General features: G+C 37.8%; 1 protein-coding gene and 1 non-coding gene across 2 annotated transcripts; one reads left to right on the plus strand and one right to left on the minus strand.

Moving 5' to 3' along the window:
* Window positions 1-2,451: 2,451 nt before the first annotated feature.
* ILDR1 (immunoglobulin like domain containing receptor 1) lies at window positions 2,452-45,654 on the minus strand. Its single transcript, XM_049785900.1, has 8 exons — window positions 45,587-45,654; window positions 29,431-29,601; window positions 24,548-24,697; window positions 20,470-20,589; window positions 20,056-20,202; window positions 14,567-14,698; window positions 13,516-14,342; window positions 2,452-2,583 (listed from the first exon to the last, which is right to left on the minus strand). Exons 1-8 carry the CDS (start codon window positions 45,639-45,641, stop codon window positions 2,542-2,544), a joined length of 1,644 nt encoding a protein of 547 aa, XP_049641857.1. The 5' UTR covers window positions 45,642-45,654; the 3' UTR covers window positions 2,452-2,541.
* Window positions 21,057-21,163, plus strand: LOC126026743 (U6 spliceosomal RNA). Its single transcript, XR_007501964.1, has one exon. It is a non-coding gene; the product is annotated as a U6 spliceosomal RNA (small nuclear RNA).
* Window positions 45,655-62,442: the final 16,788 nt, after the last annotated feature.

The raw sequence follows: 62,442 nt of genomic DNA on the forward strand, positions 1-62,442 counted from the left end.
ATAATTATTTTGTTATTAATGTCTCTTATCGGCATCTTTGTTTATCACATTAGAACATTATTTTTTAATAGTTACTGAATTTAGATTTAATATAAAGTCTTGGCCTACTTTTGTGGACTGTGATTCTAATGGTAGATTAATTTTTAGAGATTTTATGCTATTATTTTTGGTTAACTTGATGTATCTGGTACATATGAAGTTATCACTTTTTTTGTTATTTTTGCCTGAGAGTATGAAAATAATTTACTTACTTGGTTGTCAGGTTTTTTACTTACTTGGTTGCAAGGGTGGGGTATTGGAAAAATTGGAAAGAGTCCTGCTACTATATTTCTCTAGGTTAAAAAGAGTAGTTTAGTCCCGTGAGCAAAAAGTGACCTCCAAGCCCATACTGTATCATAATAGAGGCTTTGTACTCATTCTACTAATCATCTCTAGACAAGTGGGGTGTATTTTGGGGAACAAAAGGACTGTCACAGTTGACCCACCTACTTACTTACTTACCTCTTACTGATTCATCCCACAAACTTTGGTAACAATCAACATAAGAGTCCCTGGCACAGCAATGAAAGGAAAGTACTTAATGGGATCACTTACTGGTTCTCTCACTTGAGATTGTTTTATTAAAGGGGACTCTTACTAAATCCAGGGGGAAGAATAAATTACTGAGCTAGTTTGTGTTGGGAAGCAGAAAGCACCATGTCTCTGTAGTCATCTTCTGTTTGTTGAGGAATGAGTAATACAGAATACCTTTCCTCTGTGCTATTTTTGGGTACAGTATTCTCAAAACAGCTTGTCTTCTTAGTGTCTTTTAATTTTCCTTTACTTGTTTCATGTGCCATTTCCTGGACTTATAAAGTAGAGCCCAGCTGGAAGGAGCAGGGAAAAAAAATCTATGTTATATTGTCCAGACTGGAAGTCTTTTACTCACTAAAGTTTTTATCTTTTCATTATATTTTTTCCAATTTACTAACTTAGTCATTTTATGAATATCGAAAATCAGCAAAGAAACTGTTGTTAACTTGGAGTCACTTAACCTAGTTTTCCCAATATAGTTTTTGGCATATAATTAATGATATTTGGGTAAAAACAAGATCAAAATTAAGCTTACAGTCATACACATTAAATTATTATTAAGCACACAGAGACACATAAAACTTCTTTTGGACCATCTTTCGGTGTGTTCAAGCAGAATCTTCATATCAATCACAAAAATTCATAAGGCCATAGAAGGTTAGGGGAAATGGGAGGGCATGGTAGAACCAATCTGTAGGGAAGCTACCATGCCTTCTTTCTGGAACGTTCAGTGGTGTGGAAGAAAGGCAGTTCCAGAACTTTCTAGGTGGGTATGGCTTTTTTTTTTTTTTTTTTTTTGAGTTTCAGTTGTAGAAAAAAAGCTTAAATAAAGTCAAATGCTTCCATGAAGATATTTATATGGGACAGTATCTTCAAGCCAGCTATTTCCTTTCTTTTTTTTTTTTTTTTTTTTTTTTTTGGTTTTTTGGGCCACACCCTGTGACGCTCAGGGGTTACTCCTGGCTATGCCCTTAGAAGTTGCTCCTGGCTTCTTGGGGGACCATATGGGACGCCGGGGGATCGAACCGCGGTCCGTCCTAGGCTAGCGCAGGCAAGGCAGGCACCTTACCTCCAGCGCCACCACCCGGCCCCTCCTTTCTTGCATATTTATATATTATATTGTCTTCAGTAACAAAGTGATTTCAATGGATGCATACTAAATAAGAAAATATAAATTTTGGGAGAGACAACTGGGTGAATAGTGGTAAGCAGAAGGTATGATGTTAGAACACTATATGCATGAATCCTTATTAACAATATTATAAATCATTATCCTCAATAAAAATTTTAGAAAAGTGAAAATGTAAGTTAGATGTTGGGGAGAAAAATAACAAGAGGAAAACAAGAGAGGAATAAAATTTATTTAAAAAAACACCTGCTTCTCTGTAACTTTCTACACTTACAATACATAAACCATTAGAGGGTATATTGCTGGAATATTTCCTGTGCCATATATTAATGACACTCAGTAGCACAGAGGTCCAAGATGATTGGGAGCAGCAAAGTATACTAAGGGGAACCCTTTAGATAAATCATAGTAGGAGGCAAGGACCTGTGTAACACTGTAACATTCCATAGATTTCCTGTTTCTTAAACCTCTTAGATTTTTCTTACATATTTTCGAGGTTTCAGACTGAGAGATGACCAGAGTTTTGAGTTGTGTAACTTAGTAGAAGATTTGGGTTTCTAAGATGTTCCAGAGCTATCATAACTAAGTTAGGGAATATAACAAGTCAGAAACTACCTAAATAAGCAGAGTATGAACCAAGGAAAAAACAAGTCATTGCTTTCTTACTTTTTTGTATTTGCTATTATTCTGTTGTATTCTAAGAATCAAAGCCAAAATATTAGTTACATATTTGAAGCATCCCTCTGAAAATTCCCTTCCAAGACAGCTGGAAATCTTGGTGATGATAATGACACATGGGAGGTGAGTAGTAATCACATATGTATTGCTATGTTCGGTGACTAAATGACCATGCTTCTTCCACTATGGGAGCTGTCTCTCTCCTGGAAAACAGAACACACACACACACACACACACACACAATATCCAATTAGCTTTGATCTATTCACCATACATATAGTACCTATGGGTATTTTATTATATTGTAAATCCAAGATAAGTGGGGTACTTGGGTAGCAAATCTAAACTAGAAAATATTATACTTTTCCTTGATTACTCTTTATGCTGTTAATCTCTCCTTGGGCTTAAGCTTTGGCTTCCTTTCTATCTCTCAGGTCTCCATCAAACACATTTAAATTTACAGTATTTCTTACAACTTCACTCATGATGCTTCTTGTTGACTTTTATATGGTTAAGCCTCCCTTAACCATTTCGTTTTTTTTTTGGGGGGGGGGGGCTACACCTGGAGGTGCTCAGGGGTTACTCCTGGCTGTCTGCTCAGAAATAGCTCCTGGCAGGCACCAGGGACCATATGGGACACCGGAATTCGAACCAACCACCTTAGGTCCTGGATCGGCTTCTTGCAAGGCAAACGCCGCTGTGCTATCTCTCCGGGCCCTCCCTTAACCATTTCATCTCTCTACTATTCTGTCATGACAGGAAAGAGGTACAGGGGCTGGGGTGATGATAGCACAGCGGTAGGGCATTTGCCTTGTATGCAAATGACCCAGGACTGACCTAGGTTTGATCCCTGGCATCCCATTTGGTCCCCTGAGCCAGGAGTGATTTCTGAGCACATTGCCAGGAGTAACCTCTGAGGGTCACTGGGTGTAGCCCAAATACAAAAAACCAAAAACAAAACAAAACAAAAAAAAAAGAAAAGAAAAGAGATACAACTCTTTATTTCATTAATAATTTTTTAAACCATACCTTTGTAGTCCTTTCTAGATAGGACAAAGGAGTTTGTACCTATGTTTCTCTAAAATTATTTTTCTTTCTTTTTTCTTTTTTTCTTTTTGGTTTTGGGTCATGTCCATCAGTGCTCAGGGGTTATTCCTGGCTCTATGCTCAGAAATCACTCCTAGCAGGCTCAGGGGACCATATGTGATGCCAGGTTTCTAACTACTGTCCTTCTGCATGTAAGGCGAATGCTCTAAAATTATTTTTCAAAGATTATTTACAATCTCAGATCAAACTCATCTTTTCTTGAGATGTTATTCCACTTGATCTTTTGGCTATTGTAAGGGCAATGACTCTAAGTTACATTTCTAATCTAATTCACCATGTATGGTAGAGATAATTTTTACTTAAGCTTTAAATTTTATAGTCATAGTTTATAATTGTTACCTTTCATTATGATCATTAAAATAGCAAGATATGTTCCTAAATACATCCTTAAGATCACCATATATACAAATAACTTGCCATAAAAAGTTTTAGTTTTTAGGGAAAGAAAGTTTTAGGGTTTCATAATCTGGTTTTTTTTTTTGGCTGTGCTCAGGGCTTATTCCTGATTCTGTGCTAAGGGATCACTCTTAACGGGGCTCAGGGAACAACATTGTATGCCAGAAATTGAATCTAGGTTGGCCACATGCAAGTCAAATGCCCTACATTTTATACTACCACTCCAGTTCTAGAAGAATTAATTTTAAAATTTTAATAATATTTTCTTTATTTAAACACTGGGGTTACAAAAATGTCCATAGCTCGGTTTAAAAAGGGAACTAGTCTAAGATTTGTTGAAAAACCTAGACAGGAAATAAAAAATTATTGAAATTAAATTAATTATCCTGATCTAACAAATATCTTATTAATTAAGTGAATGAGTCAGGAAAAGTATTAATCTTGAATTTTCTGTAGGAAGTTTAAGTGTTGCATCGAGAGGAAATCAAGGAGTATTATTTTTTTTTCTTGTGTTAGAACAGGGAAAGTTTGGAATAAATAAAAATGCTTTGGGATGCTCTTTCTAAAATGTCAAGATTGGAAAGAGAATAGACTTGAAGAACAGTTAACTAAGGGTTAATCCACTTAGTCTGAAACCACTGAAGTTAAAAGCTCCATGTTACTTCTACTGTTTCTAAGGTTGTTACATTTGATGGAGTGAAGATATCACCAGACATTGAAGAAGAAGGCTTTTGCTGGAGTCCTGGTTCTGGAGTCAAATAAAAGATTTAACTTGATTTAACTTTCTATGGGCAATATTTAGGTCTTAATCTATTTCAGTTTCCCACAGTAGCCCATGGTTTTACATACCATTTGTTAACACTATTATTGAGATTTCATGTGAGTAAAGGGTTTTGTGATTAATATTGCAATTAAATAGTTTAAGTTTTGCTGTTATGCTAAATCTAACAGTTGAAGCTTGATTAATGGTGATATAGCTTAATCACCTTGAATAACAGAAACTTCAAATTATACATAACCAAAAGTCACCATCTAGTGGCCCAAATGTGTTATAATGTATGAAACTGCAAGCTCCAAAGGAAGTTGTGTAAGAAAGAAGAGTAAAGAGCAAGACTGCCTCACAGAAAGACATTCAAAGTACAGGTTACAAATACAATTGTGTGCCAAAAATCAAAGAATTATCCGGGCTGAACTCTACTGGAACTCAGATGCCAGTACCCCTATCTGTCTGTCTTCTGTGCTGTGCTCCATTTTTGTCTTAATTTCATCCTGTGTGTGGCTCATCTATGGATGGCTCGCCTTCCCTGGAGCCTTCCCTGGAGGTGAACTTACAGGCCCAGAAAAGAAGCTGCTAAACTGTGCTGGAACTCAGATGCCAGCACCCCTATCTGCCTGTCTTCTGTGCTGTGCTCCATTTTTGGCCTGATTTCATCGTATATGTGGCTCATCTGCGGATGGCTCGCCTTCCCTGGAGCCTTCCCTGGAGGTGAGTTTACAAGCCCAGAAAGGGTGGAGCCAGAGGAGCACGGCTGCTCCGCTTCACATCCCAGCTGTGCACATCATTTAGCCAATGAATACAACCACAATACGTAGAAAAACCCACAATACAAATGTGACGATGGGGAAACAACACAGGCCAGCGCCAGACATAGAGAATGACGATGGCAACTCTGATGACTTGAACATGACCAACAACTAGTCAGTCTCTCACATAAGTAGTTTAGAGTTGCAATATGGAAGATGTTCAAAGAACTCAAAGAAAGTATAGAAGAGAACAATAATAAGAATCAAGAGAATATGAAGATAGAAATCAGAAAACTCTAAACTGAAATTTCAGGTCAAATAACAGGTATGAAAAGCTCAGTAGATGAATTGAAGAAAAACATGGTTGAGCTTTCCCATGGGTTAACAGCAGCTAAGGACAGAATTAGTACATTGGAAGATGAGATGAATAACAATTCCATACAGCAGAAGAAATTGGAAAAAAAGCCTTAAAGCAAATGATCACACAATAGAAAAATTACTTAAAAAAAGGGAACATATGACAATAGAAGTCTATGATAAGCTCAACAGAAACAACTTAAGAATCATTGGAGTCCCAGAGACCCAGGAAGAAAATCTCCAGGAGGAATCAGCGGTCAAGAACATCATTAAAGAGAAACTACCAGAGCTATTGAATACATGCAATCAAATCCTGCATGCCCGAAGAGTACCAACTAAAAGAGGCCCCAGAAAAAACATCCCAAGACACATCTTAGTCACAATAATGAATCCCACAGATAGAGACAGAATTCTGAAAGCAGCAAGATCGAAAAGAGAAATTAAATTTAAGGGTACATCCTTGAGATTTACTGCAGACCTGTCACTAGAAACACTCAAGGCCAGAAGGCAGTGGTGGGACATAGTGACAAAACTCAATGAAATAAATGCGTCGCCTAGAATACTGCACCCAGCAAAACTCACTTTCAGGTTTGAAGGAACAATACATGGTTTCACAGACAAACAACAGCTCAGAAACTTTACAGACTCTTAAAAGAAAAACTGAACGGCCTACTTTAAGACAAGACTGACCAACAAACCTACCAAACTTCGATATAAAGATGGCACTAACTCTCAGGACAATTCTTTCTCTCAATGTCAATGGACTAAATGCACCAGTTAAGAGACACAGAGTGGCTAAATGGATCAAAAAGCTCAATCCAATCTTCTGCTGCCTACAAGAAATGCACCTGAATAGTCAGAACAAACATAGACTCAAAATAAAAGGCTGGAGGAAAATCATCCAAGCAAACAACACCCATAAAAAAGCTGGAGTGGCCATACTAATATCAGATGATGCAAACTTTATACTTAGGAAAGTTGTAAGGGACAAAGATGGACATTTTGTATTAATCAAGGGATACGTACAGCAGGAAGAAATTACTCTCCTAAACATATATGCACCGAATGAGGGGCCAGCAAAATATTTAATAAAATTGTTGACAAATCTGAAAAATAATATCAATAACAACACAATAATTGTGGGAGACCTCAACATGGCATTGTCAACACTTGACAGGTCAACCAGACTGAAACCCAACAAGAATATACTAGACCTGAAAAGAGAAATGGAAGAAAGAGGCCTAGTAGATATATACAGGACACTCCACCCCCAGAAGCCTGGATACACATTCTTCTCTAATGTACATGGGACATTCTCCAGGATAGACTACATGCTAGCACATAAAACATACCTCCATAATATCAAGAAGATAGAAATTTTGCAGGCTATATTCGCTGACCACAAGGCCCTGAAATTATATGTGAACTACAAAGGGAAACAGAAGAAAAACTTTAACACCTGGAAGTTAAACAGCCTAATACTGAATAACCAGTGGGTTTAAGAGAAAATCAAAGAGAAAATCAAAACCTTGCTAGAAACAAATGATAATGGAGACACAAACTATCAGAACCTATGGGACACAGCAAAAGCAGTACTGAGAGGAAAACTTATAGCTTTGCAAGCACACATCAGGAAAGAAGAAGGGGCATACCTCAATAGCTTAATGATGCAGCTCATAGAATTAGAAAGTACTCAACAAAAGGACCCAAAAATAGGGAGACGGAAGGAAATAACAAAGCTGAGAGCAGAAATCAGTGAAGTGGAAATCCGAAAAACAATCCAAAAGATCAACAAAAGCAGAAATTGGTTCTTTGAAAAAATAAACAAGATTTATAGACCACTGGCAAAACTAACAAAGAAAGAGAGAGAAAAACTTGATAACTCGTATTAGGAATGAAAAAGGAGAGATCACTACTGATATGGTAGAAATCCAAAGGGTAATCAGAAACTACTTTGAGAAACTCTATGTCACTAAAAATGAAAACCTGGAAGAAATGGATAAATTTTTAGACTTTTATAATCTTCCACGGTTGAATGAAGAGAATGTAGCATATCTAAACTCACCCATCACTATTGAGGAAATTAAGACAGTAATCAAACGTCTGCCCAAAAACAAAAGTCCAGGCCCAGATGGATTTACTAATGAATTCTTTCAAACCTTTCAAGAGGAACTTCTACCAATTCTGGCAAGACTCTTTCATGAAATCGAAAAAAAGCAGGAACACATCTAAATAGCTTTTATGAAGTCAACATCACCTTGAAACCTAAACCAGACAGAGATACTACAAAAAAAGAAAATTACAGACCAATATCGCTGATGAATGCAGATGCAAAGATCCTCAACAAAATCCTGGCAAATAGGATTCAATGCCTCATTAAGAAGATTATCCACTACGATCAAGTAGGTTTCATCCCAGGAATGCAAGGATGGTTTAACATTCATAAATCTATCAACATAATACACAGCATCAACAACAAGAAAAATAGAAATCACATGATCATATCAATAGACGCAGAGAAAGCATTTGATAAGGTCCAACATCCATTCTTGATCAAAACTCTCAGCAAGATGGGAATGAAAGGAACCTTTCTCAATATAGTTAAGGCCATCTACCACATGCCAAAGGCAAATATTGTCCTCAATGGAGAAATACTGAAAGCTTTTCCTTTAAATTCTGGCACAAGACAAGGCTGTCCTCTCTCACCACTCCTACTCAACATAGGACTGGAAGGACTTGCTATAGCGATTAGGCAAGAAAAAGATATCAAGGGAATCCAGATAGGAAAGGAAGAAGTCAAGCTCTCACTGTTTGCAGATGACATGATACTCTACCTAGAAAACCCTAAAGTCTCTACGAAAAAGCTTCTAGAAACAATAGACTCATATAGCAAGGTGGCAGGCTACAAAATTAACACACAAAAATCAATGGCCTTTCTATACACCAATAGTAATAAGGAAGAAATGGACATTAAGAAAACAACTCCATTCACAATAGTGCCACACAAACTCAAATATTTTGGAATTAACTTGACTAAAAATGTGAAGGACCTATACAAAGAAAACTATAAAACTCTGCTCCAAGAAATAAGAGAGAACACGCGGAAATGGAATCACATACCCTGCTCATGGATTGGCAGGATTAACATCATTAAAATGGCAATACTCCCCAAAGCATTGTACAGATTTAATGCGATCCCTCTAAAGATACCCATGACATTCTCCAAAGAAGTGTATCAGGCACTTTTGAAATTCATTTGGAATAATAAACACCCTAGAATAGCTAAAGCAATCATTGGGAAAAGAATATGGGAGGAATAACTTTCCCCAACTTTAAACTGTACTACAAAGCAATAGTTATCAAAACAGCATGGTATTGGAATAAAAACAGGCCCTCAGATCAGTGGAATAGGCTTGAATACTCAGAAAATGTTCCCCAGACATACAATCACCTAATTTTTGATAAAGGAGCATGAAATCCTTAGTGGAGCAGGGAAAGCCTCTTCAACAAGTGGTGTTGGCACAACTGGCTAGCCACTTGCAAAAAATTGAACTTAGATCCCCAGCTAACATCATGTATGAAGGTTAAATCCAAATGGATGAAAGACCTCAATATCAGACCTGAAACCATAAGATATATAGAACAACATGTAGGTAAAACACTCCAGGACATTGAGACTAAAGGCATCTTCAAAGAGGAAACTGCACTCTCCAAGCAAATGAAAGCAGATTAACAGATGAGAATATATTAAACTGAGAAGTTTCTGCACCTCAAAGGAAGCTATAGCGCCCAGGATACAAGAGCCCCCCACTGAGTGGGAGAAACTATTCACCCAATACCCATCAGACAAGGGGCTAATCTCCAAAATATACAAGGCACTGACAGAAATTTATAAGAAAAAAACATCTAATCCCATCAAAAAATGGGGAGAAGAAATAGACAGACACTTTGACAAAGAAGAAATACAAATGGCCAAAAGACACAGGAAAAAATGGTCCACATCACTAATCATCGGGGAGATGCAAATCAAAACAACTATGAGGTACCACCTCATACCCCAGAGATTGGCACACATCACAAAGAATGAGAACAAGCAGTGTTGGCGGGGATGTGGAGAGAAAGGAACTCTTATCCACTGCTGGTGGGAATGCCGTCTTGTTCAACCTTTATGGAAAGCGATATGGAGATTCCTCCAAAAACTGGAAATCGAGCTTCCATACGATCCAGCTATACCACTCCTAGGAATATACCCTAGGAACACAAAAATACAATACAAAAACCCCTTCCTTACACCTATATTCATTGCAGCACTATTTACCATAGCAAGACTCTCAAAACAGCCAAGATACCCTTCAACAGATGAATGGCTAAAGAAACTGTGGTACATATACACAATGGAATATTATGCAGCTGTCAGGAGAGATAAAGTCATGAAATTTTCCTATACATGGATGTACATGGAATCTATTATGCTGAGTGAAGTAAGTCAGAGAGAGAGAAAGACACAGAATGGTCTCACTCTTCTATGGGTTTTAAGAAAAATGAAAAGTATTCTTGCAATAATAAATTTCAGACACAAAAGAGAAAAGAGCTGGAAGTTACAGCTCACCTCATGAAGCTCACTGCAAACAGGGATGAGTTTAGTTAGAGAAATAACTATGTTTTGAACTATCCTAATAATGAGAATGTACAAGGGAAATAGAAAGCCTGTCTAGAGTACAGGCGGGGGTCGGGTGGGGAGGAGGGAGATTTGGGACATTGGTGATGGGAACGTTGCACAGGTGATGAGTGGTGTTCTTTACATGACTGAAACCCAAACACAATCATGTATGTAATAAAGTTGTTTAAATAAAAAAATTAAAAAAAAAGCATTATCCAAATTAATTTGTCCTCCAACTACTCAGAATACGATAAGGTAATCCTTTTTTGGGAGATAAGCTCAGAAAGCCAAAACTAGAAGGCTTTTATAATTAACTTTAGCAAAATTCTTGCATTTAATGAAAGTCCTTCAATAGAAAATAGGTTAGAATTATTTGTGTAAATATTTTAATGATACAGTTGTGTTACTTTCAAAATATTAGAAAAATTGAAGTTGCCAGAAAATGACATTGCCCCATATGATTCCCTTCTAATGAAGCAGCATGCACTATTAATAAGGGCTTTTTGGCATGCACTGCTACTTTTGCTTAGACTCATGGGCATGGGGCTATTTTTAGAGAGTAAATGAAAAAAGGGGGAGCTAATTCCAGTGTCTAGAATATAACTGATATCCTTTTAATCTTCTCTTAAGAGAACTTAAAGGGATGAAAACAAAAGACAAAAATTATACTTCTAAGACAATAGGGTCTGAGGCCATTCTCTGGTTTTAAACTTAACAGTTAAGTTTAAAAGTTAAGTTTTACTTAACATATAAGTTAAAAGAAGATGAGAGACAGTTAAGTCACCATGTGACTAAAGTAACAACATTTGTATAGTTCTGAGTAATTTTGTGTTTTGGTTATATATTTTTTCTACTGTTAAAATGGAAGGAAGAGTTTTAAGAACTGTTAAAGATAATGCTAATTAAACTCAGGTTATATATGGATCAAATGATGTGCTGTATAACTGTCCAAAGCTCATTATGGATACTCTTAATTTTTACTATTCTTGGTCTTTAATTTTTCCCAGGGAGGGCCACCTGAGAGAATAGGTGTAACTGCCACCAATGATTTCACTAAGATCCGCATCTTTTGCTGCTTTCCTCTTGTAAAGTTCTCACTGAGGTTTTTCTTAGAAAGGCCAGCATTGTAGCCTTTATAGATACCTACACCTTCACACATACCATGTATGGGTTTTTTTTTTATTGAAGTAACATGATCATATTTGGGTTACAGTCATAACCAGAACACCCCCCTTCACCAGTGCAACATTACCCCTTCCCCCCTTCCCATCCCCTGCCTGTATTCGAGACAGGCATTTTACTGGAGGTTTTTGTTTTAACCACAGTAGAACTTGTAATTCCAAGTGAATTCCAAGTATCTTCAAAGTGTGTAAAAGATTCACATTCTTGACCTTCTGCCATCTTTCTACTTGAAAAACTTCTCTCTCAAAGCCTCTATCACTCTATCTCAACTGAAGCAAAATAGAATTTCAATCACATAAACAATTTTTTATGTGTGGCTTGTAAATCAGCTCTGATGTCAGTTCATGAATAGTTCGTTTTTCTGTTTGGTTTGTTTTTGGGCCACACACGGGGGTGCTCAGGGATTACTCCTGACCCTGTGCTCAGAAATAGCTCCTGGCTTGGGGAACCATATGGGATGCTGGGAAACAAACCCAGGTCCGTCCTGGGCTGGACACGTGCAAGGCAAATGCCCTATTGCTGTGCTATCTCTCCGACCCCTCATTGCTGACATTTGAGCAATGTCAGCACAGCTTTGTAAGGTCATGGTTAATAATATCACTTCAATATGTTAGTTATAATACAATTTTTAGATTTACATATTATAAGGAGTCTATATTACAAGATAGCAAAGAGAGAATATAGTGGGTTAGAGACTTGTCTTGCATGTAGCCGACCCAGGTTTGATACCAGCATTTTATATGGTCCCTTTAGCATTGCCAGGAATAATTCCTGAGCAGAGCCAGGAATAATCCTTAAATATTGTCAGCTCTGGCCCTAAAATAAAAGGTCTATGTATTTTTGTGTCCTTTTTAGGTTAAGGTTGGCATTAACTGCATATAGTTATTCAGAGTTACCTGATTCATATTTGAGATATGATGTTTATGCATGATTATCTGAGGGTTTGGTGGCAGCTCTTAGTGGTGCCCAGAGGCTGGTTTTACTCTGTCTGGTAGTGCAGGCCTGAGAATTCAGTGCTCAGGCCTGACAGTACAATACTGCTTGAGCCTAGATGTGCTAGAATTCCCAGTGCTTGGGGGCCCTATTAGGTATTAATACAATTTAGAATCTTGAGCCTATAAGGCCTGAGTTCCAGGGTTTCTGAGTGCTCTCTGCAACTCATATTTAATCTTTATTAAATCAACTAGCAGTAACATGTAAGACACTTTCTTGCATATGACTGGTTGGTCCCCAGCACCACATATAAAGTGAGAATCCCTGAGAACAGGGCCAGGAGTAAGCCCTGAACCTAAGCACAGTCAGCTGTGGCCTCCAATTTGTTTTCTCAAAAATAGTTTACTGATCTGAGGAATCTCTGAGAACTCATCCATGATCACTACAAGGCCTTGCATGCTCAGGTCCAGCATCAAGAGTGGCATACAAACATCCTGTGCTGTCAGATTGTAGGTTCTAATTAGGGGTATGAAAATATAGTTGTTAAATTAGAGCAAATGGCAACGACAGGAAGTCGAATATTACTCAGGAAGGCTGATCTTTCAGTGCCCACAAAGTTACTTTGGTTATTCTGAGTGTTGTTTACTTTTCTGGAGAGTAGGGTGGGCCTCTCTGCCCTACAGGTCATGGAGGATGAGACTGAAAAAGATGAGAAGAAGGCCTTTGGGAAGAAGCATCAAGTGTGAAGCCCCGTCTCTGTCCTCTGCATTTGTTCTGTCCCTACTAGCACCCTGAACTTACTAAGCCCTTTCCAGTGCCATGAGAAGCAGCCTGACAAATTTATGGAGCAAATTGTGCAAATGAGAGTGGAGGTACCCTCAGCAGTGCCTATAAGGTAGACTTTGTCAACTGTGTCCTAGCCTGGCTGGAAATTTTCTCCCCACACCCGACCCTCAACTGGATATCCCAGGCTCACCAAGCGCCTTTCCACATTCCCTTTTGTCCTGTTATTCTTGCCTGAGATGACATCCAGTGAGCGGTAGCTGGGTGGCTTCTCCTCGGGCCAGCTTGGGGAGTGCGAACGATGTCGTGAATGGTTCTTCCAGTTCCGAGGTGGCCTCTCCCCCTCCTCTGAGCTCCAAGAACTGAGACCAGAGGGCAGGGGAGGGGAGTAGCTGCGATGCCGGCGCCTCTGGTACTTTTGGTACCTCTGGGTGCTTCCCCGGGGGCTTGGCCTTCGGGGTCTCTCTGCATAGTGGCTCCTGGCAGAGGGGTGGTGGGGTGGCCAGGGGCGCTCACTGGATGAGGGGACATCACTAAGGCTGTCTCCATCTGACCAGGATGTGGGTGACCCACGCTGTCTGGAGCTGTGGTGTCTTCCACTCCGCAGTTGGTCCAGTCCCCTTGGTTCCATCACCCAGTGCTTAGGCTCCTGTTTTTGGAGCTCTTGGTGGAAATCGGTGTAGGGGTGCTGGCTTCTCTCTGCCCTTGAATTCCAGGGCCTGGGGGGAACTGGGGTAAGCCACTGCTGGTGAGAAGAGTTGCTGGTCCTCTGTGAGGAAGGCAGGTCTCTGATCAGCGGGGGCAGGTGGATGATTCGTCTTTCCACAACCTCAGAATCCAGGGAGGATAGTATGCTGCGGGGATGGCCAGATCTGAGTTGGTGGCCAGGAGGCAAAGGCTGGGCTGGGTTGAGATTCCGAAGCTCTTTCTCCAGATACTCTAACACACCATTGGAAATGGGAGGAACAGCAGTAGTCTGGGTCATTGGCATCTGCGGCAGGCTGGATCGCAGAGACAAATCTGAATAGAGACAAAAATAAGAACACGCAGGCTATTGGCCCCCCAAATCCTCCTCAGAACCAATGCATCAAAATGCCACGTGATTTTTCTTGCATTTACCCATTCCCAGACACACTCATAAAGATATACATCATATTGGTTCTGACGCCCCCCTTTTCCTAATAGTTCATGCTCCAGCCCTTCACCTCTGCCCACTCCCACCCCAAACATCTGGCAAGGTTTACCTCGCTGCAGCAGTGGGTTCATTGGGTAAGATGAAAACTGGGAGCTCCTGTCCGTCCCCCAGTATAAAGGTTTTTCCATCATCTGAGGGCCTAGGGCCTGAGCCTGCTTCATGTAGCGGTGGCGGGCCAGGGCTGCAGGGGAAAAGGGAAGAATGCTGACCCTCAACCAGGGCAAGGCCCAGAACTCCTTACCTCTCTCCACCTCCTAGCAGCCTCACCAAGAAGCCAGTTTCTCTCCTCACAACCCTAGCCTAGGAATAAGAGTTAAGGAAGTAGGGATCAACTGTTGTTCCATCAAGGAGTTGAGGATAAACTCCTGAGTTAACATTTCAGTGTCTATATCCAAGAAAAAAAATAATCTAACTTCCTCCTTTCAAAAACATGTAATCCTGCAGGTAAAGAAAGAGGAGATGGAAAGAACATTTCTAGCTGGTCTGTGAGCCTCAGGAAGGAGATGACAATGAGATGAAAGCAAGCAAATGTAAAATACTGAGGTAGATCCCAATGGATCCTTTTTTCTCTTTCATCATTTAAAGGTGGGGCTTTTTCTATATAGTAGGAATAGCTGAGAGGGAGAGGGGAGGGCAGATAAAGGAGACAAAAATTTAATATTCTTTCATAATATAAAAAATAATGTGAAGAAGCCACATATATCAAAAAAATGCCACTCCAATCCCCAAGGTGTTGCTGATATAAAGCACACCACTTACTGTGGCTGTCAAGTAGACGCAGAAGCATTAGTTGTTTTGGTTTCTGAACAGCTGTTTGGAGATTATTGTGATTTATGCACTTCGTGTCTACAGGCCCCTGTCTATCTGTGTATGTAGGGAATGGACATGTGTTTCTATTTAGGAAGTGCTTGCTCCAGGCCCCGCCTTACACTCTCACTTCCTCCTCGGTGACCCAAGTCTTTGACTACAGATGAAACAGCTGTCCTGCCAGAGACTTCTGCCTCCCACAGCAAAAAATGGATAGACATTAGGTATTCCGGAAACAGCTACACAAGGTGAGGGATGTGCTAAAATCAGGCAGATCCTTGTGGTGGCTACCCAAAAGCTGTAGTGAAGTACACTTGCAAATCAAGAGAAAGTGGGGGCAGCAGAGAAGCACCAGAAATACTCAGAGCACTAACCAACCCCAGTGGTTAATCACAGCCCTGAAGGAAGTTAGGTGCAAATTTATAGCAGCCCATACACACTAATAGCCAGTAAGCTATATACTTCCCAGATAAATCCATAGACCTGAGCACTTTTTTTGTTTCTTTTTTCCGAGAGATGCCACATTCTCTGACTCCCAACCCTAGATCCCTAATCATGCCATAACCAGCATATAAAATGTATTGCTTAATATGTGTTGGTCACGTGACATAAGTGAACAAAACGATGAGAAAAATATTTGAATCTGGGAATCCGGAGAGAAGTTGTGCAAAACGGATACTGTCCCAGCTGGTGAGTGTGACCCTAAGCCTCTGTTCTTTCTGCAAACCATAGTTCTCATGTATGTTTCTGTGATGAAGCAAACAAAAATCTCCCCCTCCATCTGAGGTCTAGTGATTGAAAATCTCTGTTTTAAAATGTCCCCTTCAGCACAGAGATGATAGCCAGCACTTTCACTTCTTCACGGCTTTAAGGCTCTCATTCTCAGCAGCCATCATTATCAGAGCAGTGAGGCTCTTTTAGCAGGCACAGAGTCATCTGATGCCCTGAAGTTTTTCAACTACATCTTCTCCTTTGCCTTCCCCCCACCCCTTCCTCTTTTATTCTTCCTTTCTTCCTGTTTGTTTTGGAGCCACATCTGATGATGCTCTGCACTCAGGAATCACTCTTGGAACATGTGCTCAGTAACATGTAGGATGCCTGGAATCTAATTTGACCTGCCATATGCAAGGTAAGTGTTCTAACTACTGTGCTATCTCTCCAGCCCTTCCTTTTCCTTTTCACAAATCTTACTCCCGTTATCTGAGTCAGGGTCATGCAGTCCTTTCACTTTTTCTTATGATACAGTTTCCTCTGCCTGGACTGGCCAGTGGTTTCAGTGACATCCTCGGGAACTTCCTTAACTCCCACGCCTCTCAAACTATTATAATTACAACTTTAGGGAACCAACAGGAGCTGCTTCCTGGTCCTACACTGTCAGACCTATCTGGCTGTACTTCTGACTTAATTGTAGCTTTCTCTTGCCTCTGACTTTCCTAAATTGTTTAGCAACCTCAATTCCTTCAAGAGGCAGTTAAAACATTCACCCTACAAGCACTTGCACTTAATGACATCATATTTATTTCAAAAGGGGAACATAATGGAATCAAGAGACCTAGATTGAATCAAGGGCTCACTATAAACTAAGCATATTTGTGACAAGTCCTCCCTTCTGTCAGCTCCGAGGGGATGGGGACATATGTGGTACTAATCTTAGATTTTTAGTGTGATCCATGAAGGATGAGACTTGGGGTTCTGGAAGTCAATAACCAATGTGAGATAAAATTCATTTATCATGGTCGCATTAAAAATGCTTGACATCAATAAGTTTCACCTTTAATTCTACTGTGTGTTGTTTATTAGCATGAAGTAAATTATTATGGGCTACTAAAATTTGATGTTACTGCCATTTCCTCTTTGTGGTCCACTGTCAACTCTCATTGGAAAGTGGGAGCTAATGGAGGAGAAAGGCTGAAAAATTTAAGAACTACTGATATAATTCTTGTAATTTCCTTTGCATCAAGATTAGAAAAAATAATCTTCTTTTTTTTTTTTTTTTGTGCAGGGGGATATTTGGGTCACACTCAGCAGTGGTCAGGGATTAGCTTGGGAAATCATGCAGTGCTGGGGATCAAGGCAGGTTCAGCAGCATGTAAGGCAAGCCCCCTTAAGCTTTGTACTATCTCTGTTCCGGCATTTAGATTTTGAATTTACTGAAATCAGGACAGGTTAGGATGAACTTGTTCCTGATGCTTCTTTTCTTACACTATATTCATCTTTGACATTTTAAGAACTCTCTTCAGAGATCAGGCTGTCTTGCCTCAATATCATTTTCACTGACCTCTATGACTCCTCATGGATTACCTCAATTCCCTTGCTTTCTTTTAGCCTTGGATCTTTACCTACAAATATGCTTGCGATTATCTGTTTCTTGGAAATATAAATCACATATAGTCCCTCTTCTTTACAAAAGTTTTACCCAACATCTCCTATATTCTTTGTATTGATTGATTGATTGGTTTCTGAGCCACACCCAGTGGTGATCAGGGGTTACTCCTGGCTCTGCACTCAGAAATTGCCCCTGGGGGACCATATGGGATGCCAGGAATCAAACCGCTTTCTTCTGGGTTGGCCACATGCAAGGCAAACACCCTACCACTGTGCTATCTCTCCAGCCCAACAACTCCTATATTCTATTGTCACCAATCTTCTCAGAATAGTTTGCTTTAATGATTTTTCTCTGAAAGTGTCTGCACTTACTCAAGCTAAGAAGCCATTTGTGGCCACATGTCTTGTGTTTTACCCACTCTTCTAAGAGGATATTAACTACTTAGGAGAAACCACTAGGACCATTTTGCCAGCTTATCGATGGTGGATACATTTACCATTGGTTGTTTTTGATCTTAGTCTTGTTTGAATATTCCACTGATTTGGGGGTTCTGAGAAGGCAGTTGAAAGGTTATTCTCACTCTCTGTTATTGTGCTAGTGCCAGTGCCAGTGACTTCCCCATTGCGTCTCTCCCAGACACCTCTGAAAACAAGGGCATTCCATGACCCAATGCTGATTTTTTCACTATTCTCTCTTTCTCTTTCCTTCTCATGGGGAAGAGCCCTCCTCATGATTCTGGTCAGTCAGGCAAGTGGTTCAATGGCAGGGCTTGAGGGAATGTATCTATGCACAGTCTTCAGTTCCAAGGATTACCTGGATCACCCTGGCAGTGTTCAGGGTTGAACAATGTGGTGCTTGAGTTCAAACCAAAGTCAGGTGCATGAAAGGATGTGTTTCAATTATCTCTTTAATCACTATTTTTGCTCTCTTCAGGGAGCTCATTGGCTCATCTAAGTCAAATGAATCTACATATCAAGGTTGTGATCAGATCTCTGAAAATTAAGACACTCATAAATCAATGATCATGTATTCAATTCTGCGCTGCCTCTGTTATTTACTAGTTGTGTAGCTTCTTTGTCCCCTCATTTATTAATTTATTAATAAATTTGTCCCCTCATTTATTAATAGAGATAATACTTCCCTTCTAGGGTTGTTAGGTTTCAAGAGAGAAATGCAGAGGAATTAGAAACAGAAGACAACCAATAAAATTCAGTTCTCTTTTCCTGTAAGACAGCTAGCTTAGAACAGAGGCCTGAAACCAGACTTAGACCATTGACCTTAACACAGTAGACTAAGGTTTGTTTCTATCTTAAGAGGCAATTCCTTGCTGTTCCTTTTTTGATAAATGTTTTTTCAAATGGACAAAGATGAACAAAGTAGTTATTTCTGAGTTTTCAGATTAGTCATTGTATTTTTCAGAATTTCTCAAATTTTCAACTAGTATTCCATCCTATAAAATGTTATATATTTAAAGAAAGCAAAAAATATTTCCACTTTAAGCAATTGATTTCACTCCATCTGTTTTTCAAGAGAAGACCTTTGTAGAATAGTTTTGTATTCTTTTCCCTTTGCCATTCATTATGTACATGGCATCATAATTCTCTTTAAGAGTCAAATTGCAGTCCAAATACAGGTTACATTAGAGCCAAATCTTGTGATACATTTTTTTTTTGACTAAATCAGAGCTTTTCAAAGTGGGGCACTCACACTAACCAGATGGCATTAAGTGGGAAATTTTGAGAAACACAAAGTCTCAGACTTACCCAGACTTATTAAATCAGAACTCTGAATGTGGATCCAAAAACTAAATTTCAGAGGTGATTCTTTGGATTGAAGGGCACACACAGTCATGCTAAGTTACTCCTGTCTCTGCACTTAGGAATCACACCTGATGGGCCAAATGGAAGGCAAGCACCATACTTATTTTGCCATCTCTCTGGCCCCTTTAGGTGATTCTTCTATTTGGGGGGAGAGTGAAAATCCACTGCTCTAGGACAATACTTCTCTCCTCATCCATTCTTTTCAAGTCATCTGTAAGAGTTACTTCTCTCTCAGTCATTCAAGCACTCATTTCAGACACTTCATGTTTAAACAACTTTTGAGTTAAGGAGCAAATGCTGAAGCACAGGACATAAAGGCTGTGGAGGAGACACTTTCATAAGACCTGAAGGAGGTCTTATGCAGGGGGAGGATGTGTTATGGCATAAATTCATCTACTTGGCTCAATAGCTTCTCCTAGCATTACTTTTCTAGGTTTAGAGGACCTTTATTTTTAAGAGAGAAGAGCACTAAGAAGCACCTGAAAGAACCCAGGAATCTGACTGGGCATGTGAAGCTGATCTGCTTGGGAATGGCTACAAACTCACAGACATTCTCCTCTCCTACTACCTGTCCATCTCTCTCACCTTCCTCAGGGCAGCAGCAGCGTGTGGGGCAACAGGGACAGCGGAGGTAACAGCAACAGTACTGAGGACAACACTGGCACCAGCACACTCCAATCAGCATCAACAGCAAGAGGCCTCCCAGAATGATGAAGATCACAGTCAGCCAGTCTGCAGGGAGAAAGCAGAACAGGCATTGAACTAAATATGTAAGGATATGCTTCCAGCTCTATCCTTCTGGTAACCTAATAAATAGATCTCTTGGTTTACAAATTAAGGTTAATTAAAAAAATACTGTTTAAAAGAAATTAGTTTGGTAAGAAAACTAGAATTTGGAAATCCAACAATAACCTAGACTTGCTTATTTTCTTTAATCCCCTACATGTGAAAGTGTCATTGTAGTAGGGCAATCAAATGAAATGTTCCAGCAACACTTACGTAGGACAATGAGCTTCACCTCTTTATCTGGGTCTCCTGATGTGTCCCCTGGAGCCTCAATGGTGCAATAATACACTCCATGATCCCACCACATCACTTCATTGATCACAAGATCTGCTCCTGACAGGAAGAAGGGAGAAAGTACCAGTGCTTACAGGGGAGGGTTGCTACAGTTTCTGATCCATAGACGCATCAAAACCCTAGAATTTCTTCTACAGCCCAAAAAGTTCTCTTTTGATTATAGAAAGACTTAATTTATTCCATTAGATTCTCATCTTTCTCCAAATGTTATAATAATTGCAGAAGTGACCATTCGCTGAGCCCTCAGGACAAGGATTTGGACCCATCACTTAATTTCTACCACAACTCTATCAGAACATGAGGTAGAAATAACTAGTTGTCTCCCAGTTTATATCTTCCTTTTCTTCTCAAGTTATAGAATTTGAGGCTAAGTATATTGCCACCCAGAATGAAGTCAATGTCTTCCATCTTTTCCCAAAGATGAACATAGACATGGGACTCATTTCTGGTGTATTGGAAGTAAACAGAAGTGCATCTCACATAATTTTCTTAAAAATAGCTTTGACGTGCTTGCTTCGGCAGCACATATACTAAAATTGGAATGATACAGAGAAGATTAGCATGGCTCCTGTGTAAAGATGACATGCAAATTCATGAAGCGTTCCATATTTAAAAAATAAATAGCTTTGACCCTTTCTCATCAAAATATTTTTCTTTTACTCTGTTATCTGAAAACAAATTTAATGGTTGTATTCTTGAGCCAGAAGAAAGAAGACAACTTTCTTAGTGAGATGGGGTCAAAGGAACAAACTATCCATAGTACTTATCTCACTGTCTATTTTCATTATTGTTTAAGCAACTAATATTTTTGGCTATTATTTGCAATCAAATAACTATTAGCTACATTTCAGATATAAAAAACCATCAGGAGGTAAAGGAACTATTCTCAAAACACAAAAATATGCTTAGCACAAGTCATTTAAAAACTATGGTTCAGCCTCAAGGCTGATCATCTTCACTATTAAATTCTACTCTTTTGCCTAATATGGGTGGCACACTATATAGACTGATACTCCAAAAACCTAAGATAAGCAGTTATTTATGTGTCTGAAAGGAACTGATTATGAGATGAGCTTGAATAAGTAAGGACAAATTTCTAGTATTTTAATGAAGAGGAAACAATTTCATTTCTGATTAGACCAAAGTGCTATGCTACTCCATTAAGACTGAAATATCAATGGTAGATTTTTTTCAAATTTAGCATATGCAGTGAATGTTAATGAAAGATCCTTGGATTCAATACCATTTTACACATTTTACACATGTAGGGGATCTAAAGAGGATAAAACTCATCTTTGTTCTAAGATTATTCAAGTCCAGCTACTGGCCATAGGGAAGTCTCCATACTCTTGCTATCTTACCTGCAATATAGACCAAAGGGCATCTTCAGATTCACACATATAGAAAGTTGCTACTGCTTAACTTGCAGTCATATTTGCAATTCTGAATGGTATTTGACAAGAAATATTTATTGAGGAAATGAAACAAAAATGTGAGATCATGCAACATTGGAGCTAACTTCAATTTCTATTTCCTTCTCTTTCTACGTCAAACCTTACCACTTTTTTCCTACTCACAATTTTCCAAACCCACAACGTTTTCATGAAACAAGTTTACTCCAAATTTGGGAGAATGTTGAAAGTACATTGGGAGGAAACTTCCTCTCAATGATGGTTGTTCATTATTAATATGTCCCTAAATATTATGGAGACATAAAGATTTTTTTCAGTGATGTCACTGTAAGGAGATTGGTTACTCAGCTTCCTATTATAAATAATTCCAATGATGAATTTAACAGGGTCACCTCAAATCATGCAATTTGGGCATAAAACTATTAGAAAAAAGGCTCCAGAAATCAAGACAAGCCTGGAGGTATAAAGAGAAATTGAAGTAAAATGCTATATTAGCAAAGCATGTGCTCCAATTCTTGATTGTATCTCCTCAGCTTCAACTGTTCCTTTCTTCCGAGAGAAAAAAAGACACCAATTGATCCCAATTGATCACCAATTGGCACTGAATGTGATGGATGACCCTGCTAAAAATTAGAGAAAAATCCAAGGCAAGGACCTGTGGAGATTTTCATCTTTCTCAATTGTTAAGTAGACTTGTTAGCTAAAGATGTTGAGCTTTGAGGACAAATCAGGACCAGTCTGGGATCATCTTTGAGTATATCCCTAGAGATGGTAAAGAAGTACAGTTATTACCAAGGGATGAAGTGTCAGAGGTTGAGGTGGGGAACCAGGGGATTAAATGCAAAAGGACAAAGCTTAACTATTCTTTTTTTTTTTTTTTTTTTTTTTTTTAGTTTTTGGGCCGCACCCAATGATGCTCAGGGGTTACTCCTGGCTATGCGCTCAGAAGTCGCTCCTGGCTTGGGGGACCATATGGGACTCCAGGGGAATCGAACCACAGTCTGTGCTAGGCTAGCACTGGCAAGGCAGTCACCTTACCTCTAGCACCACCGCGCCGGCCCCAAAGCTTAACTATTCTAACTGAATATTTTACATTACAAGATAGGAAGAATTGTTAAAGTGGCTTTTTTGGTGATCTATTGTAAGTAGTTTTAGGGTACTTACTAATTTCCTAACATGGATGTTCCCAGGTAATCTGAGTGGCATTCTGGATATAGTCTCCTCTATTTTTCCGTTTAACCAAAAAAAAATTAACATGACACATAAATATTATTGAAACAGACTTTGAGTTTTGTGCCAATAAATCCTGCATTAAAAGGTTGGAATGTGGCCGGGCGGTGGCGCTAGAGGTAAGGTGCCTGCCTTACCTGCGCTAGCCTAGGACGGACCTCGGTTCGAACCCTCGGCGTCCCATATGGTCCCCCAAGCCAGGAGCGACTTCTGAGCGCATAGCCAGGAGTAACCCCTGAGCATCAAAAGGGTGTGGCCCAAAACACCAAAAACCAAAAAAAAAAAAAAAAAAAGGTTGGAATGTGGGATATTATTTCTATCCAGAAGTGTGCTGAATAATCATAACTAAACTTCACTATCTACTTACTGTTTGCTTAGCACTTTATACCTATTATCTTATTTAGTCCTTTCAACTCTTTAGGAGGTAAACACTATGGCAAATTTCATTTCATAGAAATTGAGTCTGAGGGGCCAAAGAGATAGCATGGAGGTAAGGCATTTTGCTTTGCATGCAGGATGGTGGTTTGAATCCAGGCATTCAATATGGTCCCCCTAGACTGCCAGGAGTGATTTCTGAGCATAGAGCCAGGAGCGCTCACACCCCTGAGCGCTGCCGGGTGTGACCCAAAAACCAAAAAAGAAATTGAGGCTGAAAAAAGTTGAAGGGACTTCCCCAAGTTTACATATTTTGTAAAGATAAAAAGAAAACTAACACTTGCATCTGACTGAGGAGCCAGGGCTCTAAGCTACTATTTCCTATAATAGGCACAAAGAATAGATAAGCTTTTGACCTAGCTCCCAGATTTCATATCCAAAAAGCTTCAGTGTGGGGAGAAAGGTACCATTAGGTTTGTATTTTAGATGAGACATAAGATGTCAGAGAAAGTAACTGATCTGCTACTGTCCCTGATATAATGAATGGAAGCAAAGGGACTCTCAACAAGACCTTTGATTCTAAACCAAACTTCTTTCTGATACAGTAGAGGGTGATGAACCTCTAGAGGTGTTCACATATCTGGAAGCCTATATTTCCTTAGATATGGCAATAGGAATGCCTTGGGAAACAAAAGCAGCTCCTAAAAGAAATTCACAGAAAGGATTAAAGAAACAGAAATACACCTTAGTCTTAGTCCTAATCTCTGAATCGAAGGAAGATTTTTACATCTAAAACTAGATGTAGAAACACACCGCAAAGAAGTAGGTTCAAGATGGTTCAAGTCATTCTATGTATCCACCATTCTCCTCAAACACTGACAGTAGAGAAAAGGGGAAATCCCCACAATGACTCAGCCTGCCAGACTTGGTCTTCACCTCACTACCCTTGCCTGAGTTCTCTGACAAATCCCCCAACTCACGGTTCTGGATGGTAATCTTGCGCTGCCGGTAATCCACTCCCAGCACGGGCTCATTCTGCCCCCGCCTCTGGGCCACGATTCGCACCTCTCGCTGGTTGTCATTACAATCATTGGATGGGTCCTGGCCCAGGGAGAGAGCTGCCTGGTATGCTGAAGAAAGAGGACAAACTAAGTCAAACACAATAGAGTTCCTAGGGAAGAAAGTGCTTTCACTGGGCCAGCTTCTTTGAGCCTCTACACCCTTGGAAATCTTATTAAACACAAAGATTCTAATTCTGTGGGGCTGATATTCTGTTTCTAAGGAGCTCCCAGGAGATGCCAGTGAAACACACTTGAAATCTCCAGACCCCAAAATCATTTTTAAATTTTGACTACAATTCCATCCAATTTTTCTTGCCATGTTTTTACCTCAGGATTCAGCTACTTTTCTGCTATATTAATATGAATATTAATAATAATATCTATTCTTAATTTTCATGAATATTAATAAATAATAATTATAATTGCATATTATTGGAATAATGATAATAGGTTTGAGGATTGTTAGGTAGACTACAAATGCCAGCTGCTATTCCTCACGACCTACCTTCTCACTTCTTCCCTTTTGCTAAAATAATAACAAGAAACAATGCTTCCATTTAAAAATCTTTAGGGAACCATAAAATTCAGCCTCAGTGAGTAAAGACAGATTTTGGTGTTCATGCTGTGAGAAATTAGTCAGGATTAAAAGAGATAAACTGATGTTTCCCTTCCATTTCTTTATACCAGAAATGGCATTTCCTTCTTAGCATCAGGGTATGCAGTTCCTATTCTCAAACCTACTACAAGATTAACCATAGAAATTAAGGGTAAGAGGGGACAGAGTAATAGTACAGGGATTAGGTGCTTGCTTCATACACAGCTAATCCTGACTCAATTCCTGAAACTACATATGGTACCAAGAGACCTACTAGAAGTGATTCCTGAGTACAGAGTTAAGAGTAAACCCTAAAAATCATTAATTATAGTTCAAAAAAAATAAGTGAAATCTGGGTTTCTTATGAAATGCAAAGTAGTTTGCTAGGTTCTAAACAGCAGAGCTGACATTAAAGTGTAGGGCTTTTGGAATCCAGAGCAGTTGAACCTGCTCCAGAGAAAAGGAGGTCACAGGAGGCAGAGCCAGAGGCTTTAGGACCTAGAAGTCATGACGGCAGCACCCAGGTGAGAAAGTGAATCCAAGTCAAAGACTCGCTCCTTGGCTCCACACTCTTCTTAGTCAAGGAATGCCAAGGACAGACATTTCTTGAATAATTAAGGAATATGTACAACAGGAAGAAGTAACACTCCTAAACATATACGCACCCAATGAAGGACAAGCAAAATATTTAAAACAATTACTGAAAAACTTGAAGGAAGATATTAATAACAAAACAATAACAGTGAAAGACTTCAACATTGCCTTGTCAACACTTGATAGGTCAACGAAGCTGAAACCTAGCAAGAATATAGTACCACTGAAAGGAGCAATAGAAGAAATTGAACCTAGTAGGACTCTCCACTCCCAGAAAACTAGATATACATTCTTCTCCAATGTACATGATTCATTCACAAAAGGAAATAATAAAACTATGAGCATAAATCAAGAAATGGGAAATCCAAAAACCAATCCGAAAGAATCAATGAAAGCAGGAGTTGGTTCTTTGAAAAAATAAACAAGATCAATAAGCCACTAGCAAAACTCACAAAGAGAGAGAAACAATCAATCAAGTCAGAAATGAAAATGGGCAGGTTACTAGTTACTACATAAATTCAAAGTGTATTCAGAGACTACTTTGAGAAACTCTATGCCACAAAACATGAAAACCTGGAAGAAATGGATAGATTCTTGGACTCTTAAAACCTCTGAAATTTGAACCACAATGATATAGCATATTTCAAAAGAGCCTTCACTGTTGAAGAAATTAAAATGGTAATCAAAATCTTCCCAAAAACAAAAAGCCAGGCCCAGATGGATTCACTAATAAATTATTTCAAACCTTCCAAGAGGACCTACTGCCTATACTCTTCAGGCTTTTCCAGGAAATTGAAGAAACATAAACACTCCCAAATAGTTTTAATGAAACTAACATCACCCTGATATCAAAAACAGACAGAGATGCCACACACACACACACACACACACACACACACACACACACACACACACACACACACACACACACACACACACACACACACAGAGAGATAAAGAGAGAACTACAGACAAATATCCCTGATGAACACGAATGCAAAGATTCTTAACAAAATCCTAGCAAATAGAACCCAATGCCTCATCACAAAAGTCAGTGGCCTTCTTATACACAAATAATGATAGAGGAAAAATAGATGTTAAAAAAAATAATTCCATTCACAACACCACCACAGAAATTCAAATACATTGGAGTTAACCTAACTAAAAAAGTGAAGGACCTATACAAAGTAAACTATTGGTTCAAATATAAATTTAAAAAAAATATTTTCTTTCAGAAATAAAAGACACAAGGAAATGAAGACATAAGTCCTGCTCATGGATTGAGAAGATTAACATCATTAAAATTGCAATACTCCCCAAAGCATTGTACAGATTCAATGCAATTCCTCTAAGGATACCCATGACATTCTTCAAAAAAGTGGATCAAACACTCCTGATATTTATCTGGAACAATAAACAGCCAAGAATAGCTAAAGCCACCCTGAGGAAAAAGAAGATAGGAGGCATCCCTTTCCCCAGCTTTTAATTGTGCTACAAAACAATAATTATTAGGATAACACAGTACTGGAATAAAGATTGATCCTCAGATTAATGGAATAGACTTGAATATTCAAAGAATGATCCTCAGACATAGATCAATTAATCTTTGGTAAATGTGCAAGAAAGCAAAATGGAGCAAGAAAAAACTTTTTCAAAAAGTGGTGTTGGGACAATTGGTCAGTCACATGCAAAAAAGTGAACTTAGACCTCAAACTAACACCATGCAAAGGTCAAATCAAAATAGATTAAAGATTTTGACATCAGACTTGAAACTATAAGGTGTACAGAAGAAAACGTAGGCAAAACACTCCATGACATTGAAACTAAAGGCATTGTCAAGGAAGAAAAAACCACTGTCCAAACAAGTGGAAGTAGAAAGAAACAAATGGGATTACATTAAACTGAGAAGCTTTTGCATTTCAAAGGAAACAGTAACTTGGGTATAAAGGTCACCTATGGAATGGGAGAAACTATTCACACACCACTCATCAGATAAGAGACTAATATCTAAGATATACACAGTATATATCATAACTGACAGAATTTAACAAGAATAAAAAAGCAGCTAACCCTGTCAAAATATGGGGAGAAGAAATGAATAGACATTTCCTCAAAGAAGAAATACAGATGGCCAAAAGGCACATGAGAAAATGTTCCACATCACTAATCATCAGGGAGATGCAAAACAAAACAACAATGAGGTACCATCTCATGTCACAGAGACTGGCACACATTACAAAGAACAAGAACAATTACTGCTGGTGTGGATGTGGGGAGAAAGAAACTCTTAGTCACTGCTGGTGGAAATGCCATCTAGTCCAGCCTTTTTGGAAAACAATAATGATATTCCTTAAAAACTGGACATTGAGCTCCCGTATGATCCAGCTATATTCTTAGGGATATAACCTAAGAACACAAAAACACAATACAATAATTCCCTCTGCACTTCTATGTTCATTGTAGTGCTATTTACAGTAGCTAGAATCTAGAAACAACTCAGATGTTCAACAATAGATGAGTGGCTAAAGAAACTGTGATACATCTATACAATGGAATATTTATTAAGCAGCTGTGAAGTCATGAATACGCTTACAAATGGATGGATTTGGAGACTATTATGTTGAGTGAAATAAGTCAGAGGGAGAGAAATAAGCACAGAATAGTCTCTCTCAAATGAGGAATTTAAGAAAAAAAAAGACAGTATAATAATAACACCCAGAGACAATAGAGGTGAAGAAGCTTATCACAAAGAGTGGTAAGTGCAGTTAGAGAAATAACTACTCTAGCAGCTGCCATGATAACAATAGAGAAATACAACGCCTGTCTCAAAGATAGACAGCGATGGGGGAAGAGGGAAATGGGGGGACAAAAATGGTGGGAAAGTTGCACTGGTGAAGGGAGTGTACATTTTACAACTGAATCTCAATTACGAACATGTTTGTAACCATGGTGTTGAAAGAAAGAAATTATTTATTAAAACATTCAAAATAAAAAAAAAATGAAGTGCAGGACATTTATGCCAGGAAAGGTGCAAGACTTGGGTTGGCTTAAGAGGGCATCAGACATATGCAGAACTGCAGTCTGCCTGGAGGAGTGGGTTCTCCATCTTGGACAATATTATGACAACTGAGAAATGGCAAGCTGAGAGGGCTGACTAGAGAAAGAAAGATAGGTGGTAGGTTCACAACAAGTGCTTCCTCAAGTGCCTCTGTTTGCAGTCTAAGAGACTTTCCCAAGTGCCTCTCTTTGAAGTCTCATGTGAGGCAGGTCTGCAGCCCAATTCAGTGTGTTTTTAGGCAAGTAGGAATGGACCAAGAGGCAGAACCAGTTCTGTCTTTAACTTAGTGACTGTACAGATTTAAATATATTTTTTAGATCAATCCTTTTAGAATACATTACATTTTGAAATGAAGTAGAAAGGAACATCGAATAAGGTACTTCATAGAGTTGGATCCTGCTTTTTTTTTTTTCTATAAAGATGGATAGGAAGGCAGTATTTAGTGAGTTTTGTGATTTCTCCTCCTAAAGATTTGTGATCCTTGAATAATTCCAACACTCTCCTGGACAAAGTTCCTAGAACCTCCAAGGATTGCCAGAAATGGGGGTCACTTACATGCAGAGTAGTAGTCAAAGATGGGGTCCTTGCAGAAGGACTTGAAGCGCCACGTCACCACCACATCCTGGAGCTGGGCCGAGGTAGTATAGTCACATTTGAGGATGACAGACGCAAACAGGGTGACATAGCGCTCTGTGTGTTGGACTGTCACCAGTAAGGACAGGCACCCTGCAACCAAGAGCAGGAGATAATAGTGAAGGCAGCCAGGTCTCTGAGGTGGGTGACCTATTTCTGTTCATGGGATAATAAAAGCAATGCAAATGAGCAAAACACTGAATGGTCTGGTTGACTGCTCTCACCCACTCTCAGTGACTGGTACCTGGCAGAGTGTGGGGCAGAGATTATACAGACACCTAGGGAAAATTGGGAGAAAAAGAGCCAGAACAACTACCATGGAGCCCACGGTCCCTCAATGTGATCTTGAAGACAATATTGAACATTTATAAATAGGTTAGATATATAAAATGGTAAGATTTCCTCTTAAAGCATTTTCTCATTTCCCTAAGAATAGAGTTCAATGTCTGTTACCAGGTCTGTAAGTTTCATACCTTTGCCTTCAGCCTTTCTCTTTCTCTGATACCTCATTTCTTTTTTGTCCACCTCATACTCAGAGGTTTGACCACACAATTTGCTTTGGTCCTTCCTATGCCAGGCCCACTGTATTGATCAGATCTTCCTGAATTTTGGATCTTTCAGCTGCTGTACCCTTCCTTTCATTTAGCTACTCACTATACAATCCCTGGGTCTACAACTGCAAAAAAGGTTTTACTGACAGCAAGTTAGGGAGATTGACCTCCTTCATTTCTCCCCAAGTGCCTAACCCTATCTCAGCCAGAGCTTTAAATACTTTTTGGTCTATCTCTCTATCCCTATTTCTGAGAAGGCCCATTTGGCTTACTGCTAATTCACTGTTCATGCAAACACAACATGCTATGCCTGTCACCCCCTTGGTACTCAGTACATATTTGTTAAACAAATGATAGAATTAATGGCCAAGAGTATATAACTTGGTGAATTGGTAGGTATATATGGCCAACATAAGCACAGGAAAAATGAAATAAAAATAATCTGACAGCAACGCATTTGAGAATTAAAGAATGAAGAGTATTTTTTTTAAATGCTTTTTATTTATCCTCCAAACCACAGATAGACTTAAGACTCCAGGTCTGCATACTACACACACAGTAGTGATTTAGAATATTTCTATGTAAATATGGAATTATAGGAGTTATAGAAGAGCTCACAAAAAGTTTAGTGTAAATAATAACATGAAAAAAACAAGCTTGATCTTCCAGGAGGATTTGCAATAGCCCACATCATTGTCAGAAGTTTCTGATTCAGTAGGAATTAGGTAAGGACCAAGAGCTTTAAAAAAAAACAGAAATTTATTGATAACATACACATTAAAATATAGAACTCACCCATCTGGTTTTAGATACCATCATTTTGGAGCAAGGGGAAGCTATCGGGCCATATTTGGTGGTGTGGGCATTAAACCACCTGGAGTCTCTTATGGGGGAATGTTACTCTGTAAACATTAATTCAAAGGTAATCTCTATTCTTCCTCAGGGCTCCTCATCAAAGTTACTTTTTCCCCAAGACACAGTTTTGTGTTTTATGGTAGATTTTTGTTCCTCTACAGTCCCCCTTCAGAAATTTTTGAGAAATTCCACAATTCCAAATTGTATTTGTTCAATTATTTCATAGATCTAGTCTCTCATTCTTGAGAATAAATCAGTACAAGTAAAAAGTTATGTCCAAGTCCTTGAGGTAGTACTGTAGGAGGGTCACAAAGTTAAATTTACAGCATGTAAGTTATGATACACAGAACTTAGATTTGTAACAAAGTTCCAAGAGATACTGATACTAGTGTTCTGAGCACCATTCTTTCAAAACCACTGGCATAGACTAGATTTTAAAACCTAGGTTATGGAGTCAGAGCAAATAAATCTTGTGTTTCTTGCAGTCATGAAGAGAAAGGAGCTCTGATACTGCCCTTTTGGAAAAATACTATCTGAAACATAAAAAAGCCTAAAGGCACAAAGGACTTTGATACAAAAGGTCCTTTCAAGATCCAGAAAACTACTGAGATGTAACATTCTAGTCCAGGTTTCCTAAGAAGAGAAGTGGATGAAGGCCCTGGAAGGAGAGGTTCCACAGCTAGTACAAAGGCCACGTAAAGAAGATCCAAAATTTATCAGCCGCTCCAAGATCTTAGCAATCACCCTAGCAATGGACAGGGGGAATACAGTTTGGGAAAATTATATCTAAACTAACTTGTCAGAGGAAGAGGCACACACCTATGCTGCTCACATCTCTCTTCTTTCAAATGTATATTTTCATAATTTCATGTGGATTTCCCTACTTGGGGCAAATAATCTGCCTGCATGTTCATGCTTGGGACGTATACTGGCTCTTTCCATTTTGGACAAGTTTAGTTCTTTCTTGAAGAATGTATCTAAATCTCTCTCTCTCTCCTTCATCCCCTTTATTTACCCAATAAACATTTTACTTCACTATTCATATCCTCCTGAAACTCTTCTATGAGGCAAGTCGTCAGATCAGAAAAGCATGGCTACATTTTGGGAATGACTTTTCTTCCCTGGAAAGAACAATTCTTAGCTCCAGCCTAAGTTCATGGGTCCTGGAGAAATTGGTTCTCTCATACTGTGCAGAACAAGTGGACTTAAAGTACAGCTTAACAGGTATAGCTGTCACTTGGGGCTGGCAGAATGAGCAACTGTGCTGGGCAGATCATTGCAGACACACACCAGTTCTAAATTTTGCAGTCACTTCCTCTGGTGACTGAGATGAATAGAGAGGAAAACAATAGATTTCCTTTGACATTGTCACCTCTCTCTCCCCCACTTCACATAAGTACATGGAAAACATATTTTTCTCTGGTGGGGGTTGAGTCAGCACCACAAACAGATTCAAATTAACATTTTCTATTTATCTGGAAATTAGATCAGTTATTCTTTTTCCTTGAGACTATTTCCTCAGTTATTTGTAGAGATTATAATAATAAATTTCTTGCAAGAATGCGATGAGGTAATCCACCTCCAGAGCCTGACATAATGCCTGACACCTGATTAGTTAGTGATAGTATCTGAATATCTTTCTACTTTTCCTCCGTAATGAAGTCCTCCAAAAAGAAGATTAAAGTGAGGTTCTCTAAAATTAAGATCTCAAAGAGAGCTGCCTTAAAAACATGTACAAGCCCTCCTTTTTCAGAGTAGGGGAGCAGGCCTGCTTCAATGGACAGAAACACATGGTGATGCATCTTCTTTCAACACGTTCAGAACAGAATGTTGCCAGATCAGAAGCTGACCCCCAGAAATGACGCAAACCATCTCCAATGTTAGGGTGTAATGTGATAGTCATGAGGGCTGTGTAGAAGTGTTGGGGGGGGGAGGTCTGTGGGAGAGGAAGGCTTTGCAGAATCAAGAGATTTAAATCAAATTCCTAGAATCAGGTAGGGTTAAGGTTACACATGAGAAGTGGAGGGAATATAGAGAAATTTACCATGCAGAGAGAGTAAGAAAAGAGTGAGTCAAGACTTCTTGGGAAGGGCAGTTACCCTGGGAATAAAGGGCAAACAATATTAACTGGTATCTCTGGCTTTTCTGGGAGACAGAAGATAAATCAGATAGGGCTGGTGGTGGTGATAGGAGGTGGGAATATGGGGTAGTCACATTCCAGTCTTTTTGTTAATTCAGCACTGAAGGCTTTTCTGAAGAAAAGGAATAGGGTGCAATTTGAGTGGAAAACTTCCTTATTTAGCTGCGAATGGAAAGAACATCATTTTAAAATGAATAGTTGGGGGGAAAAATAACTGTAGCTATAGATTCTTGGAAATTAGTCCAGTAGTATGGAAGAGACTGAACAGAGTCTCAAACCCAGCAAGTATTATTTCATAATCAGTTTATGATGTTCTTACTTCACTACATTTATTACTCCCTTTAATTTAAAAAATAATTTATTTAATTTAGCTCAGAATTCTCCTAAAGTAGACCTTGGTGCATTTGCCCAGTAGATATATAACTGAAGGAGTTCTGTGTAATATTCTTACAATGACTAGGATACCAATGTGAATGCTAACTTGTTTTGTTCAATTACATGGTAGGGATTGGAATAGAAGGAAATGCTGGTTTGAAGTCTAAACAAAATCCTCAGTTCACAAGGCACACCAAATGTTTTATTTTACATACTAAATGGGATCTTTGGAAATAAAGAATTCCATTTTATGAACAGAAAAAAAATAATTAGAGATTGGAATAAAATAAGTAGCTTCTTTGTGGTCATTTTCTAAGAGGGTCAAGATTCTGCTTCTAAACAGTGCTTGTGCCTGTCAAGACATAAAGCATTTGTTATTAACTTAAAATTAAAAGATAATATATAAAATAATATAAAATTGGTACTGTCACTTTGATACTATATATGTATACTGTATATATATACTGTCACTTTGATAACTTATATGTTCCTTATTTTGATAGCAGATAATTCATTTTAGCAGCTTATTCAAGAGATTGCTGTCAACATTATTTATCTGAAGGTAGAGCATTTGGAGGTAGGGAAGGGCAGTTCTGCTAGAGGTGAGAGAAGGGAATTTGGGTTGAGTCTTAAGTTGCTTTCGGCTAGCTTTGAAGATTGCTGAATTTGACACCGTAAGGGAGGAGAATGTGTGTAAGAGTGATCAGTTTGAATATCCAATTCCTTTCATGAATACTGGTTTTCATGGTTAAAAAAAAACCCTGGGGTGACTCAACTCACCTTTTCTAACGTCAGCACTATGTGGATACTATTTATTTGTCCTCTCTTCTGTTTCATCCCTCAGGTAAATTTCAAACCTTGAAATATAACAATTTCCCCTCAAAGGTTTACAAAACATATTGAGCTCATTCCTCAGGGAACTGGCAACTCCACTGTACCTCTCACACTCTCAAATCTTTGTCCCACAGTGGTGGAGGGGGGTTGAGGGGGGAATGAAAAGGAGGTCCAGCAACTACAGACACATAGAAGAGTGTATCCCAGAACAAAGAATACTGGATAACCTGCAAAACTTCTTCCCACACAGTTGTGACTGGATTTCAGCATACACTGTGTGCCAAAAAAAATGTGTATGAATTGTTTCTAATCCTCACAAAATTCTGTATAGGAACAAACCTGCAGAGACATTTGAGGAAAAAAGGTCAGAGACTATACACCACAGCCTTTCAACTTCAGAATTTGAATTTGGGTCTGGCTAACACCAATCTTTGCCCAAGCAAACTTGACCTTTCACGTGGAAGTTGGGTTTGATGCTAAAAAAGCAGAATTTTCTGTCTTAGAGAAAGAGATAAGGGATAAAGCAGGTCACCTTATTTAAAAAGCAAAACAATTTTAATTTCCATCTTTCTTTTCCTTTAATCTTCAACTTCTCTGTAAAACTAACCTCTTCAGGTATACACAACACAAAGTAGGTAAGTTTGTCAAGAACATACAAAGGTAGCAGATCCGGGATTAAAATATTAGCATCTTACAAAAGATAAACATACTACTTATAGATGCCTGGTTTTAATCATTTTCATCCAAATTCTTAAATTTTCTTTTAGTTTTAAATTCCCTCCATTTTCCAGCATTTCTTGCTGTCTTATATATTGTCACCTAATTTCCTAGTTGTCTTATCATTTTTATCTTGAAATTTTTCATTCTGTAGCTTCACTTTCTGAGTTAGAATTTTGTTTCTTCCTCCTCACCAGCTAAAAGACCTGGATAAGTAAATTCCAAACTACAGTTGTTCCTTTATACATAAAATTTAGATGGTTATAATATTTGCACAGTAGGGCAGTAGTGAGCATTAAATAAGAAATGTTCAATATTTAGAAAAGAGCCTGGAATCTACTCAATTACTTTTTTTTATTATTTTTATTTTGTTTACCTTGAGAGTTTAAAATAACTAGACCATTACATAAAAGCATTTTGGAAGAACTAAAATAATACCTATATATTAACTATCATTACTGACTTCTCTGCAAAATTAGTTAATTCATTGAAAGCTATAAAGTTTGTTCCTTGGCAAACCCATTCAGTTTACTTCTCTGAAAGAGGAAGAAAGGAGAGTCCTGTCATTTGAGAGTAGAAAAAAAAAGATATTAGATGAGATATAAAAGCTCTTGGGAAAGAGAGAAAGGGAAGAAGGTTCTCTTTTTCCCACCATGAGGTACTTTCCAAGACTACACTATTGTGCAGAGTGGGGACTACTGTTCCACATTAAAGTGAAAGAAGTAGATGCCAAGGGAAAAGGGTGTCTTTCCTACAAAGTGGCATCTCTTTCTAAATATATGTATATCTCTGTATACTTACTTATTCATTCTAGGATGAACCTGCAGAACCATGGTGATAAGGAAGATTTAGAACATATTAAGCATACAGCATAGAGAAGGTGAAAAACTTCTTTTAAAACTAAGAACTGTTTTTAGAGGACTGGATGACATTTCTACTCTTTTCCATGTAAAGTGTTAATACAAAAGTGGATTTCCCCCCTATAGTTGTGGATTCCTGAGACTTGCATGAAAGATTTGCACGCAAAACATAGATACTTAAAAAGTTAAAATGTGGGCCCAGAGAGATAGCACAGAGGCGTTTGCCTTGCAAGCAGCTGATCCAGGACCAAAGGTGGTTGGTTGGAATCCCGGTGTCCCATATGGTCCCCCGTGCCTGCCAGGAGCTATTTCCGAGCAGACAGCCAGGAGTAACCCCTGAGCACCGCCGGGTGTGGCCCAAAAACAAACAAACAAACAAACAAACAAAAGCAGTTAAAATGTATTATGCAGTTCAAATAGATGGCTTCATATTGTATATGAATCACTCATCTCATCTTTCTCTCTGGATCCTGTAGCCTCCAGAATATAATGATCTGGTCTTGTCCCTACAACATTCTGTTTGCCCCAGAGTGATGACCTGGTCTTGTTATTACACCAATCTCTATCCAGTGTATGTTTTTCTAATCTAAAATATTGTCACTGGACCTATTTAGGACTATATCCCACTGATTCTCTGTCATCTTGGCTTTCCTTAGTCTCCAGTTGTGTGTTTGTGTGTGTGTATGTGTGTGTGTGTGTGTGTGAGAGAGAGAGAGAGAGAGAGAGAGAGAAAGAGAAGAGAGAGAGGGAAAGAGGAAAGAGAGAAAGGAGAGGGAGAGAGAGAAACAAAGAAACAGAAACAGAAAAAGAGATAAGATAAAAATCTGTGCTCAGTACCTAGTCCCTGTCTGGATGTTAAGAGCCCTATGTAATTCTTCCATCTGTGAGTACATAAACCCTACCAGTTCTACAGTCTGGCCATTAGGTGAATATGCAAAGAGAGAAAGAGCCAACCAGCCTGGATAGGTATTTATTTTATAAGCTATTTTCCACCTTAGTTGTTTCACCATCTATACTTAGAGATACCTTTTCAGGTAGGTGTGTTTAAAATAATCAGATTAGATTGACTTTAGATTACTTAGTTTATCTGGAACTCTACCCACTGTCCCAAAGGGTCCCGCTTAGAAGGTAAAAGGGAAGGAGAACTCCATCCCAGCAAGAGGAAAGAAGCTAGCACTGAATCATGAAAAAAATTCTGTTTCCTGAATGTTTTTGTGGTACTAGGGAACTCTGCTCTATGGGCCAGGTTAACAAAAGTACACATGATTAATTCTATCAAAGTTTAGTCTGAGCAACGTATCTCCCCAGGTATATTTGCCCTCAGTACTTGTTATATTTCCTTAGATAACAGTGCAAATATAAAAGTAACCAATGAAAGAAGCACTGATAGCAAGAATGAGTAAAAAAGAATGGAGACGAAGGGAAAGATAAATGAATAAATTGGGAGAAAGTGAGACAGGTGGGATAGGGGAGGAATTACATTTATAAGTAAACTGCTAACAAATGTCTGGTGTGTACAAGTCAATATTGTTAAGCTCTTGGTGAATGAAGCATGTGACTAACTCAGTATAGATTCTGAGCTCTTACTATGTATGCTGTTACTCATAATAATGGGTGCTTTGTTGTATAGTTGCTCATTTTACTTTTATAAAAATCCATGTGAAAAAAGCTAATTCTCATCCTAATTTTATAGATAAATGAAAAGTCCTGAGAAATATTAAGTAACTGACTTAAAATCACACAGCAAAGCTATATTTAAGCTCACACTTCAAATTCCTGCACCTACTCTGTTTCCAGTCCCAACTGCCTCCAAAAGAAATTTTCTAATGGGAGAGGATAATGGGGAAAAAATAATTGCCAAAGAGATAATACAGTAGGTAAGGCACTTGCTTTGCAAAAGGTCAACCTAGGTTCAACCCACAGCATCACATATGGCTTCCTGAAAATCCTCAAGAGTGATCTCTGATGAGGGCCAAAAGGACTGGCTCACAATATGAAGCTTACCACAAAGAGTGGTGAGTGCAGTTAGGAAAATAACTACACTAACAACTACCATGACAATGTTTATGAATAGAAGAAGGAGAATGCTTGTCTTGAATACAGGCCGGGGGTGGGGACGAGGGAGATAAAAGACATTGGTGGTGGAAATGTTGCACCTGGTGAAGGGGAATGTTCTTTGTATGACTGAAACTAAACTACAATCATGCTTATAATCACGATGTTCATATAAAGACATTATAAAAAAAACAAAAACAAACAAACAAAAAATAAATTGAAAGTTTGACATTTAGGTTCATTCCCATATATTTTATTTTTCATTTTGTGATTACAATAGAATTGTTCCACTTTTTGGTTTTTTAATTTGAAATATATAAGAATGTAATTTAAAAAAAAGAAAGAAAGAAAAAAAGAGTGATCTCTGAACACAGAACCAAGAGTAAAACTTATGTACCATTAGGTGTAGCCCACCACACTCTCCACCTAAATTTTAATGGTGGAAGGTTTATCTCCTTATAGAATAGTCACAAATATAAGACGTACATAAATATATTATAACCATTTTATAGATATAATACCTTTCCCTTTTTTTTCTTTCGTTTTTTGGCTATACCCCGTGATCTGGCTTTGCGCTCAGAAATCACTCCTGGCTTGGGGGACCAGATGGGATGCCAGGGGATTGAACCATGGTCCGTTTTAGGGTAGCTTGTGCCGCCACTCTGGCCTCTTTATTTATAAGTATAATATTAATAAGAAACTAAACACTAAAATAGGAAATAAAGTAAAAAATAGTTACTCCTTGTCACTACAAATTTTATTTTCCAGAGGTCTCACTGATGAAAATTCATGTATATGCCTCCATGTCTTTTTGTATGCTTTTTAGATTTTGTTTATTGTTTTGGGGCTCTCTCTGGTGTGCTCAGGGTCTACTGATGTGGTGTTCAGAATTGCTTCTATAGTGCTGGTTACTCATATTGCTTCATATAGTGCTGGGATTGACCCAATGCTTACTAAATGCTTTTCAGTAACTGACTATTTGAGCTATTTCTCAAGTCTTTTCAATGCTCTATTGTTAAAAAAAAATGTATCATATTGTGTGCATTTCCCTGCAATATTTTTTCAAATTAATAATGTATCATTGTATTCTATATCAGTATATATGAAGTTTTTAGTGGGTCACTTCTTAGATGAACTATAATTAGTTGCCTATTTCCTATTGATAAACATTTAGATTGTTTCTGATTTTCATTGTTACAAATGATACTGCAATGAATTGTATCTTTGTATAAAATTTTTCACATTTATGTTTTTACATAAAGTGAAAGTTACTTCCAAGTGAAATTGCTGAGAGAGTCAAAGAGAATCAAGATTTTATGTTTTAATAGATATTTCATGAAAATTTATCTTCCTATGAATAGTATGTGACAGTCCAATGCTTCCCCCACAATCTTTCCAGCAGGGGAAGGTAACAATATTTAAAATTTTTTAACCACTACTAGGTGAAAAAATTAGTGAGCTAGGTGGTGTGAACTTGGTACTTCTTTGGTTATCAGGGGCAGAAGATTACAGACCTGGTTGAGAGGCAGATACTTGGGGGTTTCCCAAAGTCACTCACTCAGGTCAGTGACTCATCCATGTACCCTCATGCTAATCGCAGAGCACATGCAAATTTGAGTCTCACCAGAATGACAAATTTCTATGGACTCAGTTGTCTTGAGAGGTCACTTATTCATTCCTTTATTACAAACCTGCTTAGAGTCAGGTACTACCTCAGATGGTGGTAATATGTTAGCAATATATTGCTCGGAATCTTGAATCTTGAATCAGAATCAGAATATTAAAACTTTTTTGATGGAACACATCAATATACAAGTCATACATAAGGTACTTCCTTTTATGGCTGTTTTATAGGATTGTTCAGAAACTGCTAGAAATTTATCAAATTTTACTACTGATCCTTTTTTTTTTTTTTTTTTTGGGTTTTTGGGCCACACCCGGTGGTGCTCAGGGCTTACTCCTGGCTGTCTGCTCAGAAATAGCTCCTGGCAGGCACGGGGGACCATATGGGACACCGGGACTCGAACCAACCACCTTTGGTCCTGGATCGGCTGCTTGCAAGGCAAACACCGCTGTCCTATCTCTCCGGGCCCACTACTGATCCTTTTAATTTCATTTACATCAGAGACCCTGTAAGTGTTTTTTAATCACTCACATTGATATTCTTCCCAATCTTCCTACTTACTGAGATTCTACCCAACAGTCTCCAATATTCTATTTTTTCACTTTGCAATGATCAGTCTTCACTCTTAACTTAACTTCTGGGAGAGCAAACCAAATGAGCAATTTCCAACTAACATAAGCTCTGTACTACCTTGTACATTGTTCTTAAAATCCTTGTCCTAGTTGTGTTTCTACATTCATATATACTACCTTTATTCCATCTGTACCAGGGCACCTGAGATGTCTGTTTTTGTTTGCCAGCATGCCTGAGTACTGCATTAAATATTTAATAAACAGGATGTGCATTAAATTTTTGCATTAAATATTTGATAACTGAAGGAACACAGAATATCATGCCAAGCCTATTTCTTGGAATAAATTTTAAGTGTTCTGAAATTACAGAAAGCTACATTTATAGAATATCTGTATAAGAAAGCAAGGAAATTGGGAGGCATATCTGTATAAGAACAGATTCTTATTAGTTGGAACAAGACTGACTATGTTAGTGAGACCAGAATGAATGATAATTGAATTTCAATCAAGAAATAAAACCAATCTTATAAGGATGTGGACCTAATGGAGATTTCTTAGATATTGAACTAAAATGAAAGGATTAATGATTAGCCCAGATAGGTTGATCTGGACAGAAAAAATTATTGGAACTAGAAAGAAAGGTGCAGACTGAAGCACAAATGTTAAAAGTAGGCTACTATAAAGCATAACATATGGACTAAAAATAAGTGGTTAATTCTAATATTAAGCAACAGAATTTGGCATCAAGATTATGTTATAATTCTATAATCCTACTTTACTCTAAAATTTACATATTATTTAAAAACAAAACAGCAACATAAATAGAACCTGGAGAAAGACAATATATAATTAAGGTTTTCCTTAATTATAAGATCTTCCTTAACATTCTTAAGAATGTTCTTTTTGGGGCCAGAGAGATAGTAAGGCATTTGCCTTGCATGCAGAAGGATAGTGGTTCGAATCCCGGCATCCCATATGGTTCCCTGAGCCTGCCAGGAGCGATTTCTGAGCATAGAGCCAGGAGTAACCCCTGAGTGCTGCTGAGTGTGACCCAAAAACCAAAAAAAAAAAAGAATATTCTTTTTATGATGTCCTCCAAGCCCCCAATCAATGACTTCAGGTTATAAAATAAAGTAAAATGTAAAAAAAAAAAAAAACAACTAGGAAATATGTACCTTACTTACTCAGTATCTCATTCAACTACATTTTTAGGGTATGATACTTCTAACCTTCCATAACACCGAGTGAAAGTTATAAGTCAAGATGCTCTCTAAGAATATTGTTCTTTAGAGTCAGTTGTGTCATACCCCACCTCCCAATGATCGTTCTATAATTGTGTGCATTTAGAAATCAGCACTCTACTATGATCTTAAAATTTTTTCTCTAAAGAACAAATGACACATGCCTTTTGAGGGTGGGAATTAAACTTCCATTCCAGGAATGACCTTTGAGGTTCAATGAAGTTGACTAGACTTATTAGCCAATTATGCAAATGCTACAGGTACTAATTTTAGACTTACCTTCATGGTTTACATCATATGGATCACTTATCTGATAAAAATTATGTCTTAAAGAAGCAAGCTTAGAAGAATTATAAACAAATGAACAAGAACAAGAAAAATGAAACTCTGGTTAACTATTCTCCCCATAGCACAGAGCCTAGGTACGGATGGTGTTAGTACCCACGCTCTGACCTCAAAGACATAAGTCACTCTGGATACTGAGTGCTCAACCAGACAAAATTTCACTACAGACATATACTTTGCAATTGGGGAAACTTTAATGCTAATCAGAGGTTTGCTTGATTCTTCTTTAGAAAAAGAACAAGGTAGTGCATAAAAATGAACACATTTATTACAAAGTGCATATCATATTTTATAAGAGACCTTGAGAAAGTTATATTAGTGGATTTTACTATTTAAGTTCTTAATTGGGTGCCATTTCCTATTAGTTTAAATGCCATATTTTAATAATAGATTTGATATTAATTTATTATTATTTTATCTCACATGATACAAATTCTCAAAGGTCTTTTTCTGTAAACCTTTGACTTGATTTGACTTGTTTTTTTGAAGGGGTTCATATCTGGAAGTTTTGGGTTAGAGGAGATACTCTGGATCAGTGCTCAGGGAATGTTTCATGCATGCAGTGTCAGGTTTGAAGCCATTTCTCTTGCATGAACAGCACATGTTTGGTCAGTTGAACTATCTCTCTGACCCATATTTTTTCATATTTTATTTTTTTAAATTAACAGATGTATATGCGTTACAATGTAATCTATTTGTTGGGAGTTATGGAACTAGTTTTAAAACCATTGCTTTGGTAGATACTAGAAGTAGAGAGGAAGCTTGTTTTCAATTTGATCTCAGAGACATTTTAGGAAATTTGGGATATTATGCCACCCCCCAACAAAAGCAGAACATGCAATTGCAATCTGCAGTAATGCAGAGAGAGTTAGAAGATATCAGCTAAGTGAAGTCAGTCAGAATAAAAGGGACAGATTACAGAATGATTTCTTTAATAAGTGAAACCTAAAGATACATATAGTGTATCTAAAGTAGATACATAGTGTATCTCACTATGTACCTAAAGATACATAGTGAGGCAGTAACAAAGAGTTAATGGTGACATAACACAGGAGCTGACACAATTGAATTGGGAAGGAGTTGAGAGGAAGGGTGGATATGAAGAAGGGGAGGGAGATGGGTATACTGGAGATGGGTATGGTTTAGGAATAATGTCCTTGAGAAACCAATATTTATAGTTTTTTAAGCAAAAAAGATAAATAAAAATGTTTTAAATTAAAAAGAGAAGGAAGGGATGGGGCCGGAGAGATAGCATGGAGGTAAGGCATCTGCCTTTCATGCAGGACGGTGGTTCAAATCCCAGCATCTCATATGGTCCCCCGAGCCTGCCAGGAGCAATTTCTGAGCACTGCTGGGTATGATCCAAAAAACAAACTAACAAACAAGAAAAAAAAAAAAAAAGACAGAAGGGACAATGGGGAGGAATCTAGTGCTGGCCCCGTTTTAGACATCAGAACTGGATCAAAATTCAGTCAGAGTTGATTTTCTTAGGGGGAGGAAAGGTCTAGAGGGGCAGGACCTGTAGAAATTTCGCCTTTTTAAAAACAGAGCTTCGAAATTCCTCCAAAGTCACAATTAGTTAAGAGCAAGCAATCTCAAATTACAACCTGGTGGTCCTCTGACTACATGAACTTTAGTTTCTTAGTTGGAGGAGGAGGAGGAGTGGGGGAAAGCATAAATTGTTTGAAGCTAGCTTCAAAAGAAAAAAATAATCCTACTGGGGTTGTAAAGATAATACAGAGATTAAAGTGCTTACCTTGGACATGGAGGACCCTAGTTCCAACTCCCAACGCCAGACATGATTCACAGAAATGATTCTTAGCCATACAGCAAAATTAAGACCTCAGCACAACGGGGGGTATATCTGAGCCTCCACCTCTACTCTCCAAAGCAAAATCAAATAAATAAAATCTTACTTGAAGAACTAGGTAAGTCATACAAGGGTTAAGATACTTGCCTTGTGGCTGACCTCGGCTCCACTTCTAGCCCCAGTCACCTCCCCTCAAGAAAAGTCCTACTTGAATCGGAATCATCACTACCACTATCATCATTAGGGCTGAGAATTTCTTTAATCCTCATTTCATTCCAAAAGCATATTAAATGCTTTAACACCATCATTTTATTTAATCCTTGCAAAAATGTAGATACTTTTTTTTTTTAATCATCACCCATTTCTTTATAGTTTTCAGCAGTTTGGTGCCTTCATTAGTCACTCAAACACAGAGATTGCAAGGTCTACATATACATTAAATAGTTCACTATAGCTGTATTTATACTTGTTAAGCATATTTAGGGGGGGAATAGCTGCAAAAATAGCTATTTTCCCTCAAGTTATTGGAATGAGAATAGCTGAATCTCAATTTTTCTCCTGGCACATAAAAATGTGTTTAGGAGTTCACTTCAGACATAACATAAAAATGTCCGAAGGAAGAAGGATTATTATTTGATAAATTATTTGGTAAAGAAGCCAGCTTCCTGGGGACAGAAAGATGGCACATACAGTGAGAGTCCATGATTACATGTAGGAGCACTAGACTGGATCTTGGTTCCCCAAACACCACTGGGAATAACTATCAAATACTAAAACCAAAGCAGCCCTTGAGTACTACTGGGTATAGTCCCAATGTAAACAAACAAAAATACAGAACAGTAAGAGAATGTTGCCCTGTGACCTAGAATTGTCATTCCATGTGGTATTATTGGCTTATGTGTGAAGTGTGGAGAATCATTCCTATCCTGGACTCAGGAGACCTCAACTGGGCTCTGGGTCCAGGCTAAAGCAAACACCACTAGCTTTACCCTTCAACTTGCAGGAATGCTACATATGCCTGATAATGGAGGCAGATCCTAGATTAAGATCAAGAACCTAGATCAAGAATCAACCCTTTCTTTCTGAGGGGCATCACTTCCCAAAAGAAAGGAAATAAAGTCCCGGTCAACTTTGAAGAACATAAAGAATGACAGGCAATCATCATAACATATTCTCAGTCAACTAGACTGACCCTTGCAGTGTCTGGGGGATTCTGGGACTTCTGGTTTGGTAAACCATGAGGCATAGGTACAGGTACAAGTACAGATCTCAGGTCCTGCAAGCCTGAGATTTTATTATTATTTTATGAATTATTATTTAATTATTATTTTATAAAGTCGGGTTTTGGACAATTATAATGTGCCCTCATTATATTAAGGAATGTTCAATATAATTTAGACTATTTTGCAAAAGTCAAATACGTGTGGTCCTTTATGTTTTCTGTCACCATCAAGTCTCTCTCTCCTCTCTCTGTCTCTGTCTCTCTGTCTCTGTCTCTGCTTTGTCTCTGTCTGTGTCTGTCTGTCTGTCTGTCTCTCTCTCTGTCTCTCTGTCTCTCTCTGTCTCTCTGTCTCTGTCTCTCTCTGTCTCTCTCTGTCTCTCTCTGTCTGTCTCTGTCTGTCTCTGTCTGTCTCTTCTCTCTCTCTCTCTCTCTCTCTCTCTCTCTCTCTCTCTCTCTCTCTCTCTCTCTCTCTCTCTCTCTCTCTCTCTCTCTCTCTCTCTCTCTCTCTCAAACCTAAATGAACGCATTTCTTAGCCGATATGGTTGTACGGGATGAGAGGAAAAGGCAATTGGGAATTTTTAAAGTGGTGTTAAGCTTTTCCCAAGTCAGCTTAGAGACCAAGAAGGCCTCGGGAGGGGAAGTCAGCTTCTGCATTTCTGTCTCAGAGGCACCTGTTGCAAAGGAAAACAAGTTCCCACAAGCAGAAACTCGACCCACTGCCCGCACCTCCTGCTTTCAGTGCCAAGAGTCACCCAAGTGCGAGCCTGGCCTCTGCTTCCCTGCCCGGTGGGCGGCTCCAGGCAGCTCTAAGAGACCAGGTGACAATGGCCTCCGGTCTCTTTAGGCCAAGTGGGCGCCCAGTTCCCCAGGGCTCACCTGCTGGGAGCCAGGTGAAGAGCAGCAGGCAAGGTGCAGGCAGCTCCAGGATCATGTTCGCCCCTCTCTGGCCCCTTTCAGCTCAGAGGCCCCAGAGCTCCAATCTGCCTTCATCGACAGCTCTTCCAGGACAAGTCACTTTCCCAGGTAATGCCTGCTGTCTATTTCCCGTCACTCGGCGCTGGCGGAGGGAGGGTGGATTCAGGCCGACCGGCAGGTACCTTGCGGTTCTTCTACACCTGGGCGCTCTAAAAGGCTCCGCCTCCCGCAATGCGCTCTTTCCTGCTCCGCCCCAGGTCCCCAAGGACCGCGGTCATCTTTCCTACCTGTCGCCGCCCCCCTCTGCAGGCTACAAGGTTGTTTCTTGCAAACTCCCATCATCTGCACCCTTCTTTCCTCTGCATTGAGATGTTACCATTTCTTCTCCAGAAATTCTCAGGAAATCTTTCCCATAGCCAACCCCGCTCTTAGATGATTGTAGATCTACCTTTCCAGGGAACCTTTTATGGGTTGTTTATTTCCCATTCGCCTAAGTTTGGCAAACTTTCTTTGTCTTTTCAACTTTACTAAAAACTAAAGCTGTAGGGTATGAATGGGAAAACAGGCTTTACTTTTGCACACTTATAAAAGTAACAAAATTTACTATAAAATATAAAAATATTCATTTCCCTTTCAATCCCCTTTTTTTTCTTAAGAAAAGAACGTTTCTTTATGCTTTTTGTTGTTTGTTTGTCTGAGGGGTTTTGGGGAGATTATTTTTGTTTGTTTTTGTTTGTCAGCACTGGTGGATCAAGGATGGAACCCAGATAAGCTGCGTTCAAGACAAGTGTTTTAACCCTCTGTACTCTCTCTAGCCCCCGTCAAGGAAAGAATTTTAATTCTTCTTCTTTATTTTCCTTAATAATTTTTATTGTGACCAATGTGAATTACAAGTCTTTCATAATTATATTTAAGATACATAGTGACAGTGAATTAGGGCTATTCCCACTACCAGTGTGGTCCTCCCTCCACCCCTTTTCCCAGCACGGATCCTATACCTCCTTTTGCCCCCTGAGCTGCTAGTGTAACAGGTCCCCTTTGTATATAGCTTGTTGTAGATTGGGTATCTTGATTCTGTTGTTGACTTTGGGTTTGGTATTTAGGTATAATCATTTTTTTATTTCCACTCAATGTTCATGCAACTCTTTGCTCCTGGTACCATCCACATACCCCCCCCCCTCAATTTTATTTTATTTTGGTTTTTGGGTCACACAGGGCAGTGCTCAGGGGTTACTCCTGGCTCTATGCTCAGAAATCGCTCCTGGCAGGCTCAGGGGACCATATGGGATGCCGGGATTCGAACCACCGACCTTCTGCATGCAAGGCAAACGCTTTACCTCCATGCCCCCGGCCCCAATTTTATGAGGCAGAACAAGATGATCCAAGTTCTGTGGTTCTGTAGGAAAAACAAACAAAAGAAACAAAATAAAAACCTTGCTACACCAGCACTCCTTCCTTGTTTTTCTTTCTTTCTTGTTGTGTTTTTTGTCATTGCTTGTTTTTTTTTCTTTTTCTTTCTTCTTTTAATTATTCTTAATTTTTATTAAGATTCTGTGATTTAAAATGCTGTTAATAATGAATGGTTTTTCATGCACATAATTCCGCTCACCACCAGTGTGCATAACTCTCTCTCAAGGAACCTGATGCTTTCTCTCTCAAATATCTTAGCTCAGTTGTGTAAATTACTTCTCCCACTAAGTTGTCTTTGGATTTTTGTTGCTACTTTGCTTTGTATCTTTAAGTAGATGAGAGGGATCATTCTATATCTATCACTTTAATTCTGACTGATTTCAGTCAATATGATATCCTCTTCTTCTGTTGCTGCAAATTGTATGATTTAAAAAAATTGATTCTTCCAATTCATAAATATTTTTTCAAGGAAAGAATTGTACATATGCATAAATTTTGTTCCTGCCCTTCCTGTCCATCACTGACCTTAGGATTCATCGTCATTTGGGGACAGAGACATTGTACAGCAGGTCAAATGCTTGCCTTACACGTGGGCCTATGGGTTTGATATCTGGTACTCTATGTGTTTTCCTAATTCATGCCAGGAGTGAGGCTTAATCACAAAGACATGAATCAGTCCTAAACACCACTGTCTGTGACCCAAAATAAACAAACAAAAAACCCTTGCCATTTATCCTAAACAAATATATTTCCTGCCCTATTATGTTGAGAAGGGTCTTCTTTGCGGGTCTATTGCTGGCCTTCATCTTGTTTCCACATAGAGAAGCGTGCTTCTTTGTCCTGATTTAGATTGAAGATCTCATCCTAGTCTCCTTTGCACCTCTATCTTCTCTCTCCATTCCTAGTTCTATCTCTAGCTCCTTCTTTTGGTCTCCCCACTTCAGATGTTTTTCTTATAACCTCTTGATTTTTCAAAAAGTAAAAAGTCAGTCCAGGAAGTACATAGTAAAAGACTATGATAGTGAGATATGTTTAAGTGTTTTTCGATCTTTCATGTGGTATCCAAGCACAGAAGTAGCAACAGAGTATAAATACTGTAAGTGAAGGGATTCCCCCATCCCTTTCAGCAACCGTGCTCAAACTCCTGATAATATTGTGGAATTTTACATCTATAATTCTCAATGATTGTGTGGTTATTCTAGGACAAAATTTAAGTCTTAGACTAAAAGATGATGGAGGCAGGGAAGTAGCTTAGTGGCAGAATAGTTGCCTTGCATTAATAAGGCCCTGGGTTGCTCCCAAGTAATATAAGTACAAATCTCCTTTCCACACCTATTTTCTATGCTCTCAGTCCTTGTTATGGCTAACAGTAATTCTATTATTAAAATGAACCAGCATTTTTCCATATTTATTTCAAAGAATTACTGACCCACGAAATAATAATAAATAGTATCTAGAGAAAAGATTCTATAATTAAATAAATTTAAGAATTATTCATTGGGAACAGGAGATAGTACAACAGTTAGGGCACATGTCAGGGTTTGATTCCCAGCATCACATGGTGTCCTGAAAAATTCCTAGTGTAGCTATATGTGAACTTCCAGGCTCCTACACCACTGGAGTGGCTATATATCATATAGGTACTGTAAGACCTGAGCAGCATCATCTACTTTGGCCCTTTCCACTGTACCAACTGCAACGTTAGTTGAAAATCATCAGTTGGACTCCCTGACATTCTGAATACCACTTCAGACAACCTTCAAAAAAATGCTAGATTAATTTTAGCATTTTTCAGGTCTTATAAAACCCATGGGAATGCTACTGTACATATTAACAGACTAAATATGCCATGCAATATATCTCAGCATCATTTAGCCATAAAAATTCTTTTTTGTTACTCATATCTTAGGAAAGATGGTCCATACAACATACTCTGGGAAATCCTGATTGTCTAAACCAAATATAACTTAAAGGAATATGTGTAGACTTCTGTAGGAACAAAATAGTAAATCCCAAGTTTAGAAGTTCCTTACTTTGGGAGATCACTGACTTGAATAGATAGATTTACTTAATTGTTTACACTTAGGTTAACTTTGTTTTATCTCTACTGCATTTATCTTTTCTTTATCACTTATATATTCTATATTAAGCACTGTTGCAAGTGTTTTACATGAATTATCACATAATAGCCCCACAATAACAAGGAACTGAAACTTGATTCATTTTATAGAAAAATCTGAAGTACAAAGAAATAATTTGCCTAAGTTAACAAAGCTAAGAAGTCACAGAGCTGTGAGTTTGAGTGATGCACTCACATCTAGACTATGCACTCACAGCTCTTAAATCACTAACTTTCACCTAGTTATACCTTGGTCTGCATTTATAACTAGCAGTGTTGCTTATAAAGTATCTTTACATATATATTACTTAGATTTACATAAAGGGAAACTGCATTCTACTATCATGAACTCTTCTGAGGCACTCACTTTGTTAATATGTCATTTGTTCAACAAATACTACATCAGATTAATTTTTGTTTTGTTTTTGTTTTAGGGTCACACCGGGCAGTGCTCAGGGGTTATTCCTGGTTCTACGCTCAGAAATCAGTCCTGGCAGGCTCAGGGGACCATATGGGATGCCGGGATTAGAACCGCTGTCCTCTTGCATGCAAGGCAAATTCCCTACCTCCATGCTATCTCTCATGCTTGGGGAATCTTTTTTGTTGTTTTTGTTTTTTGTGGGTCACACCTGCAACACTCAGGGGTTACTCCTAGCTCTAAACTCAGAGATCACTCCTGGCAGGCTCAGGGGACCAAATGGGATGCCGGGATTCAAACCACTGTCATTCTGCGTCTAAGGCAAATGCCCTACCACTGCATTATCTTTCTGGCCCCCGATTAATTTTTATTTGTTAAATATTTTGCATTAAATGTTTAAAAATATTAAATAAATTGGACATGTGATTCAGAATCAGACTTTCCCTTCTAAATGAAAGTAAAAATCACTTGATCTGATAGTCTGAGGTTTTTTGTGTATATATAAAAATAATATTATAAAATAACTACTATTTAATAAATACAAATACCATGGTGGGCACTATTGTAACATATTTTGGTTAACTTCAATAATACTCTCAACAGTACTTTGAGGCAGGCTCTATGAGGCATTGTTATAGGAACTTAAAGCAATATCTGAACCCAGAGATATCTGAAGCTAGAGAAATCTGCTTGTAAATAGGAGAACTAAAATGCAAACTCAGGCAATTTATTTATAGAGGATACAACCAACCCATCCTTTTCTTCTTTGTCTTGACAGGTCCAGAGCTAAACTTCAGAATACTGAATTTATGATATCATTATTTATACTCATACCCCCTGCTTAAAACTGCATCTGTGCTGTATTAGGATTATGTGTTTGCATGTACATGTGCATCTATATTTGCATCTATATATGTTTGTATGTATATATGTATGTATATATATATATCAAGAATAGAGAAGCTCTATTTTTACCTTTATGAAAGAAAATAAACTAGTATGTACCAGTCTGTAAAAAATAATGTACTGGGTAGTTAAAGCTAGTTAATTGATACTTGAGTATGTCTTATTCATCTTTTAATTCCAGTTATCTCTAGCTTAGTACCTGGTAAGTAGGTAGTACTCATAAATATTTGTTTAACTCTTTATTCATATTTATGAAGAAAGTGATGTGTGAGATGGGTTTGAAAATGAATAAAGACAAGGTGTTTAAATAAAGATATTAATTAAAAAAAAACACTTTACCAAAGCAATCTAAACAGACAAATAGGTATGTATAAAAACCTTGGCACCAGAAAATTGCATAGTTGACCTACAAACACTTTTAGTTTGCTAGATTAAAGGTCTAAGTGGTTGAGCAATAGGGTTGTATTTACAGAGCCAGCCAGGATAAATATAGGGCCATGTGTCACTAACCATAGAACTAAGACTTGATTCATTTAGCAGACAATGAGTACTCAGTTAGTGGAGCTGAGATTTAAGTGGGGCTATGCATGATCAGACTTGCATTAGAAAGATAAATTTGGCACCAGTGAGAATAATAGTGGTTAGGAACTGTGATTCTAGTCACGGTAGTGAGAATATAAGCCCATCACTGGTATTAGGAATAGAGAAGAGATAATATTTTAGCACGTATTTAGAAAGTAGAATTAACAAGATTGATGGCAAATTCTCACTATTGAAGTTGGGTGGGTAGTGATGCCTTTGAAGAACATAAATAGAAAGAATAGTAGGTTTTGATTCACTTCAGATGTATTGTGCCAGATAGAATAGAAGACCACCTATTGAAACTCTTGTGATGAGTATCAATTATTAGGTGCAATTGGCTGACTGAATTATGTAGGAGCTATAGAGGAAGACTAGCCTCATTAAGACCAGGAGAATTTATTACTCAATTAATGAAATATGGAATATAACCGAATCTTGGAGTAAGGCTAAGAGCAAGAAGTGGAGAAATCTGGTGAAGGGACTTTAAGGAAAAGATTATAATTATCATTCCTATGCACTAATTTCTGGATATTTAGCATAATTAATAATAAAAATATTGACAATAGGCATCATTGAGATACCTAGACCATTGGGTTTAATCTCTGACACTCCTAGGACTGATCCCTAAACACAGAGCACTTCTAGATATGGAGCTACAATAGAAACAAAAATTATTAAAAATAAAAATGTTAAAAATTAAAATGTTATCATATTGATTGTTTATATAGAACATCAAATAGACAATAACATAAACATATAGATTAATAAGAAAAGATGATTATTAAAGATTGAATGAACAAGATTGATAAATGAATGACACTGTAGTTTGGAAGATGTGACTTTAAAAAATACATTTAGAGATCAATATAGTAACTAAAAAGGAATCAAACACAATTGTGAAACAGCTTTATGTAGAAAATCATAAAAATTATTGAGACCACTAAGAGACATTAAGAATGTAAAAATGTTTGCCTTGCAAGCAGTAGATCTAGGACCAAAGGTGGTTGGTTCGAATCCCGGTGTCCCATATGGTCCCCCGTTGCCTGCCAGGAGCTATTTCTGAGCAGACAGCCAGGAGTAACCCCTGAACACTGCCGGGTGTGGCCCAAAACCCCTCCCCCCAAAAAAGCAGAATGTAAAAATGTGCCATATTTATATACTATGATACTCATTACAAATATAATGTCTCCCAAATTAATGAAAATATATATTTGTAAGAAAAACATTAAAAGTCCTTAAAACTTCATAAGCTGTTTTAAAATTAAATAAATGTTATGTGGTAGTAAGTAGTCAAAATACATTTTTAGGGGGAAAGGGCAATTTGCTTCTTCAAATAATGAACCTAGAGGCATTAAAAGAAGGTGGAATTGAAATATAGATAGACAAATAGACAAAAATAACACATAAGGAAGCCAGAGAAAGAGCACAGTGGTAAGGTGTTTGCCTTGCATGAAACTGATCTGGGAGGGACCCCAGTCAGTTCCTGGCATCCCATACATATGGTTCTCCAGCCTGCCAGCGGTGATTTTGAGTGCCGAGCCAGGAGGGACCTCTGAACACCACTGGGTGTGTCAAACCAATCAATCAACAATCAATCAATAAAGTTTTAAAAAATAACACAAAAGTGATTTTGTAAGTAGACATCCATGTAGAATCTACATTGTAGATGGAAACTTGGTATATCACAGAGGTCATATTGTAATTCAAGAAAATATTATAATAAACAATACTGGTCTCACTGGCATTTGTTGTGTTAAGAAAAGATAAAACAGAGTCACAGTTTCTGCATTTGGCCAGCTACATAGACTCACTCTATTCTTCAAAGAGATGTAAATCAAGCCCTGAAAAATCTTGGGTACACTGGCAGCCCAGCTGAAAAGGCAATTTTGGGAGGAAAGGACAGGCCAGGTCTCCACCCTGCTGATGTCAGTGTGCTGCAAGCATCACCCACAAATGCTATTTCACCAATGTCCCAGCTTCACTACTGAACCATTAATCTCTGCCGAGACATCAAACTAACCAAAACTCCAAGTATACTGGTATTTGGGTTGCTATTACCAGGACTCTTTTTTTCTTTTTTCCAATTTAATTATTTATTTTATTGAGACCATTGTGATTTATAGTTCTTCATAATTGGGTTTCAGACATAACAATAAATCAGGGCCAATCCCACCACCATTGTCAACCCTCTTTCAACCATGTTCCCAGAATATATCCCAACCACCACCCTTTGCATTCCAGCCTGCCAATATAATAGCACACTTAGAGTTTGGATTGTACTAACAATACTTTTAGTATGGGACCTGAACCACTGAATGGAAAACACAGAACTGCACAGATGAGGCTTCACCTATTCCTGCCCTGCTCATATTTCTGGAGTATATGGTAGATGAATCCAAAATATCTGGAGATCTACAGTAAGCATGCATCATATGAAAAACTAGTTGAAAGCAATTGCTTATAGGAAGCTACATTTTTTTCTCTGAAACAGATCTTCATTTTATATCCTTTCCAAAATTTGCAGTCTTTTTATGCATGTATACATGAAAATAAATAAAACTATACTCTAGTTTTTTGTTTGCTTGTTTGTTTGTTTTTGGATCACACCCAGCAGCGCTCTACACTCCTGGCTCTACACTCAGAAATAGCTCCTGGCAGGCTTGGAAAACCATCAGGGATGCCAGGATTTGAACCACTGTCCTTCTGCATGTAAGGCAAATGCCCCACCTCCATGCTATCTCTCCAGCCCCCTATACTCTAGTTTTATACAACACTCTCATTTTGGTTTTGTGGGCTGATATTGTTTTTTTCCATTTTTTAAATTTTACCTATTTACAAGAGTTTACATGTTTTAGGACACCAGGATGTTTTTAAAATGAGTTCAAGCAACCTCCCTCATTGCTCTTCCCTGCACCCCTGCCTTCTGACAGCCTAAAAACACACACCACAGAAGCTGCAATATCAGCCCTAGACCTTGGAATTTGAAGTCCAGTTTTTTCCAATACTGTCATTCCAGTAGAAAAACATTAAGTTAGATGTCAACATGGATTCAAAGCCACCTAAAATTCAGAAACATAACAATAGAAAATCTGCAACAAATCACTTAGCAAACCTTCTGACAATGACTTAATGACTTCATTTTCAGGTTACATTAATTTTCACAAATTTTCTTATTACTGTACTTTAAAAATTTTATCATAACTTAACTGTAAACAAGCAATATCAAAGATATTATTTTATGTCTGCCAAGGGAGTAGGCTTGGAATGGGTAGGAATCTGGGGAAAAGGTGGGAGGAATTTTACTTTGATGGTGAGATTGTTATAGAAGCAAATAGATTATGAGAAACTATGTAATACATGGTCTTTAAAGAAAATAATTTAAAAATGACCAAATGAATTTTTTCATTTCTTCAGGATTCTGAACTAACAAGTATCTAAATGCTAAAATTAAAAATTATGAAGCTTTAAAGGAAAATATGGCAGGATATCCATATAACTTTGAAAAACAGAATTATTCTATTTTTTCTTAAAGGAGATCATGAAGGAAACTGGACATCGGTGGCAGGAAATATGCAATAATGAGGAAATGAATATTAGACATTGCATGATTGAAACAATCATGAAGAACTAGTATGAGCTGGTAATGGTTGGGTGGATGCTAAGCCCACACTCAGAAGTACTCAAGGGACATATGGTGCTGGGGATTTAATGAAGGGCTTAGCACATGCTAGGCATAAGCTCAATCACATGAGATATTTCCTCATTCCCATGGATCCACTTTTAATTGAATCACTATGAATTACAAAGTTATAAAGATTTTAATGGTTGAGTTTGGGTGTAAATATTCCAATATCAATCTCTTCACCAGTGTCCACTTCCCTCCAACAATATCCCCAGTTTCCTTCAAATTCCCCAAGTCTGCCTTTATGGCAGATAATTTATATTTTTTCTTCCCTTTAGGCACCATGGGTTACAGTAAAGTTGCTGATAGGTTTTATGCATATCATTTTACCTCCTTTCAGAGCTATGTCCACCTGCAGTGTGACTTCTTTCCTTCACCATTGTCATATTGTTTCTTTTCCTGACCTATCCTTCCCCACACACACACAGTGGCAAGCTTCTTACTGAAGCCCATTTGCCAAGAATCAATTTTTAAATAGAAGATCAATATAATAATGCATTAGAAATATGCATAGTACTATATTAAAATTTCATATATTAAAGCACCATGATTACAAACATGTTTGTAGTGTTTGTAGTTGGATTTTAGAATAAAAAAAAAGTACACCACCCTTCACCAGTGGAACCTTCCAGCCACCAAAGCCTCCATCTCCCTCCTCCCCTACCCCCATTCAGTCTTCAAGACAGGAATTCTATTTCTCTCACTCACTACCATTATCATGATAGTTGTTGGTGTAGTTATTTCTCTAACTGCACTCATCATTCTTTGTGGTAAGCTTCATATTATGAGCCGGTCCTTCCAGCCCTAGTCTCAATTGTCTTTGGGTATTATTACCATACTCTTTCATTTTTCTTAAATCCCACAGATGAGTGAGATTATACTATGCCTATCCCTCTCCCTCTGACTCATTTCACTCAACATAATAATTTCCATGCACATCCATGTATAGAAAAATTTCATGACTTTATTTTTCCTGATAGCTACATAATAATACATTATGTATATGTACTGGTTTCTTTAACTACTCATCTGTTATTGGGCATCTAGATTGTTTCCAGATTCTGGTTATTGTAAATGGAGCTGCAATGAACATAGATGTGCAGAGGACATTTTTGTATTGTGTTTTTATGTTCCTAGGGTATATCACTAGGAGTGATATAGCTGGATCATAGGAGAGCTCAATATCCAGTTTTTTGATAAATCTCCATATTATTTTCAAGAAAAGCTGGACTAGATAGCATTCCCACCAGCAGTTAATGAGAGTTCCTTTCTCCCTACATCACCTCTAACATTGATTTTTCTTGTTCTTTGTGATGTGTGCCAGTCTTTGTGGCATGAGATAGTATCTTATTGTTGTTTTGATTTGCATGTCCCTGATGATTAGTGATGTGGAATATTTTTTCATGTGCCTTTTGGACATCTGTATTTCTTCTTTGAGAAAGTATCTGTTCATTTCTTCTCCCCATTTATTGATGGGGTTAGATTTTTTTCTGTTAAGTTCTTTCAGTACTTTGTATATCTTATACATATACATATCTTATATATCTTAGCCTTTTATCTGGTGTATATTGATGAAAGTTACTCCATGCCATGTGTGGCCTTTGTATCCTAGTCACTGTTTCCATTGAGGTACAGAAGCTTCTCAGTTTAATGTTTATCTCTGCTTCCCCTTATTTGGACAGTACTGTTTCCTCCTTGGATATGCCTTTAATCACAATGTCATGGAATACTTGACCTATTGTTCTTCTGTATACCTTATGGTTCTGGGTCTGATATCAAGGTCTTAAAAACCATTTGGATTTGACCTTTGTGCAGGGTGATAAATGGTGGTCTGAGTTCACTTTTTTTGCTTGTGGCTGACTAGTTTTTCCAACAACACTTGATGAAGAGGCTTTTCTTGCTCAATTTTGCTTTTTTTTGCCCCTTTTCAAAGACTAATTGATTTTAGTTCTGGAGGTCTTTCTCTGAATAGTCAAGTCTATTCCACTGATCTGAGGGTCCATCTTTATTTCAATACCATACTGTTTTAATGACTATTCCTTTGTAGTACAATTTAAAAATGGGGAAAGTGATTCCTCCCATTTTCTTATTTCTTAGGGTTGCTTTAGTTATTCATGGGTTCCAAATAAATTGCAAGAATGTTTGATCCACTTCTTTGAAGAATGTCATAGGTATACTTAGAGAAATTGCATTAATTCTGTATATAGCTTTGGAGAATATTGCCATTTTAATGTTAATCCTCCAAAACCATGAACAAGGTATGTGTCCCCATTTCCTTGTACCCTTTTTTATTTCTTGAAGCAGTATTTTGTTGTTTTCTTTGTATTGGTCTTTCACCTGTTCAGTTAAGTTGACTCCAAGGTATTTGAGTTTTTGTGGCACTATTGTGAATGAGATTTTTTTTAAGGTATATTTTTTGTCTATCATTGATTTTTGTGTGCTAATTTTGTAGCCTGTCACTTTGCTATATAAAACTAATGTAATAGAAGATTTTTGACAGAATCTTTATGATATTCTAAATATAGTATCATGACATCTGAAAAAAGTGAGTCTGGGGCCAGAGAGATAGCACAGCAGTAGGGTGTTTGCCATGCACACAGCCAATTCAGGATGAATGGTGGTTCAAATTCCAGTGTCCCATATGGTCTCCCGTACCTGCCTGGTGTGATTTCTGACCACAGAACCAAGAGTAACCGCTGAGCACTGCCTGGAGTGATGCAAAATTCAAAAACAAAAACAAACAAAAAAGTGAAAATTTAACATCTTTCTTTCCTATCTGGATGATCTTGTTATAGTTTTCTTGCTAAATTTCTATGGCAAGTACTTTCAGTACTATGTTAAAACTGTGGAGAAAGGGGCAGCCTTGTATTATACCAGATTTTACAGGTCAGACTTTTAGTTTGTTTCCATTAAGTATAATATTTGTCATGGTCTTGTGGTAAATGGCCTTGACTATATTGAGAAAAGTTCCTTCCATTTCCATCTTGATGAAAGTTTTTTTTTTTTTTATCAAGAATGGGTGTTGGACCTTATCAAATGCTTTCTCTGATTCTATTAATATTATCATATGGTTTTTGTTTTCTCCTTTGTTGATATGGTGTATTATGTTGATTTATTTACATATATTAAACCTTCCTTGCATCACTGGAATGAAAACTATTTGGTTATGGTATATGACTTTCTTAATGAGTCATTGAAACCTATTTGCTAGGATTTAGTTGAGGCTCTTTGCTTCTTTGTTCATCAGGGATATTTGTCTATAATTTTTTTTACTTACTTAATTTCTTTCATTCATTCATTCATTCTTTCTTTCTTCTTTCTTTCTTTCATTCTTTCTTCTTTTTTTTTTTTTTGCAGCATCTCTGCTTTTGGTATCAGGGTGATGTTACCTTCGTAAAAAACTATTTGGGAGTTTTTCTGCTTCTTCAAATTCCTAGAAGAGCTTAAAAGGATTGGTTTAAGCTCCTCTTGAGAGGTTTGAAAGAATTTGTTAGTGAATCCACCTGGGCCTGGGCTTTTGTTTTTGGGAAGACTTTGGATTACCATTTTAATTTCCTCAATAGTGATAGGTCTGTTAAAATATGCTAGATCATCCTGGTTCAACCATGGAAGATTATTAAAGTCTGAGAATTGATCCATTTTTTCGATGTTATGTTTTGTGGCATAGTTTCTCAAAGTTGTCTCTAATTGCCCTTTGATTCTCTGTAGTATCTGTATATCTGGTTTACTAAGTTTCTCTCTCTCCCTTTCTTTGTGAGTTTTGCTAGTAGTTTATTAGTCTTGTTTATATTTTCAAAGAACCAACTTTTGCTTTTATTGCTTTTATTTTGGATTGATTTTCTTTCTTCTTTTTTTTTTTTTGGATTTCCATTTCATTAATTTCTGCTCTAAACTTTATTATTTCCTTCTGCCTATGAACTTTTTGTTCATTTTGTTGATTATTTTCTAATTCTATAAGCTGTGTTATTGTTATTATGTAGACCCTTTCTTCCTTCCTGATGTGTGCTCAAAAGCTATAAATATTCCTCTTAGTACTGCTTTTGCTGTGTCCCACAAATTCTGATAATTTGTGTCTTCTTTTGCATTTGTTTCCAGGAATGTTTTTATTTCCTCTTTGATTTCATCTCTGATCCACTGGTTGTTCAGTAGTGAGCTGTTTAATTTCCAGGTGTTAAAGTTTTTCTTCTGTGTCCCTTTGTAGTTTACTTCTAATTTTAGTGATTTTTGTCTGAGAAGGTATTCTGTACAATTTACATTCTCTTGATTTTATGGCGATATGTTTTATGGTCCAGCATGTGATCTATCCTGAAGAATGACCCGTGTGCATTAGAAAAGAATGTGTATCCAATTTTCTAGGAATGGAGTGCCATATATATATATATATATATATATATATATATATATATATATATATATATATATATATATATATATATATATATACAAAGCCACTTTTTTCCATTTCTCCTTTCAGAGCTAGTGTGTTTTTGTTGGGTTTCAGGCTGATTGACCTATCAAGGGTTGACAGGGCAGTGCTAAGGTTTTTTCACTAATATTGTTTGCTATTGATTTTTTTTTCAGATTTGTTAACAATTATATTAAATATTTTGCTGGTCCCTCATTGGGTGCATATAAGTTTAGGAGAATGATTTTTTTTTCTTATTGTGCAGATCCTTTGTTGTTAAGAAACATCCATCTCTGTCCCTTGTAGCTTTTTTAAATCTAAAGTCAGGGTTATCTGATATTAGTATCGCTACTCCAGCCTTTTTAAGGGAGTTGATTGCTTGGATGATTATCCTCCAACCTTAGATTTTTGAGTCTGTTTGTTCTGACTATTCAGATGTGTTTTTTGTAGGCAGAAGAATGTTGGATTTAGGTTTTTGATACATTTTGCCACTCTGTATCTCTTAATTGGAGCATTTAGTGCATTTATTTTCAGAGTAATAATTGTCATGGGATTTATTGTTATTGTTATGTAGGACTTTGGTGTGTCTGTTGGTCTGTCTTGTCTTAACGTAGATCTTTCAGTTTATATTTTAAGGCTTGTTTTGTGTCTGTAAAGTTTCTGAGTTGATGTTTGTCCATAAAGCTATGCCACCTTCCTTTAAACCTGAATGTGAGTCTGGCTAGGTGCAGCATTCTAACTTGTTCCATTGTCACTATATTTCACCACTGCCTTCAGACCTTGAGGTTTTCTTATGACAAGCCATATATATATATATATATATAATGCTCCTTTGAAAGTAATTTTTCTTTTTGATCTTGCTGCTTTCAGTATTCTATCCCTATATGTGGGATTTGTCATTGTGACTAGGATGTCTTGGGGTGCTTTTCTTTGGGTCTTTTTTAGCTGGTACTCTTAAGGCACGCAGCATTTGGTTATATGCAGTCTTTAGCTCTGGGAGTTTCTCTACAACAAAGTCCTTGACTATTGATTCTTCCTGAGATTTTCTTTTCGGGTCTCTAATGATTCTGATGTTTTTTTCTGTTGAGTTTATCAAAGACTTCTATTTTCATCTGTTCACATTCTTTCAGGAATTTTTCCATTGTCTGATCATTTATTTCGAGGCTCTTTTCCAACCACTCCTGTTTTATGGCATTATTATGCATCTCATCGTCCAGCTCACTGATTCTATCCTCAGCTGCTGTAACTCTTTTGGAGAAGATTTTCAGTGAAGCTTTCATTTTGTGTACCAAGTTTTTCAGTCTTGTTATTTCAGTTTGGAGGTTTTTTTATTTCTAATTTCATATCCTCTTGATTTTTATTTGTGGTTCATTCAGCTTGTTCTATGCTTTCTTTGCGTACTATGAGAATCCTTCATATTGCTTCTCTAAACTTATCTGAGAGGCTAAATAAGTGGTCGGCATTTTTCCATTCATTAGTGCTGCCATTTTCATTCTCTATGCATGGTAGAGGCCTACATTGTTTCCTCATTGTCATACTTGTAGTGTCCTATGTGTTGTGCTGGGGTTCATTGGCTAGGAGATATGCATGACCTCAAAGTGGAGTGACTGGGCTCCTCTGGCTCCACCCTTTATGACGGGGGGTGGGGGGTGGGTGGGGGGTGGGGGGAATCTCACATCTGTTAATTAGCCATCAGTAGCTCTTCTGGGCAGGATTTTTTTTATCCCTCCTCCCCCAGGCAGGGTATTTTATGGCTGCAGCAGAGCCAGTTCAAAATGGCCCTCATGTGTAAACGTGCACGGCAGGAATCAGGCTTTGCTCTTGATGGGCAGGGTCAATTCTGTTGAGGAGCCATCAGTAGCTCTTCTGGGTGGTGTGGTTCAAGGCTGTGGCAAAACCAGTTTAAAAAAAAAAACAAACCAATATTAAAATTTAAACTTCTTATATACAAATAGGATAGCATATACAGAATCAGAAGACAAAACATACAATCTATATTTAAAAAAAACTAATGGGTTTGATTAATGGGTTGCATGTGTGAAACCTGTGGTTTGAGACCTAGCACATTTTCACCTTTCAACAGAAGCTTCTAGGAAACCACACCCTAGTAAGAAAGACAAATGGGTTTTCCATCTGCGAAAATCGGACTCACTTATAAAAATATTAAATGTGCTTAATTTGATTAATAATGAGAAAATATAACCTTGAAAAATAAATGCAATTTTGTTTGACAAATTAGCACTGATGCAAAAAGTCTGAGCCAACAAAGAAGTATAACTTTGTTCAACTACTTTGAAAAAAAATGTCAAAAATCTATAAACTTGAAAGAATAAATACCTTATGACTAAAGATTTTCCATCTAGATCAGCATTCTATTATAAAATCAATCAACTACATCTATAGCATGCATATTAAAGGTTTATCCATGAGCAATATGTATTTATTTGTAAATTCTTTCTATTTATTTTTTCTTTATTTGTAGATACAACTAACCTCAGGTGTTGAATTAAAAAAGACAGAAACTACAGTCATGATGTCTGCACCAGGCAAGCTTCAGAGACTGTCTGTTCTCAAAAAAGATATAAACCAAGCTGTGAAAACATTATGGATACACTGGCCATGCAGCTAAAACTGGCAAACTTGGGAGGAAAAGACAGACCAAGTCCCACACCTGCTATATTCATCACCCATAATCATCACTTTGCCTATCACCCTGCTTCACCAATCCTCTATGATTCTCTGCAGAGACAACAATCTGACCTAACTTCAGGTATGCAGGTATTTGGACTGATATATTTAATACTATTTTTAGAGTGAGTGTGGGCAACCTCCCTCCTCCGCAATCCTTCAAATTCTCCTACTTCCAGAAGACCAGTCAGCTAACAGCATGTCCCACAAAAGTTGCAGCATTAGTAATAGTGTGTTAAATTCCTGGATTATGTGGTCAACAATTTCATTTGTTTGATAATGTCATCCCCATAGGAATACATCAATTTAGATGCCAATGTGTAGCTGAGATCACTTAATGTTCAGAAACATATGAAATAACAGAATGGTCAGATAGCAACAAGAATTTACTAAAATTTCTGCCAATGACTTAATGTATCTTATTGGAGATAAAATAATTTTCACAAATTTGTCACTATACTTCCTACTTCTCTCTTTTCTCTTTTTTTTCTATTATTTTTTAAAATAATTTTGCTCTCACTTTTTTTTTGGCTACAATTTTTTTTTTATTTAAACACCTTGATTACATACATGATTGTGTTTGGGTTTCAGTCATAAAAGGAACACC

This window comes from Suncus etruscus, chromosome 13 (genome assembly GCF_024139225.1).
Source record: "Suncus etruscus isolate mSunEtr1 chromosome 13, mSunEtr1.pri.cur, whole genome shotgun sequence".
Classification (NCBI taxonomy): domain Eukaryota; kingdom Metazoa; phylum Chordata; class Mammalia; order Eulipotyphla; family Soricidae; genus Suncus; species Suncus etruscus.

Bases quoted from the DNA above. Each gene is read 5' to 3' on its own strand.
- ILDR1 (XM_049785900.1), bottom strand. From the start codon at position 45,641: ATGATCCTGGAGCTGCCTGCACCTTGCCTGCTGCTCTTCACCTGGCTC. The intron at 24,698-29,430 runs GTAAGTGACCCC...CTCTTTCTTCAG, and splicing joins CTTTGACTACTACTCTGCAT to CATACCAGGCAGCTCTCTCC. The intron at 2,584-13,515 runs GTGAGCCTGGGA...TCTGTTTTCCAG, and splicing joins GGAATGTGGAAAGGCGCTTG to GAGAGAGACAGCTCCCATAG.